Raw genomic sequence first — 53,811 nt, 5'->3', positions numbered from 1 at the left:
CTAGGGTCAAAATATGTAATAACCATGGCAGGATGATCACAATTCCAAGGGCAGCTTGGGCCAGCAAGCGAACAAATTGGGGAAAATTATGGCACATAAATATCATAGCCTCTCATCCACACACTGCTCTCCTCCTTCCATGAAACTACCCCATCATACAAACCCAATTGTTCAATGTGGTGAAGTACAACCCCTTGATACAGCAGAACACTACGTGATGCCATACGGCAGGTAACCCTTGCATTATTTTTTACAATAGCCGGGAACTTGATTTTCACTGGACTCCTTCCCCTACTACTCCACAGTTGATTTTTAGAATCCCAACAAAGCACTAGGCTGAAACTCACCAGCAACACATGTCGGATACCCAACTCAGCCGTCCAGTCCCTCTTGAGCACATTGACACAGATCTCACCATTGGCCCCCACATTTGGGTGGAAGATCTTGGTCAGGAAGTAGCCCTTGGGTGGAGAGGCAGGGAAATCCTTGCCCAGTAGGAGCTTCATACGGAACAGACCTCCAGCATAGGGGGTGCCCTCTGGAAGAGGAAGGGAACTAGATTAGGATATTATTCTAGCATCCTTCAACATCTTAACCTTGGGTCTGGCTAAGGGAGATAGCCTGTCAATCGCTTCTGAGGCTGGGGGAATTCAGGGCAACAAAGAAGTTTCCCAGGTACTATAGGCACCTTTATACCTTGACTATATTATATACCTTGCACTACAGCCCACACTCCTGGATATCCACGTGTCTCAGGCACACACTAACTCTTCAAGACAAAGGGATCCAACCCACCCACTTTTCTTACAAGCCATTTCCCAGGCCTTTCCCGATCCTCATGAGACGTGTTTTCATTTACCTACTTGCTTGGGTTGAAAATGATAATCACAGATGTTCTATCCACTTACTAAACTAGCTAACAGGAGCCCAGGGAGATGCTCTCCACACCTTCAACACTATAGACCAGACACTTCATATATCTTGAAACATCCTGACTTTGTAGAAATTCAGATGACAAACCTAAATTTTTTCCATACTTAATACAGTTATTTATTACTACTCACTCGGTCCCTGGCAATGCTGAGTCTTCTTTGCCCTGTAATTCTTTCAGAGTCCAACACTTTGACAGCTGAGCGGGGTTTCTGACTAGCTGGTGCATTTCCTATTTAATTTCTACCCATCCCCACGTCACTGGAAAGTTTACACTTGACAGCTGTAGGCCAAGCCTAGGCAAGAACTCTATTACATGCTCAGTGACCAGGAGCTTCTTGACATATTATTGCATTTGTGGGGTCTTAGATAAGAATAGTCACAGGCACAACGCTGTGCCCGACCTACCCACACTGTTGAGAGACTGCCTTGAATCCTGTCTGTTCCACAGTCGGAGAAAAACAGCGGCCCCTCCCTTTCGTGTCTGTGCCCATACTCACCAGGGCCCTCGATGGTAACCTGCAGGTCCGTGAGATCTTCCTCATTGGGGAAGACTTTAATGCCATCAGGTGGGTCGGCCGTCAGTGTTGTCACCTCCTTGTACACTAGGCGGATGATGTGCGGAGGCAGATTCTCGACGTTCGAGTTCTGGGCAAGGATGGAAAAAAAAAGAATGAGCAGCCCGAAATATCTGGGATTAAAAATTCGGAGGACAACAGAATCGTGACCTTGCTGGTTCCGGGCTGTCAATCCTTGCCAGCCAACTACACCCTCACCCGGGATGCTTCTGGCCGGCCCATAGATATGCAAGGTTGTCTCAGAAAGGGTTTGCAGGAGGCTTCCCGTACTCAAAAACCTCCCAAAGATCGTTCGTTAAGACGCGCATGGGTCCACTAGCAGTTAGTTCCAGGGTGGGCTTGAGGCCTAGACTGTGCCTTTTACCTACTTAGCCTTGAGCTCCCCCGCCCCCCGAAAAAAAACAAAAAAGCCCTGGGCGAAATGGCGGCGAATGTCTTGCTCCTGAGCACATCCACGGGCGGGCCGCAAGGGGCCCAAAGCGCTCCCCAAGGCGCTGAGGCCCGCCTGGGCCCCTGCAACACCAGGCAGAACGGTCCGAGGGCCGACTCTTGGCTCCGGACGTCCAGGGGAGCGATCAAAGCACTCAGAAGCTGGCAAGGAACACTTCGGACCCAGCCGCCTTCTCTGCCAAAGTCCCCAACCGCCCCTCAGGCCGCCCGCGTCGCTCACCATGACTTCGGCCGTCCGGGGGCGGGTCCCCCCGGCCCCCTTCCTGCACTCCTTGGACCGCCGGCCGGGGCGGGGGGCCCAACTGCCGGCCGCTGTGGCCCTAGCGAGGCCCCCCGAGGCCCCGCTCCGCTACACGCTAACTACGACAACCGCTACGAAAACGCTCACAACGTCACGCCTGCCCGGCCGCACTAAGCCGGCCGCGCGCGCAACATCGCACTTTTATAGGCGCTTGCAGGCCCCGCCCTCCCCCCCGCGGCGCGCTCCGACCGCGGACGTCAACGCGCACGTTGATTGGCAGTCTACGCGCTCTTCTCCGCTGTCCCCCGAACGGGGCCGAAGTTCCAGCCGAGTCTCTGGCGCAGTCCCTCCAATCAGGGCGCACTTCGGCTGAGGCGGGCACCGGGGAACCGAGAGGCTGCAAAGCCAGAGCGGAGAGTACGGGGGCGCCCCCGCAGGCGACGCGGCCGCTGATTGGGCCGTTTGAATGAGACGCCCGTGCGGCCCGGCGTACACGCGCGCGCGCTCCCGCCCCGAGGAAGTCGCGCACGCGACTAACGGTCGGCCAGCGGCCGGGGCGGGGCGAGGGAAGGCGGGACTTAGGGGGGTTTTAAACAAGTGACGGAAGGGTCACTGACCAATAAAGAGGGGCGGTCGTGATCTGGGCTTGTGGGGCGGGTAGGACTGGAAAGCTACTACTAATGGGAAGCCGGTTTAGCGTGATGGACGTCAGCTCTAGCCAATGAAGTTCCTCCGTTTCTTTGTGTATGCAAATGAGTACGCGTAGGCTGGCGTCTTGGCCTGGCTGCTGTGGAGGGGCGGAAATCCGTCTGTATTTGTCTATGCGGCGCCATTTTGTGCTGTGACCCGTGTTATGTGGTAGGAAGTCCTGAAAATCAGGTTGAATGACTCTGAAGGCTTACACTTCCCGCTCCTCTAGTGTATGGCTTGTGACTTTTGCCACTTCTAGTTTCTTTGGTGGCTTGTAAATTCCGGGATTCTTTGGGGTGCCAGGGAAGCCCCATGGTTTTCTTCAGGGTGTGGCTTTGTGACTGGCCCCTAGCCAGGTGCATCTAGTCTTAGGAATACAATTTTTGGTCAGTCCGATGCGTAGCGAGAACTGGAAATTGAACCTGGCTTCCATATGCTCCTCTGTTCAGGGGAACAGGGTGCTGAAAATGAGGACATGGTGGCTCCTAGGTATGGTAGAGGAGGTTTTATGGTAGGTATGCGGGAGAGAACAGCAGAGGTATTTGAAAGCGTCCAGACTGAACATTGCGGGGTGTGGGGTAGAAGCGACAGAGGGAAAGAAGAGAGAAGGTGCAGGGACTGATAGGTGACACAACACACCGCAAGACCAAGGGAATAACAGACAAAAACAGGAGGTAGAGGATGAGGGAGAAGGGAACAAGGGAGAGGAACAAAGGACTGCCTTTGGATAGAGAAGAGACAGACGTGGCCCATAGTCAAATGACAGTTTATAAAGGTAAAGGGGGAACCCCGTATTAGGATGAGGTGTTTGGCTTTAATTGGGCATGTTAATTAGGTGAGCCAAAAGGCTTTCGATTGTTTCCACAGCTGGACCTTGGTAGTCAGCCTCAGGAGGAAGTTTCCAAATAAGAATATAGATCTTGGTGGCTTGCTTTAGGAATGTAATCTAATGGGGAAGAAGGGCAAGGCCGCCAGAGCCATATTTGCCACGATCAGGCTGGCTGGAGTCCCTTTTATAAAGGGTAAATAGACCAAGAGAGGAACCATGTATCAAGGGCCAAGAGATTGTGTGAACCAAGAGCAGAGCCAAAGGGGCAGGTAACCAAAATGACGGAGTTGTATAAGGAATTTGAAGGAAAGAAAAGAAAGCAAAACCCAGCCTTTGAGTTGGAGAGGGTTAGGGTAGTGGGCGGGGTCAGAAGTGCTGGGAGGAGCCATGGGCAAATATTTACATGGTAAGTAAATATTTGAGAAAAATATTTTCACCACAGAGGTGCATACCTTTAATCCCAGCGCTTGGGAAGGCAGAGGCAGGTGGATCTCTGAGTTTGAGACCAGTCTGGTCTGCAGAGTGAGTTCTAGGACAGCCAGGGCTACACAGAGAAATCCTGTTTTGAAAACCAAAACAAAACAGAAAGGTGGAGAAGAGTGTTTATTTTAGCCCATGGTTTCTGAGGTTTCAATCCATCATGATGAGGGTATGACAGAGTAAAGAAGCCAAAATCATGACAACCAGGAAGCACACAGAGCTACACCTTCCTCACCCTCACACACTTCTGTCAAGGTTTTTGAGAGAGGATTTTACTACACAGCCATGGCTGGCCTTGAACTCACAGAAATCACCCACCTCTACTTCCTGAATGCTGAGGTTGGAGGTGTGTGCTAGCACTCTGGCCTCATTCCTTTCATCCATCCTCTGGCCCGTGGGATGCTACTGCCCTCATTAGGTCATGTCTTCTTTCCTCACTCTTAAGGAGCCCAGAGGTGGCTCAGTCCACTTGTGATAGCAATGAAACTAGCTCCAGGAATCCCATTGCTGGGTGAGAACAGGCTGAATTTGACCTCAGAGGAGCAGGAACTCACTTGTCTCCCAGGCAGATTCCACAGCACTGACAAGCTGTGCCGCAGCTAACCCTGCCTGAGTATGCTTCCTAGTCTCATTGTCTCTGTAAGACTGTAGCTCTGCTAGAGGGCAGCGGGGAGAAGACCTGGGCTTCTGCAGTAGCTCTGGCCCTGGCTGCTAGGAACTCTCTCCTTCACCAGTTCCTTTTCAGAATTTCTTATGCATGTGGGTGCTTTGTGTGAATGTATGTATGCTGCACGCATCCCCTTCCCCAGGAGTTTAGAAATGTCAGATCCCCTGGAACTGGAGTTGGGGATGGTTGTGAACCACCACATGGGTGCTGGGAGCTGAACTCAGGTCCAAGCCACTTGTCTGTCCAGTGGCGGAATACAGTCCAAGAATGTATTGGTGCGTGAGGAGAATTCTGAGAACACTCCAAGAAAACAAGAGTCTTGTGACCTCGGTTTCTTCAAAACATGGAATTTTTCTTGGAATATGTTTTCATGCTCCTCCAGGTGCAGCAGATAGGAAGTTTACTTCCGATTGCTCCTTATTGCTTGCTGGTGTTCTTCAAGCAAATGTTTAGACTATCTTTTCTATGCCTCTACGGAAAAATGTGTTTTTGCCACGTGTGGTGTGTCCTTGTCGTTGTATACAGGCTGAACTCATGAGAACTTTACTCAAGTGACCTTTCTTAACACTTAGAGTATAAACCAGTGGTTTTCAACCTATGGATCGCGACCCCTTGGAGATAGTGAGGTTGCCTAATGACCCTTTCACAGGGGTCACCTAAGACCATCAGAAAACACATTATAATTCATAACACTAGCAAAATTACAGTTATGAAGTAGCAACAAAAATAATTTCATGGACAGGGGTCACCATAACATGAGCTGTATTAAAGGGTCGGAGCATTAGGAAGGTTGAGAAGCACCGGCATGAACTGTCTGAGGCTCTGAATAAAGTTGGCTATTGCATGAGACTTCAGTCTGCCTCATTTATCGGGTCCATTCTCCCAGATCTCATCGCCTCTAGAGTGGTCACAGCCCAGCCCCCTTATTTTGCACATTTTTGTCTCAAGGTTCTCTGCTGGTATGAAGATGAGTTACAGGCATGAAGTTGACCTGGTTAGCTATCACATCTAGCTTGCACAAGGCTCTAGGTTTGACCCTAATATTACCAATAGGCAAACAAAACACGAATACTGGGCAACTCTCATGACATTTGATCAGACATTGGTTTCTTACACATGACACCAAAAACATAGCAAAAGAAAAAATGTCATGTTCAAAGGATCATCCAAAGTGAAGAGATACGGTCTTGGTGTGACTCATTAGTAGAGCACCTGCGTAGATTCTGCCAGTGAGGGGCTGGAGGGTGGTCAGTGGTAGATGGCCTGCCTGCAGTCTAGTCTATGGCCTGGGCTACAAGAGACTCTGTCTCAAAAAAAACCAAATTGAGCCAGGTAGTGGTGGCTCACACTTTGAATCCCATCACTTGGGAGGCAGAGGCAGGTGGATCTCACTGTGGGAACTCCTTCAGCCAATGACCTTTGAGATGCTGAACCCCTTTGGGTGCGGTCTTGGGTAATATAAAAACATGTAGAAACAGCACACCTTCTCTTGGCTGCCAGATTCTTTCTGTTCCTGTTCCCCGCTCATGCAGAGGACTGTTGATCTGTTAGTCTACCCATAAATAAAGAACCCTTTAGTATACTCTATTCTGAGCTAGTGTGGGATTACTTTATTGATATCCTGTACAAATCTCTGTGATTTCAAGGCCAGCCTGGTCTACAGAGTGAGTTCCAGTACAGCCAGAGTGGTGCATAGAGGAACCCTGTCTCAGAAAACTAAACCCAAACCAACAACAAAAAGCACACAGAGAGAGGGAGTTTTTTTTTTTTTTCTGTTTCTTTTTTCTTTTCTTTTTTACCGGGCTGGGCTCAAATTCAGGGATTCACTTGACTCTGCCTCCCAAGTGCTGGGATTATAGGTGTGTGCCACCACCACCAGGCTAGATGAAGACTTTAATGGCAGAGGGAACAACTGGTGTCAGAGGAGTGGGTCTGGATCTTAGCAGTCTTTAAAGTATGAAGCAATCCAGGACAAGTAACACTGTATCCTCTTCTATTTCCTAGCTCTCTGGGAGGCTGAGCATCCTTTTGTGCTGTGTGTGGATTCTCTGCACTGTGGCAGCCTGAATCTGCAGAAGTTTGTCATCTTGGGTAAGACCCTATGGATTTGTAAATGTCTGTCAGTGGACCAGGTGCTCCCTCTAGTGGCAGACCCAGAGAAAAAGGTGGAGGCTCTGTAATTGGTAACTTTTTTTTTTTTCCTGTAACTTGTTCTGTAGACCAGGCTGGCCTCAAACCCAGAGATCCTCCTGCCCCTGCTTCCCGAGTGCTGGGATTAAAGGAGAGGACCACCACCACAAGCTGAGGCTGTCTTTCAGGGTTGTTGTTAAATTAATGCCTTTGGTGCATGCCAAAATTAACCGCGGGTACTGGAGATATAGCTCACTCAGTAAAATGTTTATCATGCAAGTATGAGAAACAGAGTTCGATTCCCTAGCATGTGAAAAGCCAGAAAAGGTGGCACTAATTTTTTTTCCTTGAGTCAGGGTTTCTTCGTGTAGCCTTGACTGTCCTGTTGCTGTGCAGAACATGCTGGCCTTGATCTCACAGAGATCTGCCTGTCTAAGGTGCACCACCGCTGACCAGCTAGCACTCACTTTTGATGCCGGTACTGGAGAGAAAAGACAGGCAGATTCCTTGTGCCCACTGGTCAGACAGCCTTGTATAATTGGTGAGCTCCAGGTTCCATGAAGAAAGATGCCTGAAGCTGACCTCTGGCCTCCACACACATGCATACATACACAGGATTCACAATGAGATACCTACTGTCAACAGGGTGGGAGCAAGCCCTTTCTCACACATGGACTTGTGACAGGCCTTCTGAGTTAAAGTTGGTTCTATTCAACAGAGCTCTTCAAAACCCAGGCTGGGCATGTAGCTCAGTGGGTGGAGCACTTGTCAATCATATGTGTAGTTCTGGGTTCAGTCTTCAGCACCACATAAAACCAGTTGTGAAGCTGGGTGAAGTGGTACTCACCTTTCATCCCCGCACTTGGGAGACAGAGGCAGGTGGATCCCTGTGTTTGAGTACAGTTTGGTCTGTAGAGCAAGTCCCAGGTCAACTAGGTCTACATAGAGAAACCCTGTCCAGAAAGAAAAAAAATTACTTGAATGCTGGACTTGTTCGAATGTACTTTTATAATCTCAGCACCTGAGGTAGGAGGATATCCTGGGCTACTTGCAAGACCCTGTCTTGGAACTGGAGAGGTGGCTCAGCAGTTAAAAAAGCAGTTATGCAATCATGAGGGCTCATGTTCAGATCCCAAGTCCAGGTTAGAGTCTGTGGCTCTAACATCCTCTTCTGGTTGCCCTGAGTGCACAATGCTGGGATTACAAAGCATACACCACCACATTTACTTTTCCATGGTGTTGAGATTAATTTGGCCATGGTGAACAAGCACTCTGTCAGCCATGGAAGTGTGCACACATGCACATGTCTTTAAAAGAAAAACACCGTGGGCTGGAGAGATGACCCAATACTTCATTTATGGGAGCTTTAAAACTATAACCTCGGGCTGGAGAGATGGCTCAGTGGAGAGATGCCTGCTCTTCCAAAGGTCCTGAGTTCAATTCCTGGCAACCACATGGTGGCTCACAACCATCTGTAATGAGATTTGGTGCCCTCTTCTGGCCTGCAGGGATACATGCACACAGAGCACTGTATACATAATAAATAAGTAAAATTTATAAATAAAAATAAAATACAAGAGCTAGTTCCAGGACAGGCTCTAAAGCTACAGAGAAACCCTGTCTTGAAAAACAAAAACAAAAAAATCTGAGGGGTAAGAAATCTACTCACAATAGGTTCTGTCTATCCATGTTTCCTTATTCTTCTCTCTTCAATCCATCATTTCTCATGTACCTTCTTGTTCTCCCTTGTTCTCTGCTCTACCTGTTACAAACATTCCTAGTCATATATATCCTTAAAACCAGCAATTCTGCCAGGCGGTGGTGGTGCACGCCTTTAATCCCAGCACTCGGGAGGCAGAGGCAGTCGGATCTCTGTGAGTTCGAGGCCAGCCTGGTCTAGAAAGAGCTAGTGCCAGGACAGGAACCAAAAGCAACGGAGAAACCCTGTCTCGAAAAAAAAAAAAACCACAGCAATTCGTCAGCCCTAGATGGTCTGGGAGGCCCTTCTGTCTATGTGTTGCTTTTATTGGTTAATGAATAAAGAACTGCCTTGAGCCTATGGCAGGGAAGAACAGAACCAGGCGGGAAAAGCTAGGCTGAATGCTGGCAGAAAGAGGGCGGAGTCAGAGAGACGCCATGGAGCCACTGGAGACAGATGCTGGGAACTTTACCCAGTAAGTCACAGCCATGCGGTGATATACAGATTAATAGAAATGGGTTAAATTAATATGAGTTAGCCAATAAGAAGCTAGAACTAATGGGCCAAGCAGTGATTTAATTAATACAGTTTCTGTGTGATTATTTCAGGTCTAAGCTAGCCGGGCTGCAGGGAAACAAGTGCCCTTCTCCAACATTAGCAGATTCCAGGGCCGGAATTCTTTTGCTTCATAGGAGAGCAGATAAGGGTTTTTTTTGTAGGGAGCTGCTTGCCCATTCCCAATTTGTAGGAGGAGGACTCACTTATTCGTTCCCAGCTGCCCAGCTAGTTTAGAACCAAAATAGTCACAAAGAGCTGTATTAATTAAAACACTGCTTGGCCCACTAGCACTAACTTCTTATTGGCTAACTTTTACATCTTACTTTAACCCATTTCTAGTCATCTGTATATCACCACAAGGTCGTGGCCTACCAGCAAAGTTCCAGCATGTCTATCTCCAGCAGTGGCTCCATAGTGTCCCTTGACTCCGCCCTTCTTTCTCCCAGCATTCAGTTCAGTCCTCCTGCTACCTGAGTTCTGCCCTATCAACAGGCCAAGGCAGTTTCTTTATTCATTAATGATAATCACAGCCCACAGAGGAGACTCCCACATCAGGTTTTCACACACACACACACACACACACACACACACACACACACACACACACACACAGATCCATGGGAGTGGCTAGTACATGTCCAGTGAAATCCTTAATGGAGAAAGTTAGTTAAAGGAATTAAATCATCAGGGAATTCTAGAGGGAAAGGTTAGTGTGCTACACTTCATTTTTAGGTGGTTAGAAAGGTTTATTTTCAGCAAAATTATGAATAGGGCATGGATTGTATTTTAAATCAGTGTGCCACATTTTTTCTCTCCCAGCATGCCTAGAATCTGGTAACCAAGCAACCTACATAAACAGTCAGGGAGAAGCTAAGAAGAAGCTCTTGATCAGATAGTGTGTACACTGGCAGCTGCAGTTTCTATGGGCCTAAATCTGGAGTTTTGCTCTAGGCAGTAGAAACAAGGAAGGGACCCAGGCCTCTGAATTGTCAGTTCTGGGGTGCGTTGTTATCAGATGTTCTGATAGTGGGCAATCTGAGTCTGTGGCCAGTGTCTCTTCTGCTGTCCTTGAGAGTAAAACACAAGCAGTAAATTTCCTGAACTAAAATCATCAGTAAATTGAGGAGAAAGTGAGCATAAGGAGTTAAGAATTCTTTAAGTGGGGGTAAAACCAGAGCAGCAGTGTGGGCAGGTAGTAATTCTATGTCCTTGGATATCTGGAATATCTTAGATGGGATGTTCTAGCCTGGACCCTAAGCACTGACTAAATGCCTGCTGATAAAGATAGTTGCAGGAAGGCAGATCTCTGCATTTACATAGGAGAGAGGAACAAGCCCTGGCACTGGGAAACAGCTTTCACATAGCTAAGGACAAACAATACAGAACTGTGGAAATTATTTCCCCCCCCCCGCAAAAAAAAAACCCTGTCTCAAAAAACAAAAAGACTCTCAAATCTCAAAAAAAAAAAAAGCAAAAAAGCAATAAGAATTAAATTCACCATGTAAAAGGTAAGGCAAAAGAATGTCCCTCAAAAGCATTATTTAAAGACGGCTCAGCTATTATGCACGAATGGCTCTTCAAGAGAACCTGAATTTTATACCTAGCACTCACAACTTCTGTTAACTAAACTCTGTGGGACCTTACTCCCTCTTCTGGCCTGTGCAAGTACTGCATCATGTTGCACAACTCACACCCAAGGCACTTATATATACACATAGTAATTAAAAAGAAAAATCTTAGCCAGGCATGGTTGTAATGATTCAGCTACACAACATGGCTGACACTTCCAGGTTCCAGGACCACGCATGTGTAGATAAGCCCTCAGGCAGAAGTGCCTAATGGCCCCGGGAATCTTAAAGGACCTCACATGACCCATGTGCAGCACGGCTGCATCATCTGCATATGATGTAGCTGCGTGACACCTTGCACGCATGTGTGAGCTCCATCATCTGTGTATGACATAACCATGCCATCCCCTTGTGCACATGTGCTAGGCGGCCCTTAAAAGCTGGAGGCACCATCTTCAGTCTTCTCTCTCTCTCTGCACACCGACCTTCACCAGGCCTGTACACGCCCCCCAGTAAACTCCTAAGTGGGTTTGTTGCGTGCTCCGTGTTTCCTTCTCACTAGCACCAGGTAATTTCAATGGTGGTGCACACTGTTAGTCCCAGCACTCAGGAGGCAGAGGCAGGTGGATCTCTGAGTTCAAGGCCAGCCTGGTCTGCAAGGAGAGTTCCAAGACAGACAGGGCTACACAGAGAAACCTTGCTACATACACACACACACTCCACAAATGTTAAGGAAAAAGGTATTTGGGCAAGGTAGTCATAAATGGAGGCTCAAGGAGTAGGTGGAAGTCTGTAGAAAACCAAAATAGCAAATAATGTTAAAGTGTCTCCAGGCAAGACATCTTATTAAAAAAATGGGGGGGGGGGTCTTTTTTTCTTTTTTTCTCTTTTCTCTCTCTTTCTTTCTTTCTTTCTTTCTTTCTTTCTTTCTTTCTTTCTTTCTTTCTTTCTTTCTTCTGAGACAGAGTTTCTCTGTAGCTTTTAGAGCCTGTCCCGGAACTAGCTCTTGTAGACCAGGCTGGCCTCGAACTCACAGAGATCCTCCTGCCTCTGCCTCCCAAGTGCTGGGATTAAAGGCCTCCATCACCACCACCCGGATTTTTTTTTCTTTTTGGCATTTTTAGACAGGGTTTCACTGCGTGTCCCTGCTTGTCCTGAAACTCACAGAGATCTACCTGCCTCTGCCTCCCAAGTGATGGGATTAAAGGTGTGCGCCACTACTGCTGGGCTTAGGTTGATTTTCAATAACCAGAAATAAATAAGTCTAGACTGGAACTCACTGAAAAAAAGATTGCTCTGAACTCCAGTCTTTGGGAATTGGTTTAACTTGTATGTGGGCTTGAAATAAGAAAAAAATGCTTATTTTTATTTTCTGCGTATGGACGTTTTGCCTGCGTATGTTCAGTGTGTGTATGCAGAGCCAGAGGAGACAAAAAGAGGGCGTTGGATCCTCCTGATTTGGCATTACAGACAGTTTTGAGACACCATATGGTTTCTGGGACCAGAACCCAGGTCCTCTGTGAGAGCAGCCAGTGTTCTTTGTCACCAACTTAGGAGCAGTGGGACACGGGAGAATCGAATAGATAAATGGGGCAGACTAAAGTCTCATGCAAGGGGCTGGAGAGATGGCTCAGTGGTTAAGAGCATTGCCTGCTGCTCTTCCAAAGGTCCTGAGTTCAATTCCCGGCAACCACATGGTGGCTCACAACCATCTGTAAAGAGGTCTGGTGCCCTCTTCTGGCCTGCAGGCATACACACAGACAGAATATTGTATACATAATAAATAAATAAAATAAATATTAAAAAAATAAAGTCTCATGCAATAGCCAACTTTATTCAGAGCCCCAGACAATTCATACCCTGAGGGTTCAGAATGGCCACTTGAGTAAAGTTCTTATGGATTCAGGCTATATACAACTACAAGGACAAGCTGCACGTGGCAAAAACGTGGCAAAAAAAGGATAGTCTAAACATTTGCTTGAAGAACACCAGCAAGCAATAAGGAGCAATCGGAAGTCAACTTCCTATTTGCTGCACCTGGAGGAGCACGAAAACATATTCCAAGAACAAGTCGTGTTTTGAAGAAACCGAGGTCACGAGACTCTTGTCTTGTTTTCTTGGAGTGTTCTCACAAGCACTCAGGATTCTCACCTGACTCCATTCCAGGACCATATTCTGTTTTTTTGTTTGTTTTTGTTTTGTTTTGTTTTTTTAAATATTTATTTATTATGTGTACATTATTCTGTCTGTATGTAGGCCAGAAGAGGGCACCAGACCTCATTACAGATGGTTGTGAGCCACCATGTGGTTGCTGGGAATTGAACTCAGGACCTTTGGAAGAGCAGGCAATGCTCTTAACCACTGAGCCATCTCTCCAGCCCTTTGTTTTGTTTTTTAATGTACATTGGTGTTTTGCCATGGGTGTCGGGTCCCCTGGAACTGGAAAATCCAGACAGTTGTGAGGTTGTGAGCTGCCGTGTGGTTGTAGGAATTGAACCTGGGTCCTCTGGAAGAGCAGTCAGTGCTCTTAACCACTGAGCCATCCCTCCAGGCCCTTGGCCATCGATTTTATCAATGTTCAACTGTCTTGTTCTTCAGAACTATCCCCTAAGGCCTCAGTGGTCTTCCAAGGGAATCTCTGCATGGACGAAACCCCTGAAGGGACTTGGCAGAGCATGAACAGGTGACCACATGGACACAGGAGATCTTGGACTTATTCTTGGAACATCTTTAAGTTTGAGGTTCTCTGCAAGGGCAAAGCTAAAGAGAGGTGGAATAAAAATCACACTCTGGTGTAGATTTTAGAGCTTCACAGGACACATTAAGAATAGCTGCTCAGAGACTGTGTCATTGACACTATGGAGTTGGGAACCTGGGAAGGATGGGTGTTAGGTTATGAAGGCAGGAACTCAAGGCTGTACCCAGACTTCTTGACCCACCCTTTCTGAGTGCAGGAGGGGAGATGGCTCTTTCCCTTCCCTCCTTCCTACTTTTTTCTTTTTTTTTCTTCTGTATAATTTTTATTCCATGTATGTATGTATGTGTGTATGTATGTATGTGGTTTCATACATCACAGCACACATGTGGAGGTTAGAGGACAACTTTCAGGACTGGGATTTCTTCTACTGTTTGGGTACTGGGGATCCAGCTCAGGTCATCAGGCTTGGTGGCCATCATCTTTACCAGCTGAGCTCCTCCTTTTCTTCCTTTCTCTTCCTCTCCTTCCTTCCACCCCTTCCTTCCCTCTACTTCCTCCCCACTCCTCTGTCTGTTTATTTTTTTTTTAAAAAAAACACGCTATTTTTATTTTATGTGTCTGGGTGTTTCCCCTGTCTGTCATCTGTGCAGCACACGCAGTGCCCCCAGAGGCTGGAAGAGGATGTTGGCTTCCCTGGAACTGGAGTTACAGATGGCTGTGAGCCACCATGTAGGTGCTGGGAACTGAATTTGGGTCCTTTTGGATAAGCAGCCTGTGCTGTTAACCACTGAGCTGTCTCTCCAGTGCCCCCGCCCCCATTTCTTGAGACGAAGTCTCACTATGCAGCCCTGACTGACCTGGGAGTAGTGTGCAATCCTTGTGCCTCTGCCTCCAGAGTTCGGGTTTTACAGGCACATGCCACTAAGCTCGTCCTCTCTCCCCCCTCCTCACCTCTCCTTCTCCTCCCTCTCTCCCCCTCCTTTCCCTTTAAAAGAAATGATTTCTTTTATTTCTAATTGTTTGCATGCTTTTGTGTGTGTGCGTGTGTACATGTGCGTACAGGTCCCCTGAAGAGCCAGAAGGGGTGTCAGATTCTTGAGCTTCATTATAGAGTTTGTGTGTGTGTATGTGTGTGTGTGTACCTGTGTGTGTGTGCCTGTGTATGTGTGTGTGTATGTGCGTGTGTATGTGTGTGTGTGCCTGTGTGTGTGTGTGTGTGTGTGTACATGTGTGCGTATAGGCCCCCTGAAGAACCAGAAGGGGTGTCAGATTCTTGAGCTTCATTATAGAGTTTGTGTGTGTGTGTATGTGTGTGTGTGTACCTGTGTGTGTGTGCCTGTGTATGTGTGTGTGTATGTGCGTGTGTATGTGTGTGTGTGCCTGTGTGTGTGTGTGTGTGTGTGTACATGTGTGCGTATAGGCCCCCTGAAGAACCAGAAGGGGTGTCAGATTCTTGAGCTTCATTATAGAGTTTGTGTGTGTGTGTGTGTGCGCGTGTGTATGTGTGTGTGCCTGTGTGTGTGTGCGTGTGTATGTGTGTGTGTATGTGCGTGTGTATGTGTGTGTGTGCCTGTGTGTGTGTGTGCCTGTGTGTGTGTGTGCGTGTGTGTGTACATGTGTGCGTATAGGCCCCCTGAAGAACCAGAAGGGGTGTCAGATTCTTGAACTTCATTATAGAGTTTTGGGAGCTGCTGGACTGGATTTTGGGAGCCAAGGTAGGGGTCTTCTGAAGAACAGCAATCATCCCTTCTGAACCTTCTCTCTGTCCCACCCACTGTTTTCTCTTGGCTCAATTCCAGGTAGCCAAGGATGACCTTGAACTTTTTGCATCGTTTTGTTTTCAAAAAAAGGGCTTTGTTAAGTAGTCTTGACTGGCCTGCTACTGCTGTGTAGACCAGGTTGGCTTGAAGTTTACCTTCCTCTGCCTGAGTGCTGGCTTAAAGGCTTAGGCCTTGTCTTGTGCTGACCTTGAACTTCTGAACTTCTGATCCTCTGGCATTCACCTCCCAAGTATCAGGTTGATAGGAGCTTGTGCCCATGTTTTCTTTCTTTTTCTAAACTTAATTGCATCTATCTGTCTGTCTGTCTATCTATCTATCTATCTATCTATCTATCTATCTATCTATCATCTATCTATTTTGGTTGTGAGACTAGCCTTTAACAGCTGAGCCATCTCTCCATCTATGTATGTATGTATGTATCTATCATCTATTTATGGTGTGTGTGATGGATGTGTAGACGTGTGCCATTGCATGTGTAGAGGTCCAGCTACAACCTTTGGGCATTGGTTCTCTTATTTCACTATGTCGGTTCCTGGGACAAACTCAGCTCATCAGGGTTGGCAGCATAAGCCTCTACCGACAGAACCATCTCCCTGGCCTTCCTGCTGCTTCTTACTCAACAACAACAACAACAACATCTTGAAGTATCCCTTTCAGGCATGCGGGTCACAAAAAAGCCATCTTCATTATTTTCCTCCTGATGACTTTCAATGTTCACCTCTTGTTTTCTTCCTCTCACTCTGTACCAAGGACATACAGTTGGGTGCCCATAAGTTAAATATATGTATGCCACAACACTCTTGCATTATTAGATGAAGAAAAGCAGGTTACAGAGCAGCCTATATATAGGAAGACTGCTTTGTGGGGGGGAAATGTACTTGCATGAGGAAAATTCTGGAAGGAAGCATAAAAATGCAAATGGAACTTGACTGGCTGATGCTCACTTGGCCCTCCCCTCGCTTCCCTGGCTCTCATCTGTTCCTCTCACAATCACCACCATTGTCAGGGCACATTTGGCTGCCAGGAATGGGAGCCCAATCAAGAGAGGCTTGTGGGAGAATTCAGGAACTTCCGAGGGCCATTTACTCCTCGAGAACAGGGACTTATTTGTGCTGCTCACTCCATTTTGTTGAATAAATCTTCGGGTTGGCACAACAAAAATATGAATCCAAGCTGGCTCCTTTGAGTCCCCAGGGAGGACTAGCTGACTGTTGCCTTTCCTTCATACCATCCCTGCCCCTTCCGTACTTTCCCCCAACAGTCCAGTCCATATTCCTTCTCTTCCTCCTTCCCCCCTTTCCTGTCCCGTCATTTCTGGGTCTTGCTATGTAGCCATGGCTGGACTGGTATTCACTATGCATGTGTACATACATTTATGTGTGTGTGGAGCATGCACATGTGTTCATGTGTGTGTGTGTAAACCAGATCTCAACCCCACAGTGTCCTTCCTCAGGAGCTGTCCACTGGAGCTTGGGGATTAAGCTAGTCCCCACCTTTCCAGTGTTCCCGTCCCTGGCTCTGTGTATACATGTAGGAGATTCAGCTCATGATCCAAGCTTGGGAGTGGAACACTTTACTGACGGTGCTGTGTTCTCGGTCAACTTTATTATATGTTTGTTTATTTATTTATCTATTTGTTTATTTTTTGTTTTGTTTTTGTCTTTTTGAGACAGGATTTGTCTGTGTAGTTCTGGCACCTGTCCTGGAACTCACTCTGTAGACCAGGCTGGCCTTGAACTCACAGAGATCCCCTTGCCTCTTCCTCCTGAGTGCTGGGATTAAGAGCTAGTTCCAGGACAGGCTCCAAAGCCACAGAGAAACCTGTCTCAAAAAACAAATAAATAAATAAATAAATAAAACACTGAAGTTAAAGGCACATGCCACACTTGTCTTGGCTTTCCCTTTTGATCCCAAGTGCTGGGATTACAGGCATATATTTGCCCCAGCCCATCTCTACTCTTCTTTCCCTCCATCTTGGCTTGCAGGAGGATTTGCACATTCAGACTTTGAGGTGAAAGCTTACATTGCAGAGATAGACACTTAGTGATGCCTTTAAATTTTTACATCTATTTATTTGCTACTATTTATTTACTGAGTTTTATGTGATGTATTGCCTTCATGTATGTGTGTGAAGGTACCAGATGCCTTGGAACTGAAGTTACAAACAAGTGTGAACTGCTATGTGGGTGCTGGGAATTGAACCCAGGTACCCTGGAAGAGCAGGGTATTTTATTTAAATACCTTTTAAAATTTAATTTACATACCGACTTCAATTTCCTCTCCCTCCTCTCTTCTCAGCTCCACCTTCCCACCTACCCCCTCCCCTTCTACTCCTCCACTTTCTCCCTTCAGGCCTCCCATGGTCCTGAACAAAGCTTGGCACTTCAAGTTGAGGTAGGACTGAGCTCCTGCCAGTGCTTCAAAGCTGGGCAAGGTAATCCAGCATGGGGGAACAGGTCCCCAAAGGCAGCTGAGTGCCAGGGACAGGTCCTGCTCTCACTGCTAGGAGCTGTCACTCACATGCAGAGAGCCTAGGTTGGTCCCATGAAGTCAGGTCAGCTGTTTCTGTGGATCCTCCAACCCCCTTCTCCCCCCTCGTCATGACCCCCCCCCGCAGCCAGTGCTCGTAACCGCTGAGCCATCTCTCCATCTCCCTATCTCTTTATCTATCTATCTATCTATCTATCTATCTATCTATCTATCTATCTATTGTGTGTGTGCACGCACGCGTGCGTGTGCATGTGTAATACAATCACTCATACAGGTGAATAATGGACACCCGAGGACCATTTGCAAATGTTGGTTCTCTCCTTCCACCATGTGGCTCCCAGGGATTGAACTCAGGTCGGCGGCTTGACTGCAAGTGTTTTTACTTGCCCAGCTACATCACAGGCCCCAAAGCTTTCTCAGAGTTCACAAGTAGATTCACGAAGGCACCTCCCCCCAACAGAGAAATAATTGTGCCCATTGCCACACACCGCTTTGTCCTGGTTAGCTTCAGCTGTCGTCTTGACATCCTTGGAAAGGCAAATCCTCAGCTGAGGGATTGCCTCCGCGGTACTGGCCTGGGGCCGTGTCTGTGAGGCATTCTCTTTCTTTTTAATTTGCTATTTTTTATTACAATTTTTTCATTTATTTTACATACCAACCAGTTTCCCCTTCTTCCTTTCCTCTCATTTCCCTCCCCCATGTCTACCTGCACCGCATTCCCTCCTCCTTCATTCCGGAAGGGGCGGGCCTCTTGTAGCCAGGTAACAAGGAGCACCCTAAGAGGGACTATGGGTTTCCCTGGGAAGGGAAAGTAGATGAGATCTCCTGGGTAAACTGGGACCAGGGCGGGGTGGGGTGGGGAATTGGAACATGAGGCATTTTCTGTGCTGATATTTTGTTTGTGTTTTAACAAAATGAAACTTTCCTGAAAATCAGAGTGCGGAGCTAAGCCACTAGAGGCCAGACAGTGGTGGCGCACACCTTTAGTCCCAGGACTCGGGAGACAGAGGCTGGTGGATCTCTGTTAGTTCAAGGCCACCCTAGGCTATGCGAAATTGATTCAGTCTAAAAGAGAAACAGAGCACACAAAAGTGATCCCAGCACTTGGATCATATGCTTTTAATCCCAGCACTAGGGAGGTGGAGACAGGAGTCCTATGGCTGTGTGGAGAGAGGAAGATAAGGCAGGAGGAGACAGGAGCTCAGTACAATCGGGAAGAGGCAGTCTGAGGACAGGGTCACCCCTTTGGTCTGAGCATTGGTAGAGGTAATAACTCTAGTGACTGGCTGCTCTGCTTCTCTGAGCCTTCAGCTTTTACCCCTTGATAGCTGACTCTGGGTTTTTATTAAGACCAAAAAGAATTACATATATATATATAAAGGTTTATTACTTATTATGTCTACAGTGTTCTGTCTGTATGTGTGTCTGCTTGCCAGAAGAGGGCACCAGATCTCATTACAGATCTCATTACCTCTGGGCCATCTTTCCAGCCTCTTATTTGGTTTTTCGAGACAGGGTTTCTCTGCAGCTTTAGAGCCTGTCCTGGAACTCACTCTGTAGACCAGGCTGACCTTGAACTAACAGAGATCTGCCTGTCTCTGCCTTCCGAGTGCTGGGATTAAAGGTGTCTGTCACCACTGCATGCCCCCCCCCCCTAAAAAAAAACTCTTAAAAAAAAAGAAAAGAAAAATGTGGAAATACAGCTCATTGGTACAACGCCTGTTTAGTATGCAAGAGGCCCTACATTCAGCCCTTACTATTACACACACATACATGCGGTAGATAAATATAGTATTAAAAACTAAAGGAACTGGCCGGGCGGTGGTGGCGCACGCCTTTAATCCCAGCACTCGGGAGGCAGAGTCAGGCGGATCTCTGTGAGTTCGAGACCAGCCTGGTCTACAAGAGCTAGTTCCAGGACAGGCTCCAAAGCCACAGAGAAACCCTGTCTCGAAAAAAAAAAAAAACAAAACAAAAAAAAAAAAAACTAAAGGAACTGGAGAGGTGAAGTAGTTGTTAAGAGCACTAGTTGATCTTGCAGAGGACCAAGTGTGATACCAAGCACTCCCATGGTGGCTCACGCCTATCTGTAACTCCAGTTCCAGGGGACCTGACACCCTCTTCTGAACTTTGAGGGTACCAAGTACATACATGCTACACAAACATGCATGCAGGCAAAATAAACATATATGTATATATAGATGGTGGTATGTATGTAATTATATACTTTTATATTTCACATTATATATTTTTATTATATGTATATTATATATCATATATAATAAAAATTTAATAGAAGAAACAAAGCAAAACCATGAGTAAATAGCACATTAAAATGCCCATTTCAGCTGGGCAGTGGTGGCACACACCTTTAATCCCAGCACTCAGGAAGCAGAGGCAGGCTGATCTATGAGTTCAGGGTCAGCCTGCTCTACAAAGTGGGTTCCAAGACAGCAGAAACCCTGTCTCAGAAAAGAAAAGAAAAGAAAAGAAACAACAGCAACAACAACGACAACAAAAATAACTCCCCTTCTTTCTCTGACTCCTCAGCTTCATGGGACACAAGGTGATGGGCATCTCTGAGCTTTCTGGAAGCACCTTTAGAAGGTGCCTTTAGAAGTTTCTCCCTTGACAAATATCATTTTGCCTTTGGCCAAGCCTCTATCTACTACAAAAGGGGAGGAGGTCCCCAATTTCCCAGTGAAAACCTGGAGACTGGAGATCAGGAAAAACAGCTGTTTATTCCAAAACAAAAACCACCCCTCACTGAGCGCCAGCTGTCCTCACCAGGAAGTCGAAGGTGGGTTCAGCACAGGAAGGAAGAGTAGGGGAGGGGAGAGAGGCTGGGATTCAGAGGTGTGGAGGGTCCTCCGGTGGAGCACTTCAATCTGACATCCCCTCTGCAAGCCCCAGTCAGAAGGGGAGCTGCTTCCCTGCACGGCTGTGCACGCCCCGTTCATGTGTGTTTGTGTGTTTACTGGGGAACGGTGGGGAAGACCCAGAAGGCCAGGTCCCAGCTCTGGAAGCATCGTGGTGCTAGTGGGGTGGGGGGTGAGACCTCTCCCCACTATGGCTTTATTGAGATAAGAGGTCAAGGCTCCTGGGTCAGGAGGGTGAATGGAGGGTTAGAGGCTGGGGGGCGGGGAGGGCAGATCCCAGGAAGGAATCCAAGTTAGGAAGGAGGGAGGGAGAGACTGAGAGAAGGGGGCAAACAAAAGCCGAAAGCTCCCGCACCCCTGCGATGCTGGGGGCTGAAGAAAGCTGTGTGTTCCGTGGGAGTGTTAAGCGCGCTTGAAGGGAGGCCCTAGAATGGAAGGGGAGCCCACGGAACTTCTATTAGCCGGGAGACTGAAAACCTGGCGCTGGAGTTTAGGAGGATTGGTGGTGACATCCTACCTTCCTCGATGGTGAGACCCTGGCACCATCTATCCCATCCAGGCTCTTGGCGAGATGGGATGAGCACAGAGGCCAATATTTGGGGGGGTAAGAGGGTATAAGAGGGAGAGGGCGGCCTAGAGGAGGGAGAAGAGCCCCCTCCTCGCCTTGGGGGCTGGGAGGGGGACATGTAGCCCTTTAAGAGTGGGGAATGGCCGCCCCCCTGAAACATGGCTATATGTACAGAGAACTGTGTGGAGGGTCAAATTGTGCACTGGGTGTTAGGGACTCCCTGGTGTGTTACGGGAAGGGATGAAGGAGCACCCTTCTTGGCCTTTGCAGGTGAAGGTAGCAGTGGCCAATGCTCTCAGGTATCCCCACCCCGGGAACTGGCCAAACTGGTGGTTTGCCAGCTGTGGCATCTTCCCACAGGCCAAGATTCTAAAGAGAGTTTGGCCCGAGCTAGTGAGTTCTGATCTGGTGGTGGGGTCGAATTAACAGGGTTTGAGTGGGGTAGGGCAGTGATGCCGCCCAAGGGCTGGGAAGCCCCACCTCTGCTACTGCTGTGAAGTCACTGGGTTGACCCTGTCACCGATCTGATGGCTGGGTGAGGGACAGTGGTGACACAAGGAAGAGTTTGGATGCACTCACCAGTGGGTGAAGGAGGCCACATCTGGACCCAGGTATGTATTCAGATAGGAGCGAGGCAGTGACATAATCAAGAAGGGCCAGAGTGGGGGAGGGGGACACTATCTGAGGGAGATAGCTGGCTCCACCCTAGTCCTGCGGAGGGAATGGGAAATGGCCTGTTGTGCTGGTTCCCCTGAAGGGAGGGACTGTAAATGCCATGAGACCCCAGAGGACCCTAAGATGGTGGATCCTGGCAGATGGCACACAAGTGCCATGGGTCCTGGAAGATGAGGACACAGTTTTAACGTGGATTCTGGGAGGCAGTGACACCATGACTGAAGTGAACTCGGAAAATGATGGCATTATTTGTTGTCATGGATCCAGGAGGTGATGACACCATGGTTATGGGAGGCCCCAAGGATAATGATATCACTGGGTCTCAGGGACCCTAGGTCACGGAGACACTGGGGTTCGAGTGGGTCCTGGGAGATGAAGACACCATTGGCAATTATGGCTGATTGGAGGTGATGCACCATGGTTACAGTGACTCCTGATGAGTCATGACAGGACACGATTGGAGTGGGGCCTGGAGGTGGTGACACCATGGCTCTCGTGGATTCCTGTGGATTATGACTGTGACACTCAGATGGATCCGGGATGTGGCGATGCATGGCTGCATGAATCCAAGGACACCACAGTTGCAGTGGATCTTATGAAGTGGTGACATCATAGCTCTGGTGGCTGAGACATGAGACGTGGTGGAAGTAGATCGTGGGAGATGGCAACACTGTGATGATGAGAAACATCGGCACTCTCCGTCCTAACAAGTCCTCTTGGAGAGTGCCACCACGAGGCATAATGGATTTCGGAAGATAAGGACATCATTGGTCATGGCACAACTAGGGAGACAAGAGCATCATGGTTCTGGTGGCTCCTGGGAGATGATGGGGACCTATGGCTGTAGTGAATGCTGGGGGATGATGGGGATCTATGGCTGTAGTGAATGCTGGGGGATGATGGGGACCTATGGCTGTAGTGAATGCTGGGAGATGTTGGGGACCTATGGCTGTAGTGAATGCTGGGGGATGATGGGGACCTATGGCTGTAGTGAATGCTGGGAGATGTTGGGGACCTATGGCTGTAGTGAATGCTGGGGGATGATGGGGACCTATGGCTGTAGTGAATGCTGGGAGATGATGGGGATCTATGGCTGTAGTGAATGCTGGGGGATGATGGGGACCTATGGCTGTAGTGAATGCTGGGGGATGATGGGGACCTATGGCTGTAGTGAATGCTGGGAGATGTTGGGGACCTATGGCTGTAGTGAATGCTGGGGGATGATGGGGACCTATGGCTGTAGTGAATGCTGGGAGATGATGGGGATCTATGGCTGTAGTGAATGCTGGGGGATGATGGGGACCTATGGCTGTAGTGAATGCTGGGGGATGATGGGGACCTATGGCTGTAGTGAATGCTGGGGGATGATGGGGACCTATGGCTGTAGTGAATGCTGGGGGATGATGGGGATCTATGGCTGTAGTGAATGCTGGGGGATGATGGGGACTTATGGCTGTAGTGAATGCTGGGGGATGATGGGGACCGCATGGTTCTGATGGCTCCTGGGAGATGATGGGGACCGTACGGCTGTAGTGAATGCTGGGATATGATGGGGACCTGTGGCTGTAGTGAATGCTGGGAGATGATGGGGACTGTATGGCTGTAGTGAATGCTGGGAGATGATGGGGACCTATGGCTGTAGTGAATGCTGGGAGATGATGGGGACCGTATGGCTGTATGAATGCTGGGAGATGATGGGGACCTATGGCTGTAGTGAATGCTGGGAGATGATGGGGACCGTATGGCTGTATGAATGCTGGGAGATGATGGGGACCTATGGCTGTAGTGAATGCTGGGAGATGATGGGGACCGTATGGCTGTATGAATGCTGGGAGATGATGGGGACCTATGGCTGTAGTGAATGCTGGGGGATGATGGGGACCTATGGCTGTAGTGAATGCTGGGGGATGATGGGGACCTATGGCTGTAGTGAATGCTGGGGGATGATGGGGACCTATGGCTGTAGTGAATGCTGGGAGATGATGGGGACCTATGGCTGTAGTGAATGCTGGGAGATGATGGGGACAGCATGGTTCTGATGGCTCCTGGGAGATGATGAGGTGAGCATATTGTGATGGATTCTGGGAGGTGATGAGAACATGCTGTGGCGGCTCATAGGAGATGGTGATGATGGCATGTTATGTGGATCCTGGGAGGTGGTGACATCTTGGTTGGGAGGAATGTTGGGGGACAGTGGTGACATCATTAGTGGTGACAATTTCTGGTAGATGATGATGTGCTAGTTGAGGTGAGTCTTATGGAATCCTGGGAAATGACATGATTAATACTGGATCCCAACTGCTATGCCATCATGAAAGGAGTACACTGGGTAGCATTGATGGTATCATTGGCAAGGTCAGCAGCACATACACTCCAACCCTCTCCCTCCAATAGGAGATGGGGGCTCTGTTGACAGAGCTGATGTCTTTAGATATGGCAGAAAGAAGTAATGCCAGCCTTTGGCCCACCTATGAGTCCCAGGATTTAGAAGCCTCATGGATCAAAGTGGCCTCCTTGGAGCTGAAGCTCATCCATGGGTGCCATCCCCAAGGACTCACTGCACAGGCCCAACCTCCCTTTAGAGGCGCTGGTAGACATCCTGTTGGCCATGTCCCTGGGGTCATGGGAAGAAGCCATGGAGCTAAGTTATAGGGAAGCAAGACAAGGACTCTGATGACAATCATTACTGGTGGCCATTGAGAGTGGGGACTGCCTCAGAAGGAAATCCTTTATGATGATGTCCAGGCGATGGAGGGCATCATCGCCAGCCTCCTACAGACAGGTCACTGTCTTGGCATCCCCAGTGCCGACACCCTCATAGTACATCTCAGGAAAAGCTGCTTTCTCTGGCATCTTCCCGAAATGATCTTGGGCTGGACACGCCCAACTTTATCACAACCCAGCACAACAACAGAGGTGTCCCCTGGTGTCATTTCCAAGTAGGTGGTAACTGGTGGTCACACCACATCAGGGCCTCCTCCTGGAGAGGTCCCTGGGACAGGTGGTCATTACTGGTAATGACATCGCTTGAAGAGGCACGGTCCCTGTGATGGCGCCATCGGGCAAGGCACCTATTCTGGTGATGGCATCACAGGAGGGAGGCAAAATCCTGTGACAGCACTGTGGGAAGGAGGCCTAATCTTTAGTGAGGACACATGGCAGGGCACGGTCCCCTGCAGTGTGTCCCAGGAAAATGGCTTAGTCTGTAGTCATGGCATTGTGGGGCAGAGGCATCTTCTCCACAGCAGAGAAACATCTGGACAGTTTCAAGAGGCCTTGGTGCTCAGGATGATATCAAGAAGTCTCAAGAAGCGGGAGACTTGTCTCTGCAGTGACATCACAGAAGAAATCTTTGTTTCTAGGGATGATGGGATGGGACAAGGCATTGTCTGTGGTGACATCACAGGGAAGGAGTCTCTGGTGATGTCATGCAAAATGGACAGCCTCTAGTGATGACCTCACGGGCAGGCCTCTTCCTCTGTGGTGACCTCATAGGAAGGTTTAGTTCCTGCAATGACGTCATAGAACACAGACATATTTGCTAGCGATGACCTCATGTACAGGCCTCTTCCTCTGCGATGACATCATGGGAAGGAGGCCTTGGTTCAAACAGTGACAAAGTAGGAGGAGAGATCTCATCTACTGTGACATCCCAAAAGGAGGCGTGGTCTCCGATCCAAGGGCCCATCTGGTCTCAGACCCTTGGTGTGTATGATAAGCCTGTGATGGAGATCTGGGCTGGGAGGAGGGGGCCTCAGAAGCCACAGCCCCCAGCGCTCTACCCTGGCCTCAGACAGTCACTTCATTCTTGCTGGCAGTGCGCAGGTGCTGTGGCAGGTGGTGCCCAGGAATGAACTGAAGCTGCTCCAGGGTTCCCTGGCGCTGGAAGGGTGGCCGGCGGGCCAGTGTGCCCCCACCCCCACCTGCATCGGACATCCAGGCTGGCTGAGGAGAGCCATGAAGGGCGTGGTGATGGTGGGCATGCAGGCCTGATGGAGGCAACCCATGCAGTGGTGTGGGGGGCCCCCCAGGCCCCAGCAGCAGGTTGGAGTGTGACGCAGCCAGGCTGGCCCGGGTGGTGGGGTCTGGAGGCAGTGCAGGACTTCGTGGTGGTGACAGCAGGTGCTCTCGACTCTGGCGGAGGGCCTCCGGTGAGGACAGCAGCAGGTGTTCCTGAGACACCAGCCGCGCTCGAGGCAATGTGAACTCATAGCGGGAAGCTCGGCCATCACCCAGCAGATGCTCCTGGGACATAACCCTCCGGGGGTTGGGTGCCGGTGCCAGGCCCAGCTCCTCGGGACCACCCCAGCCATCCATGCGGTAGCCACCTCCAGTACCAGGCCGCCGCAGTGCATGCAAAGGCAGGGTTCCACGGGGCATCTCTAGATGTCTGCGCTTCAGGTAGGCTTCGTCTAGATCTTTCTCAGCTGGAGGAGAAGAAAAGACAGATCCCATGACAACCCAGAGCATCCTCCCTCAACCATATCGCACTCCACCCAGGAGGTTCTGCCTGCATGTATGCCTGCAGGCCAGAAGAGGGCACCAGATCTCATTAGAGATGGCTGTGATGGTTGCTGGAAATTGAACTCAGGACCTCTGGAAGAGCAGCCAATGCTCTAAACCTCTGAACCATCTCTCCAGTCACGGCACCCAGGAAGCCTTAATGTCTGAGCAACAAGAGTCAGCAAGCTAAGCAGGGCATGGTGGTTCATACCTGCAATCCCAACTCTAGGGAAGCTGGGTTTGAGGTCAGCCTGTGCTACACAGTGTGTTCCAGGACAAAGTGGGTTACAAGGCAAAGACTCAGTCTCAGAACAATAAATTAAATACAAATAAACAAAAACCCAACCCAAAATATTTCAGGTAAAACTAGGAAGAAACTAGGTAGGAAGGTTGGAACTTTTTGAGCTCCTCACCACCCCACTGCTGTCCTTGGAACTCAACACACCTTCCCACCCCACCCCCGCCATAGGCTAAGTTCCCCTTCCCCAAACTCACCCAATCTCTTGAGAGAGGAGTAGCGATTCAGTTCTGATTTCACAGCAGCCTCATAGGATGGGGGAAGATGCGAGAGGTTGTGGAAGGATCGAGAGCAGGACAGCGTGGAGTAGTGCAGGGAGGGGCTGGGTGGTGGCATGGCTCGCCAGTCTGTGGCGGGGGAAGACCAGGTTAGTGCAGCCTTCCTCAGAGTCAGGTTCCAGAGCCTCGCCCTCCTTCCCTCAGACCCAGGGACCCAGCGCCCAGCCCTCTTCCCTCAGACCCAGGTTCCCAAAGCCAAACCCTCCCTCAGAACCAAGAGTCCAGAGACCAACCCTCCTCCCCCAGGCCCGGGAGTCCAGACCCCAGTCCTCCTCCCTCAAACCCAAAGGCCAGATTCCATCCCTCCCTCTGATATAGGAATCCAGGTCTTACCCCTCCTCCCTGAGACCCAGGGTCCAATAGCTCTTTGCCCTCCTCCTTTAGACCCAGGAGATCCCGCCACCCCCGCCCCGCGCAGACTCAAGAGTCTGAGGAAGGAGTCCAACCCTTCTCCCTTAGACCTAGGATTTCAGACCCCAGCCCGCCTTTCTCAGACCCAGGGGTCCATGCTCTAACCATTCTCCCTCGGACCCGAGATTTCAGGCTCCAGCCTTCCTCCTTCAGAGGTCTGGGGCTTGGGAGGTGAGAGATCTGGGGTTCTAGCCTGAGAGAGCTCCAACCTTTAGGAGCCCCTCGTTTCCCACCACAGTGGACAGGGTTGTGGTTGAGGATGAAATCACATTCCAGGTTGGGGACCGCTGGCATTTGTCAGCACCCACTGAATCCTGGCCCCAGCTGGGGATGCATTCCACGCATCTTCCCAAAACTTGACGGGAAGGAGATCACCACTTCCGGTGTCCTCTCGAGGACACTGCAGCTGCCTTGGTGGCCAGCCCCACGTGAGCATCGGCTCACGGGGGTCTTACTGGGGCTCCACCCAGCACCAGGCTGGGGCTGCCCACAGTGAGGGTTTGAAGGACCCCGACTCCCAGGGCGCCTCGGCCCTCTGCGTACCCAGTGTGGCAGCGCGGTGCTTGGGACTGTTGACGTTGTAGTGCAGGTTATCTGAGGGACCGAGAAGGGAGGTGACGTCACTGTCATCGCCATCCCAATTGACACTTGCCCGGAAGTGTGTCACTTCTGGCTCCCAGTTCCGTGCCGCTCCCACCCCCTCATTAGAGCCCCACAGGTTGACTTATTCTATCGGTCCAATAGAGGAAACAGAGAATGGGGGCTCAGGATTATGGCTGAGGATGAGATGTCCCTCTTTTTCACCCCGATACCCAGGCCAGAACTCTGTTGGTCTCCGTATCACCTCTTGGTCTCTAACCACTCAGACCTGGTGGCCGCTCCTGACTCCACATCTGTGCCTTGACAGACACCCTCTCTCTGAATCATCAGATGTGCTAGTTTGAGGTGGGAAGCCCCGTAGCGGCTGTCCCTCGGGCACTCAGATGCCTTCTGTGGCTCACCATCCCCAACAGGAAAAGTGGACCATGTGGGCGGTGCCCGAGGCTTGCCACAGGGCTGTTGCACATTCTGAAATACTGGTCTCAAGGCTTCGAATCTCTTCCTTCCCCTCTTTGCCTGAAGAGTGAAATCTCCCTCAAGATCTAGCTCGAGCCTTCACAAAGTGGCTCATGACTGCAGCCCCAGTACATAGGAGGCTGAGACGGAAGAACTGCCATGAATTCAGGGTCAGCCCAGGCTACAGAAACTCCCGACAGCCTGTGGTACAGTGTGATACCTTATATTAGGAAAAAAAATTAAACCTGATGCTGTAATCCTGTAATCCTAACATTTGAAAGATGTAGGAAGGAGGATCAGAAGTTCAAGTTCAGCAGGGTGGTGATAGCACACACCTTTAATCCCATTTAATTCCAGCACCCCAGAGGCAGAGGCAGGCAAACCTCTGTGAGTTTGAAGCCAGCTTGGTCTACAGAGTGAGTTCCAGGACAGCCAAGGTTACCCAGAGAAACCCTGTCTCGAAAAACCTATCTCCTCCCTGCACCCCTGACCGGGCCCAGACCCTCTTCTATCACTGCATGGGCTGTAACCCCAGCCTCCAGAGCCTCGTTCATCTCATTTCTTCCCTTAACACAGGTTGCAGATTCCAGAACATAGTTCTTTTACCTCATCTTTATTTTCTTTTTCTTTATTTCTTTTTTTCTTTTCCTCTTTTCAAGACAAGGTTTCTCTGTAATTTCAGAGCCTGTCCTGGAACTCACTCTGTAGACTACTCTGGCCTCGACCTCACAGAGATCTGCTTGCCTCTGCCTCCCAAGCACTGACATTAAAGGTGTGTGCCACCACCGCCTGGTATCAACTTTTTTTTTTTTTTAAGGTTTCACTGTGTAACCCTGAGTGGTCTTGACCTCACAGAGATTCACCTTCTGACACCTGAGTGCTGAGATCAAAAGCATGAACCACCAAACTTGACTTTCATTTTATGTTTTTCCAGGCTGGAGATGGGAGCCAGATTGCGTGCTAAGTAAACACTCTATCACTGAACTACATCCCCAAATCCCTTCCTTTTGGGTGCTAGGCAAGTGGTCTACCCATGGGTCCCACTTCCAGCTCCTCACTGGTCCATTCTACCCCTGAGCTGCATTCCTACCCCTTGGTTTTCTGGGATAGGTTCCTGCTATTTAACCCAGGCTGCTCTCCACCTCTTGATCCTTCTGTCTCAGCCCTCACTGAGAGTTCTGAGATTACAACTGACTACTTACTTCTTTGTTTCCTGCTTGAAACACCTCAGTGGTACCCCACTGATTTCACAGCAGGGTACCTGAGCTCAGCCTAACACCAAAGAAGCCATGATGTCTGCAGTCTCAGGCCTGAGAGCCCCATAAGTTCTGCTCCAGCCACCCGGAGTTCCTGCAGCTAAAGTTACTCTTCTCTCTGGGAAAAGCCCGCCCCACCACCCTCGCACCGCCCTCCTCCATTTTCCTGCTTCAAACAAGACTGGAATTTTTCTTGTCCACTATGGCCCCTGGGATTTCTCTTAGGGTGAGTAGAATGGGCGGTGAAGGGAGAAACGAGAGGGTCAAGGCTGATGGATGGAGACCAGAGTGGGGCCAAGGAACCAAGCAGGAGAGGGGTGGCACGTGGGGAAGAAGGGCAGAACCACAGGGCTGAGGGCGTGATCAGAGATGAGATTGCGTCTGCCACTTGCACTCACCGAGGTTGGAGGGCTTCATAGTGTTGTAAAGGTTCTTGGGTGTTCTGGGAGGCATGCTTTCTGGGCCTCCTAGCCCTGGGGTCAGAGAGCTGCTTCGGGCCCGGTCTGGGCGGGTTGTAGGTCCTGCTTGATGTCTCAGAATGTCCACCAGAGCTCTGAAAATGGTGGATGGATGGATGGGTAGTCGGGGACTGGGGTGGGAGGGAGATGGAGAGGCCCAGGCTTCTTTCCCCCTCCCTATTCTCTTCTGTAGGGAGTCTACAGGGCAGAGATGTGGTCCATCTTTGACTAGGCACTTTTTTTTTTTTTGGTTTTTCGAGACAAGGTTTCTTTGTAGCTTTGGAGCCTGTCCTGGAATTAGCTCTTGTAGACCAGGCTGGCCTCAAACTCACAGAGACCTGCCTGCCTCTGCCTCCTGAGTGCTGGGATTAAAGGCGTGAGCCACCACCATCTGGCTAAGCCTTCTAAGGTCCACCTTTCTCAGCCACACTTCCTGACTGACATATTCCTCCTAGAACTCTTTCTGTGGTCCATCCACCTACATGTTCCCATGTTGTCTTGCCTCACCATGAACTGTTTCTAGGGTGGCCTTCCTGTTTGCAATAAAAGATGCCCTACTCGTTCACTTAGGCGGACCTCAAACCTTTTGGAACCTTTCCCCTTTCCAGTCCTCCAAAGTAGACCTCCACAATACATCGCCATCAGTTCACTGCTCAGCGCCTCTCCCACCCGGAAATCACGGTCGGCCCTCACACAGGATGTCTAGGTATTGCAATGGTCTCTGTCCACCTCTAGTGGCTCTTCATAGCACACAGAAGAAAAGCAGCCCCTTTCTGCTCCGCCTAAGACACCACGTGCACCCAGGACACCTCTGGAATGTGTCTGTGCCCTCTGCCTGGAACAACCTCACACAGTAGCTGCTTGACTCTTATCTCTAATTCCTTCAGGGTCCTGCTCAGACTCTTTCCAGTCTTCAACTAAACAAACCTCTCCCTGAAACCAACACTCCTTCTCTTAACTCTTTACATTGTACATTGGTTTTGTTCCCCCATAGCGGCTGTCAACGTCTAGAGTTACGTGGCATATAGGCTTTTTGGGTCTACCACAAATATTTTATGAACACTTACTCAGCTAGGACTCTATATGAATCAGCTCAGTTATTCTTTAGAATCCGAACAAACGGAGGTCTGTTCTTAGCCCTACTGTCTATGCAAGGAACCCTAGGCACAGAGACCCCCACATCACATAGATCACAAGCAGAATGCTTGGGCTTGGGACACAGGTTTATTCAGGAGGGCAGGGCTTTTGTCCCATTCTGTATCCCCAGCTACTGCCCCACAGAAAGTTTTTTTTTTTTAAAGAAATATTGGTTGAATGAATGAACTCTCCCATCCCAATTCTTCTCTATAGCCAGGCCCCAGTTATTTCCCACCACTAGCTTAGACACCACCCATCCGTGTAGCCACGCCTTAAAGCTTCCACCTCCCACAGCGCAGGCCCCGCCCCCAGGTGCCACCCCTGTCGCCCAGGCCACACCCCCAGTCAGGTTGCAGGGCCTTTCAACGCCCAGCTTCACCTCCCAGCATTAAGGCACTGCCTCTATCAGATTGCTTGGCCTCCCAGTGCCCCAGCTGCGTGCTCCCTCCTGTCCCTCCAGCCCCTCCGCATACCTACCTGGGCACGTTGATCTCCCGGTGCGCTCTCGGCGCACGTGACGCCTTGCTGAAGGCTACTTTGGCACCGACGCCCACCGCCAGGGCGAAGCTGATGACTCCGCACACTACGTAGGCTGTGCTGCCCCCGGGGCCCTCGCCCCCACGACCCCCAGCGCCCCCGGCCCGACCCCCTTCCAGCCACCCTGCCTGGCCCGGTCCCGGGCCCCCGCCCGCACCCCCAGGGCCCCCGGCGCCTCCGGCTAGAGGCGGAGGCGTGGTGGCCCAGCGTGGCGTGTCATAGTTGGAGCAAGAGGCCTGTGCCAGGCGCATGTGGCGGTGCTCGCAGCAAAAGCGGTAGTGGCAGGTGCCGCAGCAGAAGCGGTAGGAGCCGGTGCTGCAGTTGAAGGTGGCGTCGTACTGGCCCATGACATCGTAGTAGCCGTGGCAGAGCTCGGCCGGAGGGGGCGCCCGTGCGGCTGCACCCGCGCCACCCGTGGGGCTGGTCTTGGTGGCGTTAGCGCCGGTGCCCGCCGGGCTCCCGCCGCCCGACAGAGCCCCGGTTAGGCGCCGCAGGTGCGCGAGGAGCGCAGGCAGCGGGCCCGGGGCCACTGCGCTCGTATCGTTGGATGGGCGCGCCCTGGCTGGACCCGTGGCGGAGGCCAGCAGCGCGATGCTCCCGAGCAGCAGCAGGGCCCGCATGTTGTGCACCGGGACGCCAGGCTGCGGATCTCGGAGCTGAACTGCAGGGGTGGAAGGGGAGGGCAAAGAGAGCAATGAGAAGGGAGTGAAACGGGAGAAAAGAAAGGTCGGCGGGGATGGAGGAGGGGCTTGCAGAAGTTATAACGAAGGGAGCACTTGACAGAGAAGGAAGGTGTGAAGGCAGAAGGCGGAGGGGGAGTTGAGGAAGATGTGTGGGAAGGGGTGGTGAGCGGCAGCCAGGGACCCGCAGAGTCCAGGAAGGAGGGAAAGAAATAAGAGAGGGAAGGAAAGAGAAGGGAGGGCAGAAAGAGGGATAGGAAGAGATGATGTGGGGCAGCAAGGCAGTAGAGGAAGCAGATGTGAGGAGGAGAGGAGGGAGGGAGAAAGAGAGAGAAGGAATGAGAATATGAAAATTAGTTCAGAGCCAAGCCACGAGCTAAGCCCTCAACATGGGTGCAGGAACACATAGTGAAGTGGGGAGTCATCATACAGTCTTGTCCTATGAACCTGTAGAACAGCTGACAGACATGCAGGTGATGTCCCTGTGTGACAACCTGAGATGACTCCTGGTACTGGGGAAGAAAAAAAAAAGAGCCTGGTATGGTGACACATGCCTGTAACCCCAGCACTCTGGAGGCGGAGGCAGGAGGATTATCTGAAGTTTGAGGCCAACCTGAGCTATAGAGTTAAGTTTCAGGCCAACCAAAGATACATACGGAGACAAACAAACCTACAAATGAAAGTTGTCTTGGTAATGGGGACACAGTATAGTTGGGAACTACTGGCTTACAGCTATTTGGTTCTCAATTCTCCAAACATTCCCTAACTCTTTCACACACGCGCACACGCACGTGCACGCGCACGATTTCATATACAAAAGTCTCACTGCTGTTCACAGTTTGGGAAAAAACATATTCGATGTGGGGGTGATAAGAAGAGAAATGTAACTGGGGAGGTGGTCAGAAGGGCAGGTCTTTTAGCTGTCTCCATGGCAACGGTCCAGGCAGGTCAGGAACGGACCAGAGTGGGCAGGAGAAGTTATGGGGGTGTAGAGACAGTTTGGCAGGGAGCCGGGAGAGCAGAGCTCCACCACAAGGCAGGATAAGCAGCTCAGAGCCGGGGCCACAGGCAGAGGCAGGCTCTGGGTGGTTCCCCTCAGAATCTCTCCCCCTCTTCTCGAATGGCATCTTGACAAACCCCAGAGAGACCAGCTGCCCAGGAGCTTCCTTTCACAGACTCAGCATGAAGGAAGGTTGTGCCTAGTGCGTGGGACAGGGACTCCTGGAAACAACCCTTGGATCCATGCCTGAGAATCCTGACCATCCTCCCCGAGCTGTCAGGAGCATCAAGGCTGGAACCTCGAATAAAGCAAGCGCACAGTTTCCTGGGGGTCTAGGGTTGACCTTCTAGAGAGATGAGGGAGCGGCTAGACAGAACTGTCATGTGTGCTCAGACAACTGAGGAGAAACATTGAGAAGTGACAGACCCAGAGGGAACTAAAGCAGCAGATGGGGGGATGTATTAAAGAAAACATCATTAGGTGATTTTATAATTTGTTCTGTCCACTGTGCATGCCTGCATGCCTCTCTCTGTCTCTCTCTGTCTCTCTCTGTCTCTCTTTGTCTCTGCCTCTCTCTCTCTCTCTCTCTCTCTCTCTCTCTCTGTGTGTGTGTGTGTGTGTGTGTGTGTGTGTGTGTAACTACTGTCAGCCAAAGCGCTAGACAGTATGGGAGATGGTTTTGGGGTACTGGGGTTTCCTAAGATTTGGCTCCAACTCTTCTATCACATGGAGTCTCAACTTTTTTTCTTTTAAACCACTGAGTCTCACTCTAATCCAGGCTGACCTGTAACTCACTATGTAGCCCAGGCTAGCTGAAAGCTGGAAACCAGTAAATCATTCTGCCTTAGCTTCCCAAGAATTGAGATTACAGGTGCATGAATGCATTCTCTCTCTCTCTCTCTCTCTCTCTCTCTCTCTCTCTCTCTCTCTCTCTCTCCCTCCCTCCCTCCCTCCCCTCTCTCTCTCCATCCCTTCCTCCTTTTTTCCTTCCATCTCTTCCACTCCTTCCAGCCACTTCCTCTGCCTTCCTGTCCTTCCTTCTCCTTACTTTTTGCTTGATTTTACTGTAATAAAGTCCATGGAGCCCATGCTGGCTTCAAACTCACTATGTAACTAAGGCTAACATTGAACTCCAATCCTGCCTCTACCTCCTGAGTGCATCCCTGGCATTCAACTTAGCTTTAGGTTAGACCTCTTCCCTAAACTCTAGCCTAAAATATTTCACGGCTTACTGGGTGTTCTCATATGAGTGTTTACAGGTACTTTAGAAGTGGCTTGGTTCACTTGGTTGAAAAGTTTGGTGACGCATAAAAAAAATTAAACAGATCTGGTGGCCATCCAGTCTGCTTGAGATGCTGAGGCAGAAAGATTGCAAACTCAAGACCTGCCCGAGTACACAGTGAGTTCAAGGCTAGCCCAGTTTAGCAATACCCTGATTCAAAAAGCGAGCTGGGCATATAGCTCAGTAATAGAGCACTTGCGTAGCATGCTGGAGGCTGGGGGTTTAATCCTAAATACCATACACATATTAATTGTAAGTTACCATAGAAACCAGCAATTCCAGTTCTTTGTGTTCACCCCCAAAGAACTAAATACATATGAGTATACAAAATGCACGCACCAAAGTCCATAGTATCTCTATGCATTATAAAGAGAAAGCAGAACTGACTCAGGGAAACAGACAGCTGGATAAACTGATATGATCCATCCATACAGTAGACTATTACTCAGCCTTGAAGAGGATTTACACCCAGAACTACGGATGCTACAACACAGATGCATCTCGAAGCTGTGTGCTAAGGAAAAGTAGCCAGAAATGAAACGTTACGCGGTATATAAGCTCACTTACATGAAATGCCAACAATAGTCAAGCCCATGCAGACAGAAATCCTATTACTTATATATTATAGCTGGAAGGGAGGGCTTCATACACAGAGGGCTTCCTTTTGCAGTGGCAAGAATGTTCTGGAACTAGAGCAGGCAAGGTGACTCGGTGGGTAAAACTGCTTACTGTTAAGCTGGCAATCTCGATTGGATCCCCTGGGTTTCATATGAAAGAAGGGGAAAAGGGGATTCCTAAAAGTTGTTCTCTGACCTCTGTATGTGAACCATGGTGCACATGCGTGCGTGTGCATGAGCACACACACACAATTAAAATAAAATTGATCAATCACACAACATAGGGAATATGCCAGATATTACTGAGTTGTATATTTTAAGGTGCTAAATGTAAATTTAAATTTTTTCCAATTTTTAATTAACAATTAATTATTTTTTATCCACTCCAATCAGTTTCCTCTCCCTGCCTCCTTCCCTCCGTGTCCCTCCCGTCATCTTCTCTTTTTCCCCTCACCCTCTCCTCCTCTGTTTATCTTCAGGAAAGGGCAGGCCTCCCATGTATATATCAGCCAGCCATGGCATTATCAAGTTGCAGTGAGACTACACACCTCTTCTCCTATTACGTCTGGACAAGGCGGCCCAAGAGCAGGAAAGGGTCCCAAAAGCAGGTAACAGAGTCAAAAACAGCTCAGGCCGCCACTGTGAGGAGCCCCACAAGAAGACCAAGTTACACAACTGTAACGTGCAGAGGGCCTAGGTCAGCAAACTCTCTGGATGGCGGCTCAGACTCTGTGAGCCCCTATGAACCCAGGTTAGTTGATTCTGTGGGTTTTCTTGTGGTGTTCCCTCCTCTCTGGCTTCCTCCCCCTCTCTGGCAGGATTCCTGGAGGACTGTTTGGCTATGGGTCTCCGCATCTGTTTCCATCACTTTTCTGAGCATTTTTGTTGTTTTGGCTTTTGAAACAGTGCTTGGAACTCACTATATAGACCAGGTTAGCTTGAACTCATAGAAATCCACCTGCCTCTGCGTTCAAGTGCTGGGATTAAAGGTGTATGCCTCCACATCCAACCACATCTTACCCAATTTCTTTAAAAATGGAGGCAGGCACGATAGTGCCAGCTATCATGGGAGGTAGAGGCAGGAGGGTCAGAGTTCAAAGCACAGTAAGTTCAAGTTTAATCATGACTACATGAGACCCTGTCTTAAAAACAAACAGCAGGTGGCACACACTTTAATCCGACACTTGGGAGGCACAGACAGGCAGATTTGTGAGTTTGAGGGGCAGCCTGGTCTACAGAGTGAGTTCCAGGACAGTCAGGACTGTTTCACAGAGAAACCCTGTCTCAAAAAAGCAAACACAAAAAACCAAAATGGGTAGATGACATCAACAACTTCCCTGTTGAGACTGTCTTGACTTCTTGCCTCAGTCTACCTGAAGCAACCGAAGTATTCACCCTTTCATTTTCCTCTAAGCCAGCGCTTCTCAGCCTTCCTAACACCGTGACCCTTTAATACAGCCCCTCCTGTTGTGGTGACCCCCAGCCATAAAACTATTTTCATAGTTCATAAGTTCATAACTGTAATTTCGCTACTGTTATTAATTATATGTAAATATCTATTTTCCAATGATCTTAGGCAACCTCCCGAGAGCCCAAAGGGGTTGAGAATTGTTTCTCTAGGCCATTCTAAGGTCATGCCCAAGAACTCTCTACTTTCTTGCCCTTAGTGCTTGCTGCTGCCTGTGTGGCAGATCTCAGCCTGCCAGCCACCCCCCCCCCCCATTCAGCACCTCTCACCAAGCATCCCAGCCAGTCCCCAAGCAGCCCCAGACCCGCTGGAGTTCCCGGTCCTGCTGGGTGTCTTCTAGAGTTCTTGTGCGTTTGTCACGGGATGCACACCTTGTCTTGTTATGCATCTTTCACGCCTAGACTAGAACGTCCATGAAGGCGGATGGTTGGATCTACATCTCTGCTTTTCTACGGCACTCAGAATCAGTGTCTGGTACATGTAAATGCTCAGGAGAACATTTATATCTCGGGAAATGTTGAAGCAGGTATGAGAGGCGGATATCCACCCCCCCAGATGAGGAAAAAATTTTAAGAGCTTCTATCAGTTGCCTATGCCCCACAGTACCCGGACTTGGGGCTAGTCTGTAAACCTGGGTCTCCAGGTAGTAGCCTAGATGGCTTTATCCCACACACAGAGAAGGGAGGGGAGACACCTCGAGAGTCAGTCTTTCTGAGAGTGGCAGACACAGCCCTATAGATCCCTTCATCCTTTGAGCACTGACATATACAATGAGAATTTGGCTGAAAGAATGAAAGCCATCTGGACTGATGGGGCGGAAGGCAGCTGTCTCCCTTGCTCAAAGGCTGGGAGTTGACAGAGGACAACCATCTGCAGATGCAGCAGCCAGTGCAGACACTGGAGACAGGGGGACTGGTTCTGTTTCCCTCACAGAACACTGCTCAGACTCATAACAGGATCGATACACAACAGACCACAGGACACCTAAGCAGTGGCCCCAAAGCAAGGACACTCAGTGTCATTCTGGGGATGCACCAATACCTCCTTCCAGAGCAGGACATACAAACATGTGCACGTATTTTAGCCTTTAGTACCCAAGACTCAGATGTCAAGGCACACCAGAGGCATTACCACCCAAGGCCAGCTCCCTGCGCTGGCGCAGGCAGGCAGGCAGGCAGGCAGGCAGGCAGGCAGGCAGGCAGGCATCCACGCTCATCCTATCTCTGTCATGCAGCCTTCTAGGTGCAAGCACACTCCGGGTCAGCTGTGCAGAATCTGTAACTGGCTTGTGCGAACTCCTGTGGAGCCTACATACCCGCCCCATTCCCTACTCCGCCCCCAGCCCTAGACCGCCCCCAACCTCTAGTTCTCACTCACAAGTCAATGTCCTCCTCCACAGCCAGAGGGGGCGGGTGGAAAGGGAGGCCCAAACCCCCGGTTCTTCCAGCTGCTGCACCTTGCTTGGTTCTCAAATCCAGCCCAGGACTTGAGAGACGCAAGGTACAGAGAAAGAAAGCCAGATTGGAGAGAGGAAGCCCCCAACAAGTCCTATCCCATCCCTGCTAGCTGGAGGTGGAGAATCTTGGCTAGGATGGCGGAAGTGGGTTGGGCTGGGAAGAGCGGAGTGCCTCCTGAGGGTCCTGGAAGAGAACAGCAGCAGGTGGGGGGGAGGCTGGTGAAGGGACAGAGGAACAGGATCCAGGAAGAAGGGAACATAGAAACAAAGAGGAAGACAGAGCCAGCCAGCTAGGAAAGAGATAGAAACCCACGGAAGGTGGTACCGGAAGGATGGATAGTGATGGGAAGAAGACAGAGAAAGAAAGAGAGTGGGAGACCCAGAGAGGGAGGAACAGAGATGCTGGGGAGTGGAGGGGGGGGAGGTGGGCAAGAGGGTGAGAGAAGTGAGACCCAGAGAGGGAGGGCATAACCAACAAGGACCAAAGCCTCTAAAATGGCCTAAGTGGGGTCTGCAGGTGGCAGTGGTGGAGGAGGTAGCGGGAGAGCAGATCAGGGCAGGGGGTGGAGAGCAAGTGGAGGGGGTTCCTAGGAATCTCGGGGATTGGGAAAACAGTTTGAGGTAGGAATGCGGAAATCAGGCAAAACTGAAGACCTGTGGAAGAAGCAGAGGGAGGAAGCGGAGCCGGTCCTGGCTACCGGGAAAGATCCCCCAAATCCTTGCCAGAGGAAAGAGTGGGTCTCCCCCAGCATTACATGCAGCTCTACTCTATCTGGGCTGTCTGGGGTCCCTGCCTAGATAGACACTCAGTGCATCCTCTTGTCAGGACCCCTGCCTCCATCCAACCGGCTGTTTTCTCTCTCCTTTTAACCCGACTCTGCCATTGGGCCCTTGCTTCGGGCCCTCTGCATCTCTGCGTCTGTCTGGGGCTCTGTCCCGGATCTCTGTCTGGGGCCTCCATCTCCAGCCTCCCCCGCTGTATCCTCCCTGTAGTCTCCACACCCAGTTCTTCAGTCAGGGGCTCTCAATCTCTGCACGCCTGTCCCAGGCTTCTGTCTGATTCCCATCACGGCATTGCCTCCCCATCCCAGCCCTTTGAGACCCCTACTCTTAAGCAGGGTGGGTGGGGGGGCGCTGCGGAGGGAGCTGTGTGTTCCCGGCGCAAAATAGACTCCCGTTGCCATGGCGACGCGAGCGCGGCCTCGAGACGCAGGCTTCGGGCTGGGTGTGCGGAGGGGACACCTGGATCCGGAAGGCGGGGGCCGGGGCTCCGACGCCCGTGTCCCAAAGGGCTCCGGAGGATGGCTGGTACTCCTAGGTCCCCGGGGAGGGTATGCTGGACTAGGGGTGACAGGCCTTTTGGAAGGGGGCTGGGCTGCCAGGATCCGCGGTGGTGGTAGGGTGAGTCTGATTGTCAATGGGATCGGACTGGTTCGTGCATCCTTGGCGGACACAGGATGCCTTCTAAGGGCTTCCAAGACTGGGGAAGGAATCTGTAAATCTTGGGTGAGGGTTTGACGCGGTGGAGGTTGAGGGGGGCATCTGTAGAGTTTCAACACTCTGATCTCCTTAGGGGCTGCAGAATTCTGCGTCTTGGGCGAGTACGAACCACTGATCAGCAGCTGTCCATCCCATCTATCCATCCATTCATACACTTGTCCATTCCTCCCTATTCCCCTCTTTCCCCCGTGCCTCAGTTTCCCCCTTCTCACCAGGTACAGATGCGCTCACCTCACTTTCCGGATGCGGGACCCTCGGGGAATCGGGGGTGGTAGCGTGGGGGCCAGCCAAGGGAGGCAGCGCGAACGCGTGTCTGCCAGCCAGTGGGGCTGGGCGCGCGCGCGCGCCGATGGGGGTGGGGGCGGCAGGCAGCGTGGCGGGGACCCTGGCCGGCAGCTCTTTCTCGTGCAGATGCGCACCGGCCCCCCCAGTGCAGATGTGGCCGCCGCCAGCCCTCGCCTGTGTCTCGCCGGCTTGGAGCTCAGAAGAGGCACCTCCCCCACCCCACTTGCAGGAGACCCCACTTTCTTCCTCCCACAGACCCCTGTAGCCCCTATGATGCCCCCCAAACCCAATAATGGTTCGGTCCTCAGCCACATCAATGTTTATTCTCTGAGACCGGGTCCCAGTTGTGACATTCCTTCCCCCTCCTTTTCCCGCTCCGTGAAGTGGCCCGGGGCCCAGCCCCGCCTCCACCTTTTCCTTAGCCAATTCCCACCCAGCAACAGGAGTCTCATTTGCATTTCCGGGACCAACTGTCCAATAAGAAGGCAAAACCACGCCTCCTCCCCCACGGGGGCAGTTCTCCTGGCGGACTGCACCACTCTTGGGATCCATGGATGAAGGAAAAGACATCCATCAACGTCTGGGTGACAAGGAGGGTGGGTCCTTCCTTCAAGTCAGGGCCAGGAGTTTAGCAACAGGGGGTTGTTCTTGCCTTGGAAGAAGCTTAGAAGTCCGATGTCTGGGACTGGCTCCTTAACGATCTTCTGAATCTGCAGGCAGAGGAGGTCAAGAAGTCAAGAACCGTCCTCCCCATCTTCATGATACAGAATCCGAGGAGCACCTCTTCATCTTTATCCCCTTATTATTCCGACAGCATCACTTCTCCGGTCAACCACTTGGAAGTTTTCTTGGTGGCCTTTTCCTCACACTCGCCAGGTTGAGCTACACCCCACCCCCATGTTGGTCTGCTCTGTTGCCTTGGACCACTAAGGGTGGATGAGTGTACTTTGGGCTCTCTTGCCAACACTGCCCTCTTCTTCACCAATCTCAACCTTCCCGTCATTCCTTTAAGCCCTCAGTTCCCACACAGACCCACACTGTAAGCATGGACTCTCAATTCACTCACACAAGGGTCTCTTGGTTGAACAGGAGGAACGAATCCCATTACCGTCAACCAGCCAGTTCAGTCAAGTGTATCTCCAGAATACTAAACAAACCCCGCAAATCCCGCATTTCCACTGCCTCTTCCTAGTTAAGTCCCACTACTGACCGGAGGAGGCGTGAAAGCCGGCCTCTCTTCTCTTCCAGGCTACCAGTGAAATCCCTTGGCTATTCCAATTCCATGGTGGCCAGCTCCTTTTTTTTGTTTGTTGTTTGTTTTTGTTTTTCGAGACAGGGTTTCTCGAAAAACAAAACCCTACAGGGTAGCTTTGGAGCCTGTCCTGGAACTAGCTCTTGTAGGCCAGACTGGCCTCGAACTCATAGAGATCCACCTGCCTCTGCGTGCCCCACCACCGCCCGGCCAGCTCCTATTCTTTTCTTTTTTTCTTTTAAATGAAGCATAGTGAAAGTTTATTAAGATAGGGGGATGGAGAGATGGCTTAGGGGTTGAGAGTATTGCCTGCTCTTCCAAGGGTCCTGAGTTCAATTCCCAGCAACAACATGGTGGCTCACAACCATCTGTAGTGGGGTCTGGTGCCCTCTTCTGGCCTTCGAGCATACACACAGACAGAATATTGTATACATAATAAATAAATAAATATTTTTAAAAAAAGTTTATTAAGATATCTTAAAATAGATTTTAGGAACAAAGAGAGTTGTTTTTTCTCTTCCTGCAGCCCTAGTAGCCTCTGGGATTCCCTAGTAGGAAGAAGATAAACCCCAAAGCATGCATGCAGTCTTACCAAGAGGGAGCTGACTCCTACCCTATCCACTCTGGGGCTCTATGGACCAGGCAAACACTCCCCACACAGGCTTTCTTTACTTCTTGTAAAGAAATAAATGTTGGTGTTGCTGGGATAGAGCGTAGGGCCTTGCCAAGGCTAGACAGCTACCTGATAGCAGCCACATCCATGACCTGCTCTGGGGTACCCCATTAGCTGGGCTATTGTGCAACCCCAAATCTTTCCTAAGAGTTTCCCTCTCCTCCCCAACCTGCCAGTGTTGACCACGCTCAGCTACACACAATTCTTGGAAGAAGGCAAACTCAGCCCTAGCTCTTGACCTTGGCTCCAGCTACCTCCTGGAACAGTCTCTTGGTCTCGGGCTCAAGGTTCCCCATTCCCATTCTTTCAGTCCTCTTCACAGTCCCGCTCCAGGTTATATTGTTAATGAGCATGAGGTGACCTTTTTCTTTTGGGGTAGGAAACAGGGTCCAGCATAGCACCACTCAAACTTACCAAGAAGCCAAGGATGACCCTGCTTGCCTGCACCTCAAGAGTGCCACAACGGGGTGGTGGAGCACACTTCTAACCCCAGACCTCGGGAGTGCCACAACGGGGGTGGTGGTGAAGCACACTTCTAACCCCAGACCTCGGGAGTGCCACAACGGGGGTGGTGCACACCTCTAACCCCAGACCTCGGGAGTGCCACAACGGGGGTGTTGCACACCTCTAACCCCAGATCTCGGAATGGGGTGGTGGTGAAGCACACTTCTAACCCCAGACCTCGGGAGTGCCACAACGGGGGTGGTGCACATCTCTAACCCCAGACCTCGGAACGGGGTGGGGGTAAAGCACACTTCTAACCCCAGACCTCGGGAGTGCCACAACGGGGGTGGTGCACACCTCTAACCCCAGACCTTGGGAGTACCACAACTGGGGTGGTGGAGCACACCTCTAACCCCAGACCTCAGGAGGCAGAGGCAGGCGGATCCCCATGAGGATAGCCTGGTCTCCACATTAAGTTCCAAAGGACAGTCTACATAGTGAGACCCTATCTCAAAAGCAAAGCAACAGCAGGGTGGTAGTGGCGCACGCCTTTAATCCCAGCACTTGGGGAGGCAGAAGCAGGCGGATTTTTGCCAGTTTGAAGCCAGCCTGGTCTACAGAGAAGTTCCAGGACTGCCAGGGTTATACAGAGAAACCTTGTCTCGAGAAATCAAAAACCAAACTAAAACAAACAAAAGACAGAGGGCCAGCCAGATGCCTCATCAAGCGGAAGTGCCTGCGATGCTAGCCAAACCTGAGTCCAATCCCCCAGAGCCCAGGAGGTAGGAAAAAACTGACCACTAAAAGTTGTTCTCTGACTGCACACACCACCAGCATGTAGTGCGTGCCGCACATGCCCATACTATCAGAAGAAAGAAACAGCCAGTTGTAGTGGCACACACCAGTACGATTTGCTGAAGGAGGCGGAGGCAGGAGGATCACGAGTTTGAGGCCAGCCTGGGCTAGACAGCCTGGAGAGACAGCTCAAAGGTTAAGAGCACTGGCTGCTCCTTCAAAGGGCCTGAGTTCAATTCCCAGCAACCACATGGTGGCTCACGACCATCTATAATGAGATCTGGTACATTCTTCTGGTGTGCAGGCAGAACACTTTATACATAAATAAATAATAAATAAATCTTTATAAAAAAATAAAACAAACAAATAAATAGGGCTGGAGATACAACTCAATCAGTAGGGTATTTCCCTAGCAGGCTTAAAGCCCTAGGTTCCATCACCACCACATTAAAAATAAAAAAAAAAGAGCAGCTGGGTGGTGATGGTTCACGCCTTACGCCTTTATTCCTAGCACTTAGGAGGCAGAGGCAGGAGGATCTCAGTGAGTTTGAGACCAGCCTAGTATACAGTGCAAGCTCCAGGATAGCCAGGGCTACACAGAGAAACTCCCATCCAAACAAACAAGCAAAAAACACTGGCTGGTTTCTTGGCTCAGCAGTTAAGAGTAGTGGCTGCTCGTCCAGAGGTTCCGGATTTGATTTCCAGTACCCACTTGATGGCTCACAGTCGTCTTTAACTCTAGTTCAGGGAACCCAATGAGGGCACCAAGCACCAGGCAAACAAGTAGGGCACAGACAGACATACAGGCAAAACGAGCAGTAAGACAAAATAAAAGTGAAAAAGAAATGGAGGACGGGAACTATTTCTCTACGCCCGGGTGACTGAGAAGGGCCTTTACCTCCTTGAACCGTGGGTGGGTAGAGTCCTTTACCAGCTGCAGAATCAGCGCTTCGCTAGTGGACAGGAAGACACCGCTCTGTCGCATCCGATCCAGGCTCACCAGCCGGTTCATCTCGCTGCGGAGAACAGAGCAGGAGGAGAGGGCAGGTTTTAGTTTTCATGCTGTGCCACATCTGTGTTGTGGGACAGTTTCCTCTCAACGGAAACATCCTTCCAGACAGGAGCGGGAGGCTCATGAGACTCAGGAGGTAAACAAGAGGCCACACGTGGAGCTGAAGGGATGGCTCAGCAGTTAGGAACACTGGCTGCTCTTGCAGAAGACCTGGGTTCAATTCCCAGCACCCACATGGCAACTCACAACCATCTGAACTCCAGTTCCAGCAGATCTGACACCCTCATACTAACGCATATAAAAAGGAAGAAAGTCACTGTTTGACTTTGGTGCAATGGTTACAGTTAGGTTCCCCTCTAGGGAGAGTAGATGTCTGAGTGCTGGGGTTCCTAAGGAAACATCTGTGTCCCAGATGTCCACTCACCACAGAGTGACCGTCTCACCTTTGAGAAGAGCAGGCATCCACCGCCACATGGACCTGTAGCCCTCGGTCCAGGAGGTCCAGGGCCGTGTTCTAAGGGCAGAGAAAGGTCAGTGAGCCTCACAGCAGTGGGCTGGTAGCAGCGAGGGCGCAAGAACCCTAGAGCAGAACAGAGGACCGAAATAGCTGAGAGAGGCTCACAGCAAAGCTGGGACCCAGGGTAGGAGAGAGGACTAGCGGGAAGATTAGGGACCCCTGAGGACAAGGAGTCTCACCAAGATGCAGGCTTGGGTCTCAATGCCACAGAGCAGCACCGACTGCAGGTGAGGCCGTCTGTCCAGCTCCTGCTGCAGTGGGGGCACCATGCTGAAGCACGTTTTGCTCACGGCCTGTATGCCCTGAGCGCCCAGCTCAGGAACTGTGGGACCCAGGCCTTGTGGGTACTGCTCCGTCAGCAAGACAGGGACATCCAACAGCTGAGCCACCTGTATGGGAGGGAAAGCATTGTGCTGGGACCCACGGATGAGGGCTGAGGACAAGACTCCTGGGTCTGAGGGAGGAAGACAGGCCCGGACTCCTGGGTCTGAGGGAGGAAGACAGGCCCGGACTCCTGGGTCTGAGGGAGGAAGACAGGCCCGGACCCCTGGGTCTGAGGGAGGAAGACAGGCCCGGACTCCTGGATCTGAGGGAGGAAGACAGGCCCGGACTCCTGGGTCTGAGGGAGGAAGACAGGCCCGGACCCCTGGGTCTGAGGGAGGAAGACAGGCCCGGACTCCTGGGTCTGAGGGAGGAAGACAGGCCCGGACTCCTGGGTCTGAGGGAGGAAGACAGGCCCGGACCCCTGGGTCTGAGGGAGGAAGACAGGCCCGGACTCCTGGATCTGAGGGAGGAAGACAGGCCCGGACTCCTGGGTCTGAGGGAGGAAGACAGGCCTGGACTCCTGGGTTTGAGGGAGGAAGACAGGCCCGGACTCCTGGGTCTGAGGGTTTTGGTCTCCACTCTTAGGAAAAAAGTTGGCATGTACCTTAAGCATCCGAGCGGCCACTGACACGATCTGTGGGAAGTAGAGGATTCTGTCTCGAAGTTTCTCCTGCATGTCGCACAGGAACAGGATGGAGGACTCTGGGAGGATCCGGCCCAGGCTAGCCCTGGCTGCTGCCATTGCCTGGGGGTGGAGAGAGGGACAGTAGGCAGCGTGAGGTAGGGATGAAGGTTCACGGATTCATCCCGGATCTGTGCACTCGGCTCTGTGGCCCATGCCTTTCATCTTCCCGTTTCTAACTCTGGGCCTTTTCACCTGTTGTTGTTTGGCCTGGGATTCGCTCCGACCCGTTTTTTCTTCCTGCCCAGTTAGTTCATGGGTGAGGACACTTGCCCCCAAAGCCTTATCTGATCATGTCTACCTTATTCCCGGGGCCAGTGTCAGCCACCCCCGTCCCCATGACTGCACCTTCCTTTTCTCCTATCCAAAGACTACAGTGTTCGCAAGTCATGCTGTGACCTCTTCCTTTTTCTTTCTTTCTTTTTGGTTTTTCAAAACAGGGTTTCTCTGTGTAGTTTTGAAGCCTGTCCTGGAACTCACTCTGTAGACCAGGCTGGCCTCGAATTCACAAAGATCTGTCTACCTCTGCCTCCCAAGTGCTGGGATTAAAGGCGTGCGCCACCACCGCCCAGCTTCTGTGACCTCTTTCTACCTGTCCCCGCTCACTCAGGCCTCTACTCCCTGGGAAAACTGATGCTTATACAATAAGGTAACTCACTCAGGGACGTACAGATCTTAGATATTGGGATGGCTCAGAGGTTAAGAGCACTGGCTGCTCTGCCAGAGGTCCTGAGTTCAATTTCCATCACCCATATGGTGGCTCACAAATTACCATCTGTAATTTGATTAGCTTCCCTCTTCTGGCATGCAGACAGAATATATATGATAAATGAATAAATTTTAAAAAAAGTGCCACAGGGGGCTGGAGAGATAGCTCAGTCATTAACAACTAGGCTCACGACCAAAAATTATAAGAAAACGTACCACAAGGTCTTGCTATGTAGCCCAGGCTGGCCTTAAACTTACAATCTTCTTGCTTTAGCCTCCTGAGGTCTAGAAGAACATACATCTGCCACCATCCCAGTCTTTGCGATCCTTTTAAAGCCTACCTTCCCAGCTTGCCCAATACTTCCTTTTAGCCTCAGTTTACCCATGAGTAAAACACTGTGGCTGAACTTTCTGGGTCTGGTAAAGAAAGGGTGGTATACCCACAGAACGGGTGTTAATAAGCCACAGGAAGTAACAAAAGCCTAACATGTGCTACGGCATAGAACCCCCAAAATGTTATGCTTAGTTAAAGAGAGCATGACCCATACATTCCTTCGAAATGGCCAGAACGAGCCACGTGTGGTGGCTCACACGGTGATCCTAGTGCCCAGAACAGCAAGACTTGCTGAGTTTTCAAGGGTGGCTTGAGCTACGTGAGTTCTACGGTAGCCTGGGCTGTAGAGTTTCAAAAAGCCAAAAACAGAGCCAACAAGATGGCTCAGTGGGTAAAAGGGCCCACCACTGAACCCAAGGACCCATGGCTGACTGGCTCTGGTGGAAAAAAATAACCAACACCCCACAGTTGTCCTCTGACCTCCATATGTCTCTCTTTCATACACCCCCACATGTTGTGAAATATTATTTTAACTAGACATTTGTTTATGCTGCGGAATATGACTTAAACTGTGTAAAGGTGTGTTACATTTGTTTAATGATGAAAGAATGTTTTTTTATGTAAAGACGTGTTGCATTTGTTTCACCTTGCCTGCCTAAGGCATCTGATTGGTCTAGTAAAGAGCTGAACAGACAATAGCTAGTCAGGAGAGGGATAAGTGGGGAGAGGGGGGAAATCTAGAGACGAAGAGAAGAGAAGAGAAGAGGAGAAGAGAAGAGAAGAGAAGAGAAGAGAAGGGAAGAGAAGAGAGACACCCAGGGCCCAAAGCCAGGCAGCCGCCAGCTAGACATGAAAAGCAAGAAAGTAAGCAATAAAAAAATGGGGTACAGACCTAAACAGAGAACTCTCTTAACAGTCAAATCTTAAATGACTGAAAGACACTTAAGGAAATGCTCAATATCCTTAGCCATCAGAGAAATGCAAATCAAAACAACTCTGAGATTCCATCTTACGTCAGAATGGGCAAGATAAAAACACTGATGACAACTTATGTGGAGAGGTTGTGGGGTAAAGGGAACACTCCTCCATTGCTGGTGGGAGTGCAAACTGATACAGGCGCTTTGGTAATCAGTATGGTGATTTCTCATAAAATTAGGAAACAACCTTCCTCAAGACCTAGCTGTTGAGTATATACCCAAGGGATGCTTAATCATACCACAAGGACATGTACTCAATTATGTTCATAGCAGCATTGTTTGTAACAGCCAGAAACTGGAAACAACACAGATGTCCCTCAACTGAATAATGGATAAAGAAGATGTGGTACATTTACACAACGGAGTACTACTCAGCAGTAAAAAACAATGACATCTTGAAATTTACAGGCAAATGGATGAAGCTAGAAAAAAACATACTGAGTGAAGTAACCCTGACCCAGAAAGACAACTATAATATGTATTCACTTATAAGTGGCTTCTAGACATAAAGCAAAAAACAAAAAAACCCAAAAAACAAAAAACAAAAACCCTACAGTTCACAACCCCAGGATCTACATAGGAAGGAGAAAAAGATAAGATCTCCTGAGTAAATTGGGAGCATGGGGGGGGGGGCACAGGAGAGGGTAGAAGTGTGGGGGGAAGTAAAGGAAGGGAGGGGAGAAAAATGTATAGCCCAATAAAAGCAATAAAATTATGTAAAAAAAGAAAGTAAGACATACAGAAAGAAAGAAAGGTAAAACGACCAAGGCAAAACATAGATGAAGAGAAACAGATTAAGTTATAAGAGCTAGCAAGAAACAAGCGTAAGCTAAGGCTGAGCATTCATAACTAAAAGTGAAGGGGGATCTCTGTCAGCCAATGACCTGTAAGGGGTTGGACCGGGTTAGCGTCAAGTCTCCATGTCATGATTTGGGAGCTGGCTGGTGACCCCCAAAAAAAAGCCTGGTGTACACACACACACACACACACACACACACTGATAAAATAAGCACACAGGGTCTGGAGAGATGACTCATTGGTTAAGAGCACTTGTTGCTCTTGCAGAGGACCAGGGTTTGATTCCCAGAACCCATATGGTGACTCACAACTGTCTTTAACCCTAGTTCCAGGGGATCCAATGACCTTTTCTGAATTCTTTGGGCACCAGGTTTGTCTGTAGGCAACACACACACACACACACACACACACACACACACACACACTGAAGAGTCCTGAGATAGGAACGTGGCTTGTCTGAGATGATACGACTTGCACCTCAGGCCTGGAAGAACTCATGGGGGAGAAGTCGCCCACTTATTTTGGGAGGCTGGGGATGTAGCTCAGTTGGTAGAGTGCTTGCTTAGCATGCACAAAAGTCTCAGTTCCATGCCTCACACCACAAAAACTGTGTGGTGGCACAGGCTTGGAACCCCAGAACTCTGGAGGTGGAGGCAGGAGGTTCAGAAGTTCAAAGTCATTCTCCATTACTAGTGGATTCTAAGCAGCCTGGGCTACATATGACCTTCTCAGGGAGAGGTCTGTAGACCTGCTAACACAAGGCCAGGCTTTGTGAGCTGTCTCCCAGTATTTGTCAAAGGGCAATTAACCAGCTCACTGGGGTCTTAAGAAAGGCTTTTTTTCTTTTTTCTTTTTTTGGAGACAGCTTTTCTCTGTGTAGCCCTGGGTTCTGGAACTCACTCTATAGACCAGGCTGGTCTTGAACTCAGAGATCCACCTGCCTCTGCCTCCCAGGATTAAAAGCGTGTGCCCCACTGCTCAGCCTTCATTTTTGATTTTTAAGACATTTTATTTTATGTGTATGCGTGTATCATGTATGTCCGTAGCCATGTGAATGCAGTATCCACAGAGGCCAGAAGAGGGTATCAAGTCCCCTGGAGCTGGAGTTACAGCTATTACCCACCCCATGGGGGCTGGTCCAGCTTCCCTCTTTTTTTTTTTTATTGAAATAGAGTGCTATAAAACGAGAATAAATGTGTGAGGCACAGCACTTGGGAGACTGAGCTGTGTAGCTGTGTTTAGAGCTGGAGGCCCGCCAGGGCTGCATAGTGACCTTGCCCTCAAAAAGCTGAGCAATAAGAAATTTAAGATTGCACAATGTATAACAGGTTGTCAGTGAAGAATAAACACAAACTTTGTAATAAAGTCAACAGCCTGCAAAAAAAAGCCGTGGGATGAGGTCCAAAAGTAACAGACACTTCTTCCCTCTGACCCCAGCCATCTCCCAGTCCTGAGAACAGAGATGCAAGCCCTGCCCACAGGGCCACAAGGCTCTGGATTCAGAGCCCCAGCCGTAGCCCACTCGACAGCCCCTGCGCCCCATTTCCTGGAGGACCGGTGAGTGTCTGTGTGTGAGCATGTGCAAGAGAGCCCACATGTGCCGATCAGAGCACAATCTCAGGTGTTCCACCCTGAGGCAAGTCTCCTGCTGGCTGCTACTGCACGGGTCAAGCCAGCTAGCTGGCCGGGGAACTTCCGGGGTGTCTCCCATCTCTACCTCCCATCCCCCAATGTGAGTTTTGGAATTATAGTTATGTCTGGCTTTACATGGGTGCTGAGGATCCTGAACTCAACTCCTCATGCTTGCATGGCAAACACTTGACCCACTGAGCAAGCTACCCAGCCCCTGGAGGACCCTTCTCACCCCCAGGGCTGTCTTCTGGTCCCAAGCACAAGGGACACTCCGGCAGCAAGAAGCCCCAGAGGGTCGAAACTGGAGGCTCAGAATGTCTCATAGCTTGACAGGTGTCGGAACCTGAACAGTATGGTCAGCGCCCTCACAACGACAGGGACACAAATCTCCTATCCAGAGATCTGTCCCTAAGTATTATCTGACAGGGACCAGGTTATTAATCACAGGACTCTTTGACAGGCCTCCAGTGACAAAGGGTCAAGCATAAATACAGACATGCCCAGACTACGGACCCTCGCAGCCTGGCCCACACGGTGCTTCACGATCGATGTCTTACACAATCATTTAGGGACTGACTCCTAATGAGCCACGGTATTTTATCCATTCTCATCCACATGGCTGTACAGCAGACAGCCTCTCATGTAGTCAAGGCAGCCTCGGACTCCTGGCAATCCTTCTGTTTTAGCTGTTTAAAGCCTGGGATTACAGGTACAGAGAGAGTCACTGTGCTGTGATAATCGTTTTCTTTTGCTTTTCCACTACGTGGCTAAGGACGACCCTGAACTTTGGGTCCTCCAGCCTCCACCCCGAGTGTTAGAATTATCAGCCGGCATCAAAAAACAGTTTCTGCATTCGGTGCTATGTATCAGGTTCAACACTGTTGACTTTGAGACAGAACCTTGCTAAATTGCCCAGGGGGGTCCTGGAATTCAATCTGCAATTTTCCTGCTGAGGCTGCAGAGCAGCTGGGATCACAAGTCTGCACAGGACCCAGTTCTCACAGTGAATTTTCTGTAGCGAGAAACGACAGCAAGGAAGGTCTTCGACACCTCGAAAAGCGCTCAAGAGACGTGAAAAGAGAAAGCATGGTATGGAATACTCCCGCCTGTGCCTCCGCCTCCCATGAAATGGCAAATGGAGGTTTTTACTTTTCTTAAAAATTTCCATTTATGCCAGGTGGTGGTGGTGCACACCTTTAATCCCAGCAGGCGGGAGGCAGAGGCAGGCGGATCTCTGTGAGTTTGAGGCCAGCCTGGTCTGCAAGAGCTAGTTCCAGGACAGGCTCCAAGGCTACACAGAGAAACCTTGTCTCAAAACACAAAGCAAAGCAACAAAACAATCCATTTATTTGTTTAACTTATTTATGGGAGAGGGCACACCATGGTGCACACGGGGGTCAGAGGACAACCTGAGGCAGTGAGTTCTCTCCTTCCAGCATGTGGGTCTCCAGGGAACACAAATGTGTGTGTTTAGTAGGTCTATTTTGTATGACTGTTTGGCGGGACATTGATGCATGCATTGTCTGTGCAGGCCAGAAAAGGACATTAGATCCCTTGGGCCTGGAGTTACAGGTGGTTGTGAGCCACCGTGTGGGTTCTGGGAAGTCCTCTGCAAGAGCAACAAGAGCTCTTAGCCACTGAGTTCAGTCTACACACGGGCGCATGCACACACTACATACACACACACACAGACACACACACACTATCTTGGCTTGGGAACATGTCTGGTAGGCACAGTGTGAAGGAAATTTGACTTTGGGTGTGTCTTCTCTTTTAATTAGTTAGCGGCTGGCAGGGTATCTTGTATCCTATGTTGACCAGAACTTGCTATCCAGTTGAGTCTGGTTTGAACCCCTGATCCTCCTGCCTTTATCCCCCACACGCTAACGGACCTTGACTGTGTTCTCTTTTATTCATTCATTTATTTTAATCAGGGTGTCACACATCCTGGGTTGACAGAGACCTTACAATGTAGCTGAGCCCGGCTTTGAATACCTGACCCTTCCGCCTCTACCCCGTGTCCTAGGAACTCCAGGTATGTTACTTCACTCTCAGGTTGAAGCTCCACTTCCTCATTAGAACAACTGGGAGTTCACTCGGTAACAATTCACCTGACTTCCGTCCTAATGTGGAGTGCTACTTGTGGCTTATGTCTTCTTGAACAGGGGAGAAGGGGCCGGGGCTGTAGTTCAGGGATAACTTGCCTGGCATTCTTGACGCCCTAGGCTCAGTTCTCCAGTACTGCCAGACGTGATGGAGATGGACTGGGGACAAAAGTTGGGAGAAGTCGGGAGTGCTTTGTGTGCACTCCCTGGGTGAGTTTCGCTTCCTCTCTGGGCCTCTTTTCCCTCCTGGGTTATCCCACTCGCGGAGCTGATGCAAAAGTTGGCTCTGGAGAGGCTTGGAGTCCCTTCCCGAGGGTCTATCCTGAGACCAACAGGAATGCCATCCCAAATCCCGGCCCACGCCCCTCAAGACTTCCATTTCTCGGTGAGACAGTGGCTTTACAAGCACAGTGCGCTCAGCGAATAAGGCTTACCCTGAATGTCCCAGGTTCGAATCCGGTCGCTTTCCACCTGTGACTTTTCTCCTCTGGATTCCCACGGACTCCGGACTGGGTCTCCTTTTTGCCCTGTAGGGACACGTGAGGTCCTTGGGTCACTGTCCTGCCCTCCCGTGCCGAGCCACCCAATCGGTGCTTGCCGCACTCGGTCCCACTCTTCAGGCCAATGCATAGACGCCTCTAGTACGCTTTCATTTCTGTTAATCTGATTGGTCTGTAGAAGCTCAAGAAGGCGGAGATACAGTAAAGATGACCAATGGGAATGCACGGAGGGCGTGCCCCTGACTGAGAGCTCAGCGTCTAACCCGGAATCTGGGTGGATGCTGCCAGAAGCTGCAGGCTCCGCCGAGGCTAGTGTAAAGAGTTGGGGCCTCCTCACCCCCTCAGGGCGTGCAGCGTTAACGCTCTCCTGTAAACCTGGCTGTAGGCAGGCTGAAGTTCAAGACCAGGCAGGATTACCCAGTGAGAACCTGCCATCAAGAACCAGAACAACAAAAGAACATTTTGCCCCCCTGCTAGCGGGTTTGTTTTTGCCTTTCTCCTAGTATTCAACACTTGCCTCTTTGAGTGGTCTATTAAACTGACGCTAGGCTTAGAAGTGGGGGTTAAAAGAGACAGAGTTTTCCGTCCAAATGCACAAGCCTGGTGTGGAGGCTCCTTTCTGTAATCCCAGCTGGAGGAGTCTTAAATTCAAGCCATGGGGGCGGGGGCTGAGTATGATGCTTCCTGTTCATGATCCCAAGTGCTCAGGAACGAAGGCAGGAGGATTTCTTTGATTTCAAGATCTGAAAAGAAGGCTAGGCATGGTGGGTAACTGTAAACTCAGCACTTGGGAGGCTGAGGTAGGGGATCATTTTTGGGGAGAGCTTGAGGCCAGTCAGAGTTATATTATTATACATTAGAGTCCTGGGTTAGCTTGGGCTACAGCGAGTGACCCTGTCCAGCAAACAGAAGAAACAAGGCTGGT

General features: G+C 50.3%; 3 protein-coding genes and 1 long non-coding RNA gene across 9 annotated transcripts in view; 1 reads left to right on the top strand and 3 right to left on the bottom strand.

Annotated features, from left to right (window-relative positions):
* Ube2s (ubiquitin conjugating enzyme E2 S) overlaps positions 1–2,613 on the bottom strand; it is a 4,890-nt gene extending 2,277 nt beyond the window's left edge. The window contains exons 1-3 of the mRNA XM_075941799.1: positions 2,179–2,613; positions 1,431–1,578; positions 348–538 (exon numbers count right to left, since the gene is read on the bottom strand). Of these exons, the coding sequence (XP_075797914.1) occupies positions 348–538; positions 1,431–1,578; positions 2,179–2,181 (342 nt within the window). The 5' untranslated portion in view covers positions 2,182–2,613. The remainder of the gene's footprint in view (positions 1–347; positions 539–1,430; positions 1,579–2,178) is intronic.
* A 17,899-nt stretch (positions 2,614–20,512) lies between these two features.
* LOC142831574 (uncharacterized) lies at positions 20,513–25,164 on the top strand. Its single transcript, XR_012907064.1, has 3 exons — positions 20,513–22,829; positions 23,011–23,516; positions 23,698–25,164. It is a non-coding gene; the product is annotated as an uncharacterized LOC142831574 (long non-coding RNA).
* On the bottom strand, positions 24,242–40,703 carry Shisa7 (shisa family member 7). Of its 5 annotated transcripts, none has more exons than XM_075941749.1 (6): positions 40,085–40,703; positions 31,786–32,506; positions 30,112–30,266; positions 27,945–27,995; positions 26,910–27,059; positions 24,242–26,338 (listed from the first exon to the last, which is right to left on the bottom strand). In XM_075941749.1, exons 1-6 carry the CDS (start codon positions 40,701–40,703, stop codon positions 25,701–25,703), a joined length of 2,334 nt encoding a protein of 777 aa, XP_075797864.1. In that variant the 3' UTR covers positions 24,242–25,700. The 5 variants fall into 5 exon arrangements, with proteins under 5 accessions (XP_075797864.1, XP_075797879.1, XP_075797892.1 ...); XM_075941764.1 differs by having other exon boundaries at positions 40,080–40,219; XM_075941777.1 differs by lacking the exon at positions 40,085–40,703 and adding an exon at positions 38,270–38,495.
* LOC142831557 (isochorismatase domain-containing protein 2) lies at positions 40,438–52,998 on the bottom strand. Of its 2 annotated transcripts, none has more exons than XM_075941784.1 (6): positions 52,821–52,998; positions 45,755–45,895; positions 45,006–45,215; positions 44,753–44,823; positions 44,196–44,313; positions 40,438–40,843 (listed from the first exon to the last, which is right to left on the bottom strand). In XM_075941784.1, exons 2-6 carry the CDS (start codon positions 45,890–45,892, stop codon positions 40,748–40,750), a joined length of 633 nt encoding a protein of 210 aa, XP_075797899.1. In that variant the 5' UTR covers positions 45,893–45,895; positions 52,821–52,998; the 3' UTR covers positions 40,438–40,747. The 2 variants fall into 2 exon arrangements, with proteins under 2 accessions (XP_075797899.1, XP_075797906.1); XM_075941791.1 differs by lacking the exon at positions 52,821–52,998 and adding an exon at positions 52,486–52,571.
* Positions 52,999–53,811: the final 813 nt, after the last annotated feature.

Source organism: Microtus pennsylvanicus, chromosome 1 (assembly GCF_037038515.1).
Source record: "Microtus pennsylvanicus isolate mMicPen1 chromosome 1, mMicPen1.hap1, whole genome shotgun sequence".
NCBI classification, from domain to species: Eukaryota; Metazoa; Chordata; class Mammalia; order Rodentia; family Cricetidae; genus Microtus; species Microtus pennsylvanicus.
This window is presented reverse-complemented; position numbering and strand designations above follow the sequence as displayed.

Excerpts from the sequence above, each read along its gene's own strand:
- Shisa7 (XM_075941749.1), bottom strand. The coding sequence starts at position 40,703 with ATGTCTTTTCCTTCATCCATGGATCCCAAGAGTGGTGCAGTCCGCCAG. Across the intron at positions 32,507-40,084 it reads GAGGGTCCCGCATCCGGAAA|TTCAGCTCCGAGATCCGCAG; the intron begins GTGAGGTGAGCG and ends CCACCCCTGCAG. Across the intron at positions 27,060-27,944 it reads GCACCGCGCTGCCACACTGG|ACTGGCGAGCCATGCCACCA; the intron begins GTACGCAGAGGG and ends CCCCCGCCACAG.
- LOC142831557 (XM_075941784.1), bottom strand. The coding sequence starts at position 45,892 with ATGGCAGCAGCCAGGGCTAGCCTGGGCCGGATCCTCCCAGAGTCCTCC. Across the intron at positions 44,824-45,005 it reads AGACCCAAGCCTGCATCTTG|AACACGGCCCTGGACCTCCT; the intron begins GTGAGACTCCTT and ends CTCTGCCCTTAG. Across the intron at positions 44,314-44,752 it reads GATGCCTGCTCTTCTCAAAG|CGAGATGAACCGGCTGGTGA; the intron begins GTGAGACGGTCA and ends TGTTCTCCGCAG.